General features: G+C 37.4%; 2 protein-coding genes across 2 annotated transcripts; both read left to right on the forward strand.

The window, feature by feature from the left end:
- The first annotated feature begins 10,978 nt into the window (after positions 1-10,978).
- LOC100492899 (G protein-activated inward rectifier potassium channel 4) lies at positions 10,979-34,641 on the forward strand. The gene is made up of 5 exons (XM_018095681.2): positions 10,979-11,102; positions 13,458-13,561; positions 23,347-23,626; positions 25,309-26,548; positions 34,149-34,641. Exons 3-5 carry the CDS (start codon positions 23,408-23,410, stop codon positions 34,499-34,501), a joined length of 1,812 nt encoding a protein of 603 aa, XP_017951170.2. The 5' UTR covers positions 10,979-11,102; positions 13,458-13,561; positions 23,347-23,407; the 3' UTR covers positions 34,502-34,641.
- Positions 34,642-38,905: 4,264 nt separating this feature from the next.
- zw10 (zw10 kinetochore protein) lies at positions 38,906-61,854 on the forward strand. Its single transcript, NM_001122789.1, is given in 16 exon segments — positions 38,906-39,075; positions 40,825-40,959; positions 41,622-41,723; positions 43,447-43,524; positions 45,871-46,030; positions 46,999-47,148; positions 47,426-47,617; positions 48,090-48,253; positions 49,889-50,071; positions 50,871-51,103; positions 53,674-53,745; positions 55,850-56,019; positions 56,312-56,442; positions 58,144-58,275; positions 59,904-60,106; positions 61,647-61,854. Coding segments are annotated over 16 exon segments (2,331 nt in total). The 5' UTR covers positions 38,906-38,970; the 3' UTR covers positions 61,768-61,854.
- The last annotated feature ends 10,235 nt before the right edge of the window (positions 61,855-72,089 follow it).

A 72,089-nucleotide genomic window follows, 5' to 3' on the forward strand; every position in this document is an offset into this window, starting at 1 on the left:
CAAAATATTCGTTTCCAATCTGATTTTTTCCCATTTGGGATTCGGATTCGTGGATTAGTAAATCTGCCCCTATATGTTGTATGCTAAGGTCCCTTTATGGATAAAACATTTACACTTTCTAAGCTTAGTTATTGCAAGGCAAAATGCTGTATCTGGACTGCTGCTCAATAAATGCATTTTACTGCAGGTGGTGATCAGAAGGCGACCCTTTTTTTATGTTGTGAACCTGATTATACCTAGTGCATTTCTCATGGCTCTAGACATCCTTGGATTTTATCAACCACCAGAGAGTGGAGAAAGAATTTCTTTCAAGATCACCCTGCTTTTGGGCTACTCTGTCTTTCTTATTATTGTATCAGATAATTTACCTGTGACATCCACGGGAACACCGCTGATAGGTAAGAAAAATCATCACCACAAGCCATTTTGCCAGTGGTGGATTAGGTTTGTTACTAGTAATGTCCTCAACCCAGTGTGTAAGTTTTATTTTAATTCTTCTACTACCTTTAGTCGCCCGCGAGCAGGGAGTTTTGCCGCGGGCGACTAATCTCCCTGTGTACCCGTGTAGACAAACTTACTTATCTGTGTTAACAACTAGAGTAAGCAGATATAGAGAGATAGCAACAATGCTGAAAAGAACTAGTGTAGAAGATCTATCCCTGTTAACTGAAGTAGATACAGTTTTTGTTTTCTCAAAAATTAATTTGCTTTTATCTTATACCTTCCATTGCTATTTGAGTGATTTGCTCCCCAAACAACACACATGATCACTGATGTATCTACTCCTTTAATTTAAGCAGGGGCTCAATCCTACAAAAAGCATTAGACTTCTAACTTACTGTCTGTTCTGTGTGCTAGGAATATATTTTATAGTCTGTATGGCTCTACTTGTAATCAGCGTGGCAGAGAGCATTTTCATAATTCGAATAAATCAAAAGCAGCACCTACAGCCTGAAGTTCCCAAGTGGATAGAGAGACTGGTCCTGGAGAAGATCACTGCCTTATTGTGCATCAAAAACAAAAAGATATTTAGGCTACACAAGACATGTAGTTCTCCTACATTACAGGAAGTGGAGAGAACCAGCACCGGTGAGATGAATTATTTGGCATTTTATATAACAATTCATAATATAGAATGGTATGATAGTTCAAGGCTATAAAGGTTGATAAAAACTGCAATGTAAGAATAAGGGGACATTATCTATGAATAGAACTCATGGTTCTTGTATCATATTTCTACTTTAGATTGTGAACAGCAGCATGTAACATAACCTGTATGCCACTGGTGTAAAAATACAATATAGTAACTACTGCAAATACCTGGATTCATATCCAGTATTTAAGGTTAATGCCACATGAGCATATTCTCGGCAAGCCGAAAAACGCTTGCCGAGAATACGCCCCGCTACTCTAAATTCAGCCTACCTTGTGCCTGCACCCGAATGAATGGAATACGCTTGGGTGCAGGCACATGTAGCTGATCTCCTCCAAGAAACGTGAGACTTCATATTTTCAGCGGATTTATTAATTTGGTGTAGGCACAGGTAGGGGCATTTTTGAGCGTATGGAGCATATTCTCTGCAACAGTTTTTCGGGTTGCCGAAAATACGCTCCATATGCTATGTGTGGCATTAGCCTTATACTGAATATATAACCATACATTGACGCAAAACCTTAGGTCCTAGAACTCCAAAGTGACTTCTAATCTCATATTTTAAATGTATACAATATACACAGGAGCCATAAATAACCTCTGAATAATACCCTTATAAACAGTGCTTAGAGATGTCATCAGTTATAATTTTTGCTCAGTAATGTAATTACTGTCACAAGACTCACTGAAAATTGTGTACTATATTAAAAATATGAGGATATAAGAATCCACCTCAGAGTTCCAAGACCTGTAAGAAATATATATATATATATATATATATATATATATATATATATATATATATATATATACATACATACACAAACAATTTTAACCAGTATTGGCCAGCACAGTTATTTACAAATTGTCATGCCCCTGCTTGTTATGCGGAAATATTTGTGGTCACCTAATAAAATACACAGCTTTATTAATACACCAGATTTTACACAGCGATGCCTGCCATTCAGTGATTTCTGCCATTACACAAGTCAGGTCACATCATTAAGCACCAATTCTAACCGATGATATCACTAGGCACTATTAATAAGTTTCAGAAAACCAGAGGAAGGGGGAACAACAAAGCAGATTGTCTGGAGTACTCACGGTTTATTTGGCATAAGTATGTGGGTGATAGCGAGAAATCGCCCAGTCTCATAAGGTCAGTGATTTACCCAGTGTCTACTGAATACTAAGGAGTAAATTAGTTTTACCTATCTGCTAAATTCCTAATAATGTGCTTTCTACTGCTGTATCTAAAAGCTCAAAGTAACTACCCTGTACAAGAACATAATGATTTGAAATTTTTTTCTGCTGTTTAAAAGGAGAAGGAAAGGTAAAAACTAAGTAAGCTTTATCAGAAAGGTCTATGTAAATACAGCCATAAGCACTTACAGTAATGATGCACTGAGTCCTCTATCAAAAAAACACAGGATTTTTTGTCTTTTTTTTTGTAAACATGATGTTCCAGTGTCTGACTTCCTCTCTTAGAAACAGCCTTAATTCCCAGAGACTGTGCAGTTCTCTCCTCTCTCCCCTCTCCTGCTCCCCCTTCCCTTAGGAATGTGTGATCTCAGTTACAGTGACTGCAGGAAGGAAGCTGTTTAAAATGGCAGCTGCTATCTTAAGCAAACGGAGACAGCTTCTAAAGCTGTTTACTCAGGTATGTTAATGGTTTCTGCAGAATAAATACATTGTTCTAGCTGGCACTAATGTGGCAAATCTATTGTCAGTAAAATGCCAAAATGACTTCCCTTCTCCTTTAAACTGATGCTGCTGAATTTCATCTATGATTAATCAAAGTGGTTAAAGAACAAGGAAACCAACTTTTCAACAATTCACTATATAACTTGCCACCCCTTCATCTACTATATCCCTATGTATGTATCCATTATATAAGGAATAGTGCTTCTATCACTCTCTGCTCCCCAGTTTAATCTGCAGAAGTCAGCAACATGGTTGAGTTTAACATACTGCGCATTTTGGAAAACAAAACAACATTGCATAAGCAGCATCATGCAAGCAGGATCGCAGTACAAAATTACAGAAGAAAAGACACCAATCCGCACAGAACATCAATGAATGTTATTCTGTTGTGATTGGTGTCTATAGTCAAGCTCTGAACAAGGGTTACCATAACAACCGCTATAAGCAGTTGCGATTGGTTGGCATCTTAGACTGAGCTGGGGTAATGTATGCAAGCAACCCTACTCGCAATGTGTGCACACAAAGAGATTGTCTGCACAGGCACCTACTGGAAAAGCTATGATGTGCGCATGTGTTTGACCTGGAGCAATGCATTTTTTATTTCTATACTAAGCAGTTTTGGGGAAACTAATGATGTTGATCAACTAAAGGGCTTAAAAGTTGGCCGACAGAGGTGTACTATAGTGTATTAAGGTATGCCTTTCCATAGACCCATTATTGTGTTTAGACTTACCATGTCCTTTAAAGGCTGTTGCATAACTAACACTCTCTGCTTTGTGAAATAATCTTTTTATTCATGGATTCCAGCTTGAAAATTCGTCTTATATATGAACTAACGCTACAGCCAAGGAAATTGACCTTTATTTCCTATGTTTTTATCTTTTTAATCTATATGAATTCATGAGTGATGAATTGTATGTGATATCAAGTATTTTTATGTAGTAGGCTGGTGAGATTTTTAAGGTACAATGTATTAAAATAAACTCATTACAGAAAACCCAGCATATTATTTGTATTCCTACAAGTTTATAATATGGATATGTGATAATTATGTCATCAGTTATAATCGGTGCTTAGTTTCTATCAATTTCTGTATCCCCTGTTGTAAAATGGCAAGGTATCTTATAATATCCCTATATTTTACAATAGGGGATGCATTATTCACTATATATTTTACAGTTTATTCATAGCTCCTGTTTTTTGTATGTAAATGAACTAGTTAGGCTAGCAAATAAAATGTAAGGAAATAAAACAATATTACGAAATGGGGTTTGGGTTTTAGTGTGCACAGGGTCAAATAGGCTCTGGCAAGAAATACAGAAACCAACAAAAGGGGTAACAGTTTTTCTAATGTAAAATATTGGCCATAGCATCTAACTTTAGTACAAATGAAATTATTTTCCACACCCTATTGTTACATTAGAACAAGATGAATGAATTCTGTTTTGCAGAGAAACTGGTCGAATACAACCTTGAAAATGTTGCCGGCTGCAATAACTCTACGGGGCTTATTCTGCCAATGAAAGAAAACCGTGACATGCTGGATAGTATCCTACAGGAGGTTATCAGCATAAGGAAATCTGTGGAAAACAGTTCCAGTCATGACAGTGAGGTGGAGTGGCTACAGATTGCATACGTGCTTGACATCCTCCTATTTCGGATGTATCTGGTAGCAGTGTTTGCATATTTCCTTATCTTAGGAATCTTGTGGTCTAACTCACAAAAATCCATGACAAACAGTTAGGTTGTGCCTGTACAGAAAATATGATGAAAAACTACTGCACTGTGTGTAGGGCTATGCAAATAAAAATATACATACATACAAATGTTGCTACTTTTTTGAGCTAAACAATGCAAACTGGGAAAATACTCCATGTTTGGTCCTTGTGAGGTATATAATTTAAGTAGCTTCAATTGCTTGCTTCAATTGTTTAGCTCAAGAAATATTATATTTATTATTATTATTTACATAGCACCATTGTCTGCAGCAGGGAGCACATATCCAATACAAAACTGTATATATATATATATATATATATATATATATGCACACAAAGATTTCATTAGAGTAGTTGCAGTTACAATTGTGTATAATTGTGTGGATGTGTCTATATCTATGATAGCTTCTATATTCACATAGGATTCATGTTTGTAGTCACTAATTTTTTCTGTGCATATTGTACGGCTTTACATATATGATTTGTAAATAATTAATAGATATCAAGAGCTTATAAGCATTTGTGTGCTCTAATTATTTAATCAAGTCCTGGCACCAATTGTATTTCTGATGAATATACAGCTTTTGCTACAAGAGAGACATTATATATTCAAGGGTTGCACTGCAGGCTCCATTAATATGAACATTAGACTTGCTCCTAAAGGATCACATTCAGATATCACATTGACATGATTTGTATCATTGCACCAAGCATGAAACTGCGACAGGTGAAACCCCTCCTGAATTGTGCAAAAAAACATGTCAAACTGCATCCAATGCTCCTTGCTCACTGCACTTGCATTCAAGTTCAAATTCCCCTAAAATGTTTACAAATAATAATATTTTTGCCCATCAATGTAATAAAAGTCATTAACAACAAAATTGCATAAACAAGTTCTCCTAAACTAACTCTCCACCCATTCTTTCTATAATAGGAAATTTTGCAGACTACCAGTTTTGCCACATCAAAGGAATACCTCGTGCTTCTGTTATTTCACCTTATTTTCAGATCCTCCTTGACTTGTATTACTCTGTATTTGCATGTATATTTGCATATTCTCTGCATTTGCAAAATATTTAGGTGCACATTTAAAAGGCTGAAGAATAGAATAGCTAACCCCCCAAAAATGTATTATAGTCGGTATAAAATAAATGGAGTGTTTATAAAGCTTTCTTGTTCTCTTTATGCATTGCAATTGGGGTTAATCATTACAAAGTTATAAGTTTGTTATTTAAAAGTTGTGAATTTACATTACACTAGACCAAGGATCCCCAACCTTTTATGCCCATGAGCCACATTTAAATGGAAAAAGATTTGGAGAGTAACACAAGCTTGAAAAATGTTCCTGGAGGTGCCAATAAGAGCTATAATTGGCTATTTATTAGCCCCTGTATTGACTGGCAGCCTACAGAAGGCTCTGTTTGGCAACTACACTGGGTTTTTATGCAACCAAAACTTTCCCCCTAACCAGAAATTCAAAAATAAGCACCTGCTTTAAGGCCACTGAGAGCAACATCCAAGGGGTTGGAGAGCAACATGTTGATCATGAGCCACTGATTGGGGATCACTGCACAAAACTAATGCCAAAAACAATGCCATTATTTTACACAACATCAGATCTAGTGAAATTCAGAAGTCAGTGGGACTGATTTAGCTAAAACTTTTGGGATAAAAGTGGTGACAAAGATCACATGGCTTTTTTTTCATACACCTCTTTATACACAAGAATTTGGCAGGGGATTTTGTAAATGACCCCTTCTATATCTATAGACAAAATTGATTAATAGATCTTATGCTAAGGCTGCTTGCATTACTATAGTAATAGGATCTATTATATGGAATGCTTGGGACGTGGGGTTTTCTGCACAAGGAATCTTTCTATAATTACAAATTTACTTGCACTATATTTACTGGCAAATATAGTGCAAGTAAATTTGTAATACTGGTCCTGGCCTTGGCTAGGCCGGTAAAATACTGGCCAGGTGGCAACCTAATCAGAGGGATAATATATTAATAAAATTATTCATTAATAAAAGCGTGGTACAGTGACTGTAAAAAACCCAAAGAAATGGTATGTCTCTCCTAGAATGCTCTATGAATCAAAGCAGGGGCAGAGAGAGGGTAACAGGGGCTGTGCTGGAAACGCTAATGCAGGGACTCTGACTGAGCACTCTGTCCAGAAAGTAGAAGAAAGGAAGTTTACTTGCACAGCTGTAAAATCTGAGTGAAAAATTTGTGAGTAAATATTAATACTGTTCTGAGTACTGATGAGCTAATCTGTCCCATTTGGCTTCGCTAAAATATTTGCAAAACGACAGAAAATTTGCATCTTTTTTTTACACAACTGTGTAATTTTTGACGCAACCGTGCCTATATTTGATGTGGTTGTGCCTTTATTTGACACAACCGCAAATTTTTTTGCAGTGAAATTAAAAACTGACCTATACTCGGAAAAGCCCTACTATGAATAAAACGCAGATGAATTTCTGCATACAAATACACTGGGTGTCACTGTGTCACTCTGGGAAAGCTATTACCTCTTCTGAAGTGAACCTGCACAACAGCAATACAAAATCTCAAACAGAATAATAACAGCAAAGTTGGGACAATTTAACTATTGCTAGGAATGAGTAAACAGCAAGTTTCATAATTTCTCACATTGTTGCCTTTTTTTTTAAACCTGTGATTGTTATGGTTAGCCTAAAGCTATTGCATCAGTGCCATGATGTCCTGCCAAATAATTAATACAAAATGGCTATCCCAATAATTACACTTTTTGTGCCCTTTGTGAGCTATGAACTGAATTACTGGGCAAATTGTTTTAGTCTCTGTAAAGCGTTGTATAAATGTGTTCAGCATTTTTTGGATGCTGCAAAACAGAATTTTGGAATTTGTTGAAATACAACCGCTTACAACAGAACACTATAAGCTGCACACTGTTACTGTTGGAAGAGCCATGTATTGTTCTTCCTTGACATGCCATGAGGGCATACTCTATGTACCTTTCAAAAGATTTTCTGTAATTTTTTTTCTATAATGTGTGAGCATAGGCCTTGGCACCTTAAAAAAAACCTCACTCCTTTTCTGCACTGTCCTGTAACCCTTAAAGAACCTTTTTTTTTATATTACTTTTTTAATTACTTTATACAGCCTCCAGAATTACTTACCTTTGTCCCAGCATTCTCTCTGACCTGGTTCCTCAGTTAGAAGTTGATTGTTTCCTTGTGCAGAGTGAAGCCCCGCCCCCAATTCCTGTTCAGGTCTCTCATCAAAAAAAAAAGACTGGCTCCTGCTGCCTCCAGGCATGCCCAGAAGGCTCTCCAGGTCAACCACAGTAGTTGAATTGAAGAGAGAACTGAACAGGAAGTGCACAAGGATGCAAAGGAAACGATCAACTTCTAAATTAGGAACCAGGTCAGAGAGAATGCTGGGACAAAGGTAGGTAATTCTGGAGGCTGTTTAGAGTAATTTTACTGATAGAAAAAAAAAGGTTTACTTATTCTTTAACATTAAGAAATCTTCTTGTGTTCCTGCAAGCTCCAGTTCTGCTGTGCTCTGATTGATCTTTCTTTTTGTTGCTTCTCCAATCAGAGCACAGCTCTCTTGACAGACAGTAAAATTGACCAATCAAGGCACAAATGCAGGCAGCGCTGGGAAGATATTACAAACTGAAGGCAGTGCAGAAATGAAGACTGAAAAGAAGAATCTGCAGGCTGTAGACTTTACCTAAGAACCTCACCAACTCTGAACTTTTGCTGCAGGTTTCATCCCACTCCCACAGGTGGTATACGCAGGTGCCAAAATGTTAGGCACCCCCAAGTGACTTAAGTTGCTTACCTTTTACCCTGGGCTGGTGCCCCTGTTAGGAGAGAACAGCACCAGCCCGGGGTAGCTGCGAGCGCTTCCTTCTTCCTGTTTCCGACTTTCTTTTAACAAGAAAGTCGGCTTTTCAATCTACTGCGCATGCACCAGCCCAGGGATTTCGCCGGCAGAAGAAAGAGGAAGAAGGAAGAGTTTGCTCAAGGTATCTCAGGCTGGTGCTGTTTTCTCCTAACAGGGGCACCAGCCCGGGGTAAAAGGTAAGTGATTTAATTCATTTGGGGGTGCCTAACATTGTGACTTTTTATTACTTATTTTTTCATACCGGCCCCTTAACTATTCATAATCCCATCTCTCGTTTAAACCACTACCTGATTGCTAGGGTAAATAAGACCCTAGGAAGTAGATAGCTGCTGAAATACCAAATGGAGAGCTGTTGAGAAAAACCTAAATAACGGAAAAAACATAATAAAAAACAGGTCCAATTGTAAATTGTCTCAGAATATCAATGTCTACATCATATTAAAAGTTAATTTTAGGTGAATTACCCCTTAAATCTAACTCACAAATGGATGGAGAACCCCTCACAGAAGTGCATGTATGAATGCTTTTACATCTAAGCATTTTAGGGTAAAAAAAGCACTCTCATCTGCACTTTTGCAGTGGGAACCGCACAAGGTAGTTGGGAGGTTATTTGTTTACGCTAGGAATCTCCCATTAGCTTTAGGTCAGTCTATGCCCATCCTTAGCCTCCACAAACAAAAAAGTCATGTGTGAGTGTAAAATTAAAAAAAACATGATATTTCTCATATACAAAGCCTTGATAAGCTTGTTTCCTTGGTTGTGATTGGTTGCTGTATGAGGCAAGGTTTTCCCTTTTGTCATGAATGCTAGCCCTGAGAATTTTATCCTAATAGGAGGATTAGAGCTGTAAGCTCCAATTTATCCTGACTCATTTTTATCCAGGAAGATAATAAGCATGCAAGCCTACGGAAGACCCGTTGCTACTTATATTTAATAACCATCCACATTCTGTTGAAATGGATGATAACAAAACAGGTTGCCATACTGAATGTGATCCAAAAAGAAGATAAAAAACATTATATACAGTATATGTTGTGCATTGTACTGCATATTTTATGCAATATTTGGTTCAGTGGTACAATTTAGTTCAATGTGTTATAATGTACATGTCATTCTTATTTTTTCAAGTATAAACCCACAGGTACAGCAGCTCAAAAAGAATAGACTGTCGATGTCAAACAGCCCAGGAATCAGATCAAAATGAAGGCAGGATTGCCATTTGGCTTCTCTACCAGTGTATGTGCAGAACATCCCTATGGCACCAGTACATTACATAAACCTTAACTTTATGGGAAGCTTTATTCTGTGTATTATACTTTGTGTTCCAGAAATGAAATGACCCGTTCAGACCGAGAAGAACCCAGTACCCCAGCAGACCAGCCCAACACTGCAACCTTTTTATATAAATTGAGTTTGATTTGTTAGTGATAGGTGGGATGAGTGAAAGTAGATATGCTACAATGTACTGTACAGAATCATGAGCTGATTCTTGCCATATTAGAAGTGGGGTACAGCAAAAACAACAATTTAAAACTGGACTAAACCTACAACGTACCCCAAGGTGGGGCAAATCATGAAGCTGCCTGCACAATGTAGCTTAGTTACAGAAGCAAACTATTTAGTGCACAGTACAGACTGGGTGTATGAGCAATGGTAGGTAGATTGCTAATATAGTGTTTACCATCCCAAAAAAGATTCTTTATTTTTTAGAGCATTACTCGGGGGAGTTACTGAAGACAGCACCCCTAGAGGCTGCTGGGGGACTCAGTCTAAAGGCCCAAACGGGGGCCCTGATTATCATTAACAATCATTAACAATCTAAAGAAAATCTTTAGATTGTAAGCTCTTGTGAGTATGGCAACCTGATCCTATTTTTACTCTGTAACCCTTGTTTCTTAAATTATTGTAAGACCCTGTTGATAATAAATTAATGTAAAGTGCTGCATAATTTGCTGGCACTATATAAATAAATGATAATGATAATTTTGTGGTTGATTTTACATACACAATATATTGCAAGTACATCCCATGGTATATGTTTGTGTACATGTCTGCCTAATAATGTACACCATTTCTCAATATTTAGCCCTTTACAAAGATATTGTAAGTAGATCAGTGCATATAAAAAAGTGAAGGAGTAGTGCAGGGAACAAACTAACCTGAAAAGGTATAAAAGTATGTTATGATGTTGTCCCTTTTACTCTGTAGCAGCAAATCTGATATTCCATGACTTACTCAGTGGGACATTTGGGAGTTTGAAGAACTTGACATAATTTGTTTTTATGAAAAACCTTAACCATATCCTTGACTGGGAGGCAACAAAAAGAGGTAGCCATCCTTTATATTAACCCTGACATGGCCAGGCTGCTGCTGGTAGCTGTCCAGTGGTTAAATCATCTAGCAGTAATTCTGCTTGACATTGAGACAGATTACAGAGTGACCTCCTTCTGAAAGGGATTGGAATTTCAGTTACACTGCTACACATTCGGCACTGGCAAATTCATCAGCAATGTACTGGGTCTCAGACCTTACGTCTGAATTATTCTTTCAGTTGAAAAGTCAACCTGGATCATAATTTCATCTTCAATACTTTATCTCAAGATTATCACAGATGATACAATGAGGTAGGCACAATTATTCAAATTTTTCTGAAATATCTAAAGAAATAAAAAAATAGCTCATGACAAGTAATTATGACAATTCATCAGCTGCAGAGTCATGATGAAGTAATCAAAGGTTGTGATTTGTAATAGTAAGACTAACTATTACAAAATTATTTTTCTGTACAAATATAAAATGAATGACTGTACCAGAACCGCTTCCTCTCTGCTATTATACAGCTTACTTTATGTGTTCATTCTGCAGTCATACAACTGTTCAAAGGTATAGATGTTCCATCTAAGCCATACACATTTGCAGACAAACACAACAAATTGTGGAGCACACAAAAAGAATTTGTTTGCACAGAGTTTAGTATTTTCTCAGAGCTTTTGCACACCAAATATAATTTTGTGCTCACAACTTATATAGTTTTGCTACATACATTAGAATATGTAGCCAATCCTCATTCTCCCTGTATATTTAATCTGTAAATACTACCATATTTAAGTGTATACAAATACTGTACAGTTTATGTCTCAGTTGTAACTATGTTAACATTTACTGGAGTTTGGAGTTAGGGTAGTCTATAAGGAAATGTTCCACTAGCTTTATATAGAAAAAGAATTCTCAGCATTTTTTATGTTTTTTTCTGATTTTTTTTCCCAATCTAGAATTTAAAGCCAGAAAGACACATTGATAATAATGCATGCAGGGTGGCCATATAATAAATCAATTTTAGCTCACAAATATCCCTCTTTGACGCTAATTTTGGGGTTTACATTATTCTCCTCCTTAACATCGATCCAGGAGAATAAATATGACTTATTGTTAGTTCCAATCCTGACATCACTTATGGTATGTTGCAGCTTTAAACTCACAGTTTGTGGCAGCTTTAAACTTACAGTTTCTCCCCTAATTAGAATTCATATCCCCTTTACATTCAGTGTGTCCTCAGCAAGATTAGATGAATTCCAATAACAAAAGTTACACCCACAATGCTTTATTCAAAGTTTTAATGCAAAATTTATTGCATTCAAGATACCATAAATGAGCACAATATTTCAGAAATTCCCTTACTAATTAGACTGCACTATGTCAGATACTATTAAACACTGAGGTTTGGTAAGGCAAAAGTTGCAGAGTAAGTTGCTATAATAAGTTAATATGCTACAGGAATATAAATGCTTAATACTAAAAACTACAACTTTAACAGCTTGTACACATGCACTTTATACATTTCAGAACAGACCTGCACAATGCACTTTAGATCACAATAGAAAATATGGTTTACTACACATACTATGTATGTATTTGTCCAGCTTTGAGTAGTACCTAAATATAAGCATTTTAAGGATTTTTTTTCTTAAAATATGGATATTCTAAATGATCATTGCATTTATATCTCAAACTGTGAGGCTCGCTTGCCGCAGTCTGGTGAGACCCGCTTGGATCCCTTGCTTCATATACACTGTAGCTCCTGCAACTTCATATTATTAATCAAATATGACATCCTCCTTTACTCTGAATAGCTTCTGAACCCAGACAATATACTGGAGCAACGGATTCTGTATATCATTAATTATATAAAACAACACATTATAATGGTTATAGTTATATTTATTCTGTGATGAAAACTTGATGGAAACGAAATGTATATTAAGTAATGCCTACAACTTAAAAGGCTCTACATAGGCACTTTATGGTATGGAGTATTCTATTTATACTAGAATTATAGGACATTTTGTTGTATAGAACTGAAATATTGATCTTCAAAAAAGCTCATGTTTCCAGTTGTATTTTATAACCAGGTGCTATACAATCCTAGCACCATTACTACATAAGGGTATTGAAATATAATTATTTGTATTTGGCCGTAATACAGAATACATTTTTCAAGTCTTACATTACTGTATATAGAAATACATTACAGTACCCCATTTTTGGTTCCATTGGTTAGAGCCCTTTAGTTTTAATCTTTTTTGTCCATATGAAGGCCGATTTGATGCACTGAGCTTGTTTGTTAGAGAAAAAGAATAAAACAAAACATGTAGAACTGTAGCTAATGTGACAGAATATGGGAAGTAAAGGCACTGTATGATGTTTCTGTTTATTCTGCTGACATCTTTAAAGATGCTAGCATTCCCTTTTTATAAAAATGCATTGTGCAGAGATGTTCAAATATATACGGCCTTACATTAGGCATATATAATGAGTTTTTTACTAAGTGTATATAAACTTTCAACTTCAGTGTGTCTCTCCCACTAGTTCTAGGGTCCCAATAATTCCATGTTGCGGCATATATTCTACAATTGATAGTGCTTAAACATTTAAAGAAACTCATATCAATGTCAGTTAAAAAATAATATTTCTTTTCCCAGCTATATTATTATCTCACAGACCTCTACCCAGCCAAGGTGCATCTAGATGGAGGACCATCTGAGTGAAACCAAGGACAATATCATTCCAGTAGCTGAAGTTCAAGGTAAGTCCACACCTTACATAAGCCACAAAAAAAAGTTATAGCACAACATCTAGGCAACTTTTGGTACATAGCAGTGCTAACTGTTAAGGTGCAACCTTATACTGCAGTAAAAGAGCATTACTTATAGAAAAAAAAAACATTACTTTTCAACAGTAGAATGCCCATTTTATGTTTTTGAGTAATGTATGTAATGTAAAAATGGAGGTTTCACTGTTTATACTTTCATTTATACTTTAGGAGTAGGAGTTTAAAACAGCAACAATACAGGTATGGGACTTGTTATCCAGAATGCTCGGGACTTGGTGGTTTCTGGATTTCCTAAATTTGGATCTCCACACCTTAAAGGAGAAGAAAAGGTACAATCACTGGGGGGTGCCAAATTTTAGGCACACCCCAGTGATTGTAATAACTTACCTGATACCTGGGCCAGTGCCCCTATCAGCAGAAAACTGCACCAGCTCGGGGTACCTGCATGCAAGTGATCCCCTTACTCCTGTTTTCTTTCTTCACGATCCTGTGAATGCACAGTACAGTGAAAAAACTGTGCTTTTTTTGTTAAAGTTCACTCCTGGGCCAGTGCAGTTGGGTCAGGGAAGTGATTACAATCACTAGGAATTACCTAACATTTTGGTATTCCCAGCGATCATACCTTTCCTTCTCCATTAAGTCTACTAAAAAATAATTGAAACATTATTCAAACCTGAGCTGAGATCAAGTGCAAGGTACAGGAATGGGACCTGTTATTCAGAATGATCAGGATCTGGGGTTTTCCAGATAACGGCTCTTTTTGTAATTTGGATCCCCATATCTGCAGTCTATAAAAAATCATTAAAAAAAAAATTAAACCCTACAGGATTGTTTTGCATTCAGTAAGGATTAAGTATATCTTAGTTGGAATCAGAAACAAGATACTGTTTTAATATTACAGAGAAAAAGGAAATCATTTTAAAATATGTGAATTAATTGTTTAAAATGGAGTCTATGGGAGATGGCCAATTCGGAACTTTCTTGATTACAGGTTTCCAGATAACGGGTCCCATACCTGTATTACCATTTAATGATTTTCAGTATTGCTTTGCATGTAAGGGTAATTTGTTCAATGTAATATGCCAAGAAAGTATGTTGTGCTTCCACCAGTCACTCAAAACAAAGATCTGATTGGTTATTAATAAAAGATCTGACTGTTTATTCAGAATGAATAAATAATTTAAGAAAATCTGGCAGTTCACAGAGATCCAGTTGTTTGGTTAGGTTGTCAAGCAAACAGAATTTCATTTGGCTAAAAAAGTGACGGATTTGTACATTAACCAACGTGGTTTTTTTTTGTGGCTGTCATTGACTAATGCCTTTCTGAAGCTTTACCAGATAGACTGGTGAGGTAACAGTTTTGGGGCCATACAGAGGTTTAATGGATAGATGTTCTTCAGTTGAGAATATGCAGCCAATGTCTTCCCCTGTATTGGATAAAAGGAATACTGTCATGGGAAACATGCACACATCAGTTAATAGAGCTTCTCCAGCAGCATCCTTTAATGAAATCCATTTTTCAAAAACACAAACAGATTTTTTTATATTTAATTTTGACATTTTAAAAAGGGCTAGCCATATTCTTCATTTCCCAGGGTGCCACAGCCATGTGGGCTGTGCTCTGATAAACTTCAGTCACACTTTACTGCTGAGCTGCAAGTTAGAGAGATATCACCCCCCTCCCAGCAGCCGATCAGCAGAACAATGGGAAGGTAGCAAGATAGCAACTCCCAGTAGATATCAGAATAGCACTCAATAATAAGAAATCCAAGTCCGGCTTGGGACTCCTCTAGTTACATGGGAGTAGCAGAAACAATAGGTTCTAATGTGTAGTGATGGTTCCTTCTGAAAGCTCAGACTCAGGCACAATGCACTGAGATGACTGCCTACACACCAATATTACAACTACAAAATAATACATTTGTTGGTCCAATAATAAAATTGTAAATGGTAGAGTGAGCTATTTGCTAAGTAGACAATGTTACTTAGAAATAAAAAGCACCCCATAAAGATCATGACAGTATCCCTTTAATTTACAGAACCCAACAGACATGTAAACATGGACACCTGCGTAAATTTAAAACATTTATATTTTCTAAAGCTAAAAATCAAGTAGATAAAGTAGCCTGTGTTAAGATCCTGAAACATGAATGATGTCTTGGCTATCTTTAATAACACAGTTAAAAAGAAATATAGAACTGAATTATTGCACAGCAGCAGGGATTTCGTCTAAACAGCAAAAATAATTGTGCAGCAGGTTTAATAGCATTCTGCTGTATTTATTTCAGTTAGAATGGAGAGCAGAGGCTTCCTTTGCACCTCTTTCGTCCACCCAAAGATGCATTCCTGTTATCCTTACTGAATATGTTTGGATGTTCTACAAAATCCCACAAACTAATACCAAATAATTATTCCTTTGATTTTTTTCAAATCCTACTAAATCCAGAAGAGCGACGTTACAATTCCATCCCCCTACTTCCAGCTTAAGAAACTGAAGAGTAATCAGCAATTTAATTTTATTTGCTAAGGGGGGTTCTTTGGAGGATGAAGCGTTATTTAACTCTGTGGATACAACATGAAAAAACAAGACTGTAAGTTCATGCAATTGGTATATACTTACAGTAAATTATACTAATATCTACTAATATTTTGAATATATGTAGAACAGCTACTAAAAGGTTCATCTATAACATACTAAAAGTTTATATAAAAGTGCACTTCCTATTTAATATGATAAACCAACCTGTGGGAGTGCAGTCCAATCCATAATGGCCACAGACACATGGCTACAGGGTTCATTAATCAACACTGTTTGTCACCTAAGACAATCCCTATACTGCGACCACAGAAGAATTAGATTGTTCATCGCATATATATATATATATATATACATATATAGACCAATATCATTGATCATCTAATGCAATAGCCACAGGTAGAACTGAATTATCCGGTCACTGTGTGGTCGGCAGGAATGTGAAACCTAGGGTTTAGAGTTGACTATTTGAAAGATGCTGAAATTTGTAGTTCAGTAACAGCTGGAGGGCTACAAATTGCAGATTCCTGACAATTATCATTTAATTCCCTTTTCATTATGATAATTCCCAAAGTGTGTTTAATTAAAAGCTTCACATCTTGATAGCGAGCATCAGGTTTGATCCAGATACACCAAGCAAGTGAGATCACAGCAACAGTTTTAATCAAGCAGAGTGGAGATTTAAGGGATCACTAAACACAGTATTTGGCATTGCACAGCTGGCTGTATGTGAGGAGAGCAGCTGAGGGATAATGCGGGTCAGTAGAGAGGCCATAGGCAGAGGTATGTGGACACTCTGGCCAGGAATAGTAAGGATTATCCTGGCAACACATAATAAACTGAGCTGTATAACAAAGAGATCTGCAGCGCTTCTGAACGGAACTTCGGAAATCTGTCTGTCTGTCATTATGTAACTACTATAGTAGTGTATTGTAATAAAGTACATAGGTGGTACCTTGTGGCTGAAGAAGAAAACATACTTTGAGGCAAAATTTTGTTAAATATGTCAACATTTTTCAGTTATTCATTCAACTATTTATCACTCAGTGACATGATTTAGTTACAAAAAAGTACAGATCATTGATGATTTCTGATTAATTATACATCACGACACACACATAATTTTTGGGGGTTGGCCAGGAGGATAAAAGCAGCTTACAAACGTTTAAAATTGTGACTAGCCACCCCATATTTCTGCCAGTGGGAATCTTTTTCTTACATGATTCTTACTTAAAATACACACAAGTAAGTTCTTAGGTAAGAATCATGTGACAATTTGCTGGGATTACCAGCAATGGGAACTTTTGGGGGGAAATATGGGGCAAAACCCCAAAACATTTCTGTGGCACAGGCCTTAGGACCCATTACTTAATACTTAAGGGTTGGGGGTCTCAGGTCTCTGACTAAACTGTTATTTTTTCATTTATTTAATCCTCACTAAACTTGCAAATTTTGAACACTAATCCAATCATATTTATTTATAGGTATATATATATATATATACCATCCTGATGTTAGAATGCTTAAAAAGAAACACTGGCTTTTCGGTACAAGTAAATAATTTATAAAGATGCATGTACAAGAAAATGGTCTCCTTATTTACAGATAGTTGGAAGTCAAGAAAAAGAACATTTTTCTCGATTAAGATGTAATTACAGTTCATGACTTTGTATTCAACATATTTGTAAGGTTTTTATACATTTTACCTATTTACCCATATATTATCTATATTGCTATATTTTTGTTAGTGGTCATGGTGAGATATATATATTTTTACTTATTTTATTGGGTTGGAAACCCCAACATACTGTTCTTCGACTTCAGCTTATTCTTCCGCTTTTTCTTTTTCTTCTTAGCGCCCCCCATTTTCTAAATGCTACTCCTCCTACAGTTTTAGGGGTACAACAATCAAACTCTCCACACTTCTTCACCCTATAGCGGAGCAGGTTGCTTGTGCTTTTCTAAGCGATTCTGCCCCCTGTCTTTTTGTGGCGCAGCTCCGAATATCCCAATGTTCCCATTGACTTTGAAAGGGAAGATTTTCAAACAGCTGCCACTCTTACAGCTTTGAAGCTACACCCCCCCAAACTTGAATAACATAATAATGGGGTCACCCCGAATAAACAGCGACATTTGTTGGATGACCCCCAAAGTGGGAGCGGCCAACATCAGCCAATCAAATTTCACCCATTGACTTTTATGGGGAAATTGAAACTGCTGCCAATCTTACAGCTTTGAGGCTACACTCCCCAAACTTGAATCACATAGTCATGGGGTCAGCCTGAATGAAAATATGATGATTGTTGATGATGCCCAAAAGTGAGCCAATCAGATTTTACCTATTGACTTTTAATGGGGAAATTCAACCTGTTGCCATTCTCACAGTATTAACCCCAGGATCCCCAAACTGTTGACAGTTGGTCACTAGGGGACTGCAGTTTTAGTTTTGAAAAAGTGGGCGGAGCCACCAACAGCCAATCAGATTTCACTTATTGAATTTTATTGGTTTGATGCCAGGGTTCCCAAACTTTGCACAGTCACTGGGTGACTACGTACTCAAGGTTAGAAAAAGTGAATTGTTTTCAGTGTGGAAATTTCAACTGCTGACATTCTCACATGTTTAATGTCAGGGTCCCCAAACTTTGTCCAGTTTCTCACTGGGTGACTATGTTCCAAGTTTAGAAAAGTGGGTGGGGCCAACAACAGCCAATCAGATTTCACCTATAGACTTCATACGTTTAAATTTAAACTGCTGCCATTCTTTAAATATTAATACTAAGGTCCTCAAACTTTGCAGAGCTATATAAATATACTGTATATATATATATATATACTGAATACAAGAAGGTGCAAAGACTTTTTGCACTCAATTAGGTAAATACAACAAGTTGCGCATTTAAGCACAACATGAGCCTGGCAATGTGGTTGGGCAGTGGTTGACAAGCTTTTTCAGTTCAGGTTTAACTTTAGCCAAGGCCTCCCTTGAAGGTCCAATCTTAGCTTATGAAGTGAGTACATATATACAATGTTGTAGGAAGATATTGGTATATTAGTCATTTATAATTTAATATTACTATTAAATTCATAAAGCACCAACATATTCTGCAGCACTATAAAATAAATGGGTGTAAATCTTGAACCTATATATTCATCTGAAATCTCACCCTTAAGAGCTTCAGGCTGAGCCCTTCCTATATTGCCACTGACCCAAGTCCTCACCCCCCAGGGGAGCCCCACAGTTTGTGAACTAAGAAGCAGATGAAAAATACAGGCGCAATTTGCACTTGTATTTTGCACATTGCACCCTTCCCCAAAATAATAAATGAGCCCTTATATCTTTAACTGTAAAGCACATTTAAATCCCTTTTGGAAACTGACACACAGCAGAAAAGAGTGATTTATGGATAAAGGACAATTTATACCCAAGTTTCTCTGTATTCTATCTGTAAAGTAATCTTAGCTTTTCAAGAGCTTCAGGCCTCATTTGGAGAGGATTACGGTCTATCATAATCCGAGCCATAAACCTGTTCCCTTTCTGCTTAGATTATAATGCATCATGAACAGAGTGTGCAGAGGGATGTTCTGTGTTAATGAAGAATCTCTCTCCAGTAAGAGGTGGCTCAAAATACAGTGGCACAGATGTTCAGCAATATTCCCTATTTTCTGTAAATATTATCTGTGACTCCTATGTAGTGGCTACATATAACTAGCTAGGCCATTACATTAAAACAGTTAGGCAGAGCAAACATGTTTGTATTTGTCAGATGATGTTTTAAGGCGATGAACAGAAGAGTTGTTTTCAGCAAGTGATTTTCGCTTGTCGAAAATATACGCCAAAGGCTAATGCCAGACTTGGCGTTTTTACGCTGCGTATTTTCTCCGCCTAAAAACGCTACACAACCCACACAGCCCCTGACTATGGCGTTTTTCAGCCAGGCATTTTGCCTAGTACTGGTGACGCAGCAAATCCCGTTTCCCATGGTGCTAATAGTGTGAAATAGTAAAAACGCTGCATATTTCGGCAAGGTCTGGCAGCTGCCTTTGTGTATACATAGGAAAACGCGTTTCTAGCGATATGTATACACAAAGGCAGCTGCCAGACCTTGCTGAAATATGCAGCGTTTTTACTATTTCTCACTAACTGAACTAATGATCTTTCTGTCTAAGCCTGGTCCTATCCCCCCTTTTCTATTGATGTCACCCTCATCAGCCCTGTCGATTCGGCGTGTTGTTTGGGGGTGATATTTGACTCCAGTCTCTCCTTCTCTGACCACATTAACACCACTGTCAAAACCTGTCACTTTTTCTTACGCAATATTGCCAAAATCCGTCCCTTTCTTTCTACTGCAACAGCTAGGCTGCTCATGCATGCTCTCTTCCTATCCCGACTTGACTACTGTAACCTGCTACTAACCGTCCTCCCTAACTCCAAACTCTCCCCCCTACACTCTATATTAAATACTGCTGCCCGAATTCTCCTCCTCTCATCCAGGAGAGTTCAGGCCCTTCCCCTGCTAAAGTCCTTATCGTGGCTTCCTATTAAACAAAGAATATCTTACAAACTCCTTCTCTTAACCTTCAAAGCCCTCCATTCCTCTGCTCCTCACTACATCTCTTCCCTTGTGTCTCCGTACGTTCCTGGCCGACTCCTTCGTTCCTCGCAGAGCAATTGTTTGGTTGCGCCCCCAACTACTACTGCTGTTTCCCGCCTTAAACCTTTCTGCCTTGCTGCCCCTTACATTTGGAATGCCCTCCCTGATTTCCTCCGAAGAGAATCCTCCCCCAGTCTTTTTAAAACTAAACTTAAAGACTACCTTTTGGAGCACTCGCCCAGCACCTGATCTGGGAATCAGCACTTATATTGTAATGCCACCCACTGTGACCTACAGCACTTATACTGCATTTGCCTTTTTGTGTCTGTAAGTTACCCTCCCATATAGATTGTAAGCTCTATGGGGCAGGGACCTCCATCCTCTTGTGTCTTTGACTCTTAACTTATTGCAACTGTATTTATCTTGTATCAATCTGTATTTATTGTTGTACTTTGTATTTATCTATTATTATCTTAATAATCCCGTTTGTATTAATGTATTCTACTGTACAGCGCTGCATACATAAGTAGCGCTTTATAAATAAAGATATACATACATAGTGTGTTTTCCATCGAGACTGTTTAAGTTATTTCTATGGATAATGATATAGTGCGTTTTTCAGCCGCCGAGAGAATTAGAAAATACGCAGCGCAAAAACGCCATGTCCGGCATTAGCCAAACACCATGTCTGGCATTAGCCTAACATTTTCAGTTGGCCAGCTGTAGGTAGCTGCCTGATTAGGCTGCAGGTGAGCAGCAAATAAAAGGGCTGTGGGGTTACACAGCAAGGGGTTGAGTTGGGGGTTGGTCCTTGACTTAGAGAAGGTCACTCTCAGAACGGGGCACAGGGCAGGACGGCTGCCTGCCTGTGTTAGGAACTCCCAGAGGAGCTGGGGGAGCTGGGGGTGCCTCCTGCCACTGTGAGGAGCAGAGGGAGCCGTTACTAGGCGTATGAGAGCTGAGGAGTCAGCAAGACTTAAAGTGAAGCCTGAGTGTTCATAAGTGTGAGAGTCACTGTGGATGTATGAAAGTCACTGGGGATAGTGAGAAAACCTGTAAAGGTTGCAGAATGTGGAAATTACCACACTCTTTCCTAAAATTGGCAATTTTGACAACATTTCTAATAATCACCTGAAAGCTTCAAATTTGCAGCATCTTATTTCCTACATACAGTATCATTAGGTATCAAGATGAACCATTTTACTCCAAAGTACCAAGCCGTAAAGTTTTTCTAAAATTGGCGATTTTGATGACATTTCCGAAAAATCACCTCAAAGCTTCCACTTTGCAGCAACTTATCTACCACATATTATTAGATAAAATATCTCAGCATGAATGCCAGGGGTCAACTGAACAGTTTGATGCCCCATGTCCATAGCTTTACCTAAGTATGTGGTTTTTAGGGGCCCCAAGGTGAAGATAGCCCCATATAACGTATTATTTCTGCGATTTCAGCTCCTGCAAAAAAAAAAAACCACATTTACATAATTTTGTGAGATAAAGCTACAAAAAAGTATGCGCAACGCAGAAAGTACACATTCCCCCGACTTCAAAATGGGCACACATCCTTTTATTCCAAAGTACCAAGCCGCAAAGCTTTCCTAAAATTGGCAATTTTGATAATATTTCAAATAATCACCTGAAACCTTCCACTTTGCAGCATCTTATTTCCTACATATCATTAGGTATCAAGATGAAACATTCTAAATATGAATGCCAGAGGTCCACTGAGCAGTTTGATGCCCAACAAGCATAAGTTTATCTAAGTATGTCGCTTTTAGGGCCCAAAGGTGAACATACCTCATATGATCTATCATTTCTGTAATTCAGCTTCTGCAAAACATTTTACATCATTTTATGCGTGATAAAACTACAAAAAAACTATGAACAACCCAGAAAACCAAAGAGTCAAAAAGGGGGTACATGTCTTTCTACTCTACTATGTACCAAGTCACAAAGCTTTCCTAACCTTGGCGATTTTGGTGACATTTCCAAAAATCACCTCAAAGCTTTCACTTACTCATGTAGCATCTTATGCCCCATATATCATTAGGTACCAAGATAAAACATCCTAAATATGAATGCCAGGAGTTCTCTAAACAGTTTGATGCCCACTGTACATAGGTTTATCAAAGTGCATAGAATTTAGAGACCCCAAAAATAGGCACGCAGCTGTCTTTAGGATTAGATTGAGATTCAGTTTGGTATTCGGCCGAATCCTTTGCAAAGGATTCAGAATTCGGCCGGATTCTAAAATAGTGGATTCAGTGTACCCCTAGTCACTAACCTCCCCATGCGCATTCACTTTAGGCGTAACATTTACACAAATAATGCATTTGTGGTGAGCCCTACCTAAATTGTTTTCCAAACAGTAGAAAACCTGGGAATTGCTAGCTTTCACTAGTGACCCTTAGAAATGCAACTGACACTTTATTACTATAATAGTATAATAGAAAGGTATAATATGCCAATCTAGAAAATAGTCAATATCATACCATGAGAAAAGAATTCAAGGCGAATAATGATGGTTCTAAACATTTGTTACATGTTTACACTAATATATAAATAAATAAATAAATAAATAAAGGTAATGAGTATCAAGATGATTTGTTTATTCCTGTTTATTATAGAATCCAACAGCAGCAGACACATGTGCTTGACTGACCTGGCAAGATTATCCTCTGATCCACAATGGATTTGCCTGTTCCAAGCAGCAGCAGCATGCACTTGCAGCAAGACAATGGTTCCTGTGTGCAGAATAACATCAATGACAACAGGTTAAAAGTGGAAGACCCTCGGGTGAGGAGATATTCCATCCCACCAGCAAAGACTCCCACTGCAAAGCATATGCTTGCATATCTACCGCGACCCCCTACAGATACCAGCAAATATGGAACCTTTCCTCAAAAGGTAATATGTTAAAAAATGACTTGCTAAATTATTGGCCAATCTTTTACTGGTAACATAAACCAGTAACCGGATAACAGTGCCATACTCTACCTACTGTAAATATCTTATGTAAAGTAATTGGACATAGACATACAGTGTGTTTTGATTGTTGCTTCTTGCCATGGATGAAATCTGATTTGCATGAATGGAAAGTATAATGGGCAGTTATTACCTAAAAACAGGGACCTACATGGGTCAGTTTAAGTGCACCTACCAATCAAGAGGTTCCCTATAGCCATCCTGTCCCCTAATGTAAAAACAGAAGTGACATTAGTTTCTCCGAAGCTTCCAAGTCTTTAAAAAACAAGTCTTGAAAACAGAAGTCAGTAGTAGGCAGAATCGACAAGATGGACTGCCACTAACAAACCTCTTCATGGGGAGCTCAAGTATTCATTTCTCTAACAATGCATTAAAGGGGACCTTTAATTATTTTCTATATTGTTAGTTTAGCAAAATAAACTTTACTTACTCTATATAAATAATATAAATCTTGTTTCCTTCCGTCTTGGAATTACTCAATCAAAGCAAGCAGACAGACACCATTTTGTGGACACTGTTATTAAGGCAAGCTTTGTATCATGAAAATCTTGTTTATGTGCCAGAATGGGGGACCAGATGCCCATGCCCATGCACTGGCTACACAATTAGATGAAGAGGAGGGAGGGGAAAAGTGAGATGTGCAGTGACATCTAGGTAGTGCTGAACAGAAAGCTAAAGTTACTGTCTGCCCTGCCTCTATGCCTAAGGCATAGAGGCGGGGCAAGCAATATATGATTGATAGCTGCTATTTTTAATTGCCTTTATAATGGGTTTGGATGTGTTAATATAAAAATGAATTTGGGTTTCATGTTTAATTAGAAAAGGACTTTTATTATACAGCTTTTTATGTCTGGGTGACATTGTAAGGCTGCCTGCAGTTTACCCTGGACCACTCACATCAGGGCTGTGATTTCAGCCCAAATCCTGACCGCTTCACAGGTATTCTGCGAGTACCCAACCCGACGTAGGACTTTACCTGAAAACGTGCATCTGGGTACAGTGGATGTAAATAAAGTATTAATGGGAAAAGTTAGAATATTGTGACAATATACATTTCAACTTTAAGCAGGTCTTTAAAAAAGCTGCACAATTCAAATGTATATTCTAATAAACAGTATTGCACTCGAATGCACTACTTCTTTCATAATTTCAAATTTCAGTTATGTACTAGAAGGCACTAAGGCTGCCCAGGTGCAGTAGCCAATAGCAACCATTAAGATGTTTGCTTTTAAACAGGTAACCAGTAAATGGTACCTGCTAATGGCTTTATTAAAAATGAAACTTGTAACAAACTTTGCACATAACCCCCTTATTGTGTTAAAGGCATCACATTTCCCAGAGTTGATTCAGGCCATCCCATATACATCTTGATATTTTTACAACCAAAGGAAGAAGCTATTAATAAAAATAACTGCAAATATTAATATCCTATATTTATATACAACCAACATGTTCTGCAACACTTTACTTAAACAACTCAGTCCTTAGCCCAATAAAGCTCACAATCTACTTTCCTATCACATACACACTATGGTCAATTATATCGGGGAGAACTCTATATTGTGTAGGTTGCTTTTTGCATGACAATATTTCCTCTTTTACAGCCTGAAAGTATGGTTGTTTCAGAAACGTCCTGCGATGAATATCATGAGAAAACAGAACACAATGGTCCCAAGAAAGGAAGCATAATCTCAAGCTTTATCCCACTTTCACATGCCAATAGTACTAAGGAATCTCGCCAAAGAAGATCCAGTACTGTGGATCGTACCAGCTCTACTGCTGCCACCCAGCTTGTAAAACATAGACCTAGTGTAACTATAAACACAGAAGACTTACCACGCTACCAACGTGCTGGAAAGCAGGAAACACCAATACAGGAAGTTGGCAATAAGTGGCACCCTAAACATGCCCTCAGTGTTCCAAATATTCCCATGCGCAGTAAGACTCCTACTCGTAGTGTTGTATCAGCTCCGGTCACTACAAAGTCCCACAGGATGCGTTGTAAGCTTATGTATGATGACAGACAACTCTTTAACCTCACCAACCGACAGACACGTCAGAGATATGTCACTAAGGATGGAAAATGCAGGGTAAATCTTGGACGAATTGAAGAAAAAAGTAGATTCTTGTCAGATATTTTTACCACTATTGTAGATTTAAAATATCGCTGGTTCATCTTTGTTTTTATGTTGTGTTACATTGTCACTTGGGTTGCGTTTGCAGTCATATATTTTGTGGATGCCCTACTTAGAGATGATGTGAACCATATTGGGGACCCTAAATGGAAGCCTTGTATTGACAATGTAGACAATTTTCTTTCTGCCTTACTTTTCTCTGTGGAAACTCAAAGGACAATTGGCTATGGGACAAGGATGGTATCAGCAGATTGCCCTGAGGGTGTTATACTGATTATGGCCCAGTCAATATTAGGGTCTATGATTGATGCGCTTATGGTAGGTTGTATGTTTGTCAAGATTTCACGTCCAAAAAAACGGGCGGAAACATTGATTTTCAGTAAGAAGTGCGTGGTGTCCCACAGGGATGAAAAATTGTGCTTAATGTTTAGGATTGGAGATCTAAGAGACAGTCACATGGTGGATGCAAAGATAAGAGCTAAACTGATAAAATCCCGTCAGACAAAGGAAGGGGAATTTATACCCTTGGAGCAATCGGAGATCAACTTGGGTTATGATACTGGAGAGGATCGGCTTTTCCTTGTAGAGCCTCAGATCATCTGTCATTTTATCAATGACCACAGTCCTTTTTGGGAAATGACTGCAGAGTCCTTGAAAAGAGAGGAATTTGAAATCATTGTAATACTAGAAGGTATTGTTGAAGCCACAGGTAAGATCTTATATTCTCTGACATCGACTTGAATCTCCTTATACTAGTTCTGATATATAATTTAGAAAATCAGATGCACTTTTTTAAGGACTATGTTTGCTTTTTAAATTACTTGACTAGGTTTTCTGTTCTGCTGGATGTCTCTTTTACATATTTATTCAAAAATAGCAGTTGATTTGTTATTCAGTATTTTCTTAGTAACAATAGTTACAGGAGAATAACCCATCGTAGACGAGCAGTGGTTCAGAAAATATGCTATAAGGGGAATCAATGTGCCTACATGCAGTAAAGAAGCATTGCCTAGGACTATGTATGGTATAACTGGTTTATTTTCTATCTTGTCAAACAATGTCTTAAAGGAACAGTAACACTAAAAAATAAAAATGTTTTAAAATAATTAAAATATGATGTACTGTTGCCCTGCACTGGTAAAAGTTGTGTGTTTGCTTCAGAAAGACTACTATAGTTAATAGAAATAGCTGCTGTGTAGCCATGGGGGCAGCCATTTAAATTGAAAAAAGGAGAAAAGGCACAGGTTACATAAGAAGATACCAGATAAACTGTGTAGAATACAATGGGAATCTGCTACTTATCTGTTATCTGCTTAGTAACCTGTGCCTTTTCTCCTTTTTTCAATTTAAATGGCTGCCCCCATGGCTACACAGGAGGGTATTTATATAAACTGCAGTAGTGTTTATGAAGAAAACACACAACTTTTACCAGTGCAGAGCAATAGTATATAATATATTAATTATTTTTATACACTTTAATTTTTTGGTGTTACTGTTCCTTTAAGTTAGGAAGACACATTTTACACTTTGTGCTTCAATCTTCCAAAATTATCCTGAATATAGTTGTAGACTACACAAATACAGGCAGCGGAGTTCCATGCCAAGATTCGTAACAGAAATATGCCATTGTCTATTACTGCCTTTTTATATCAAGGTCTGTGTGCTAAACAGTACTCACTGGCTACAAGTATGTTACTTTGGTTGTAGATTTTTTTCAAAGGAGATGTCAACCCTAATTTTAATTTCACATCTAATGGATAGGGCGCCTTACCCCCACTTAAACCACATAAGTGCCTCTCCCTCAATCTCCTCCTACAGGCCTGCACCACCGCATTCTTTACTGCTCCATTTTGCGTGTCACCTGGCGGCCATTTTGCCGGGTGACGTCATTGAGAGGGCGTGCCTGACCTCTTCAAGGATTTTTTTTTTCAAGCTTCTGCTTTTTTAAACAAAGCTGTACAGACAGCTTTTTCCATAAAATGAAACTGTTAGGGCATTAAACAACAATAAACTTAAACAGTAATGAAGTGTACATTGCTTAAGTATTTCAGCAAACACTGTTTAAGCTTGCAAGACTCACTTATAAAATACCTGCAGCTCAGATTCAGCGGTGAAAAGGTTAAACTTTCCTGCCTGCAGTCAGAAGAATGTGTTCCAAGAGAGGGAGCAGAGAGTTGTTTACAAAGGCAGAGTTATTATAGCAACTGCCTATGCGATTGGCTCATTGGAGGATTGACTGTGCTAGTGCTAGTTTGTGTGACAAATCTGGCCAAGTTTATCTTGCAGCTCTATAAGCTTTTATTTAGAGCTGTGTTAATCTATGGTGCGTTCTGTTTCTTTTATTCTAGCTTAGTTGAATGCCTTGACTGCTGCAAAAGGGCCAGAGCTTAACACTAAGGGGCACATTTACTAATCCACGAACGTCCGAAAAGCGTCCGAATGCATTTTTCGTAATGATCGTATTTTGCGACTTTTTCGAGCGTTCAATACGAAAAAGTCGCGACAATTCGCGAAAGTCGTAATGGCTATGAAAAAGTCGCGACAATTCACAAAAGTCATAATGGCTATGAAAAAGTCGCGACAATTCACGAAAGTCATAATGGCTATGAAAAAGTCGCGACAATTCATGAAATTTGTAATGGCTATGAAAAAGTCGCGACAATTCACTAAATTTTTAATGGCTATTAAAAAGTCACAACAATTTGCGCAAGTCGTAACGGCTACAAAAAGTCGCAAAAAATACGAAAAAGTCGCAAAATGTTCGTTTTCCAATCCGAATTTTTCCCATTTGGATTCGTGGATTAGTAAATCAGCCCCTAAAGGAGCTGTATTTGAGCAGATGGTGGGTGGGTATGTACTGTATGTATAGGGTATGGGATTAGATTAACACCCAATTCCTTACAATTTGCCTGCCTAAAAGCAGACAAAATAACAATAAATTCAATTGATTTTAACCAGTTTATCATTTCAATCATTTAACTTATGAAATATATTCAAATTGCTAAACGTAAGTTTTCACAATGTTCCAGTAGTCTAGGGCTTTTCTTTACCATCAAGCCAACTGTCTTTTGGACAAATTGTGTCCCTAGAAACCTGCATCATTTTTATCTGAAAAGGCTAACTGCTGATCAGAGCATGCTTGTGCCCTGGATACCAGTATGTGGGCAGTACCAAACCAAGGTGCAAATGTGACGGAAAGGTACAATCAATGGGTGGTGCCAAATGTTAGGCACCCCTATTCATTACTTACCTGATAACCAGGGCCAGTGCTCCTGTTATCAGTATGATCCCCTTGCTTTTTTGTTAAAGTTCGTCTTTTCACTCTACTGTGCATGGACAAGTGGTGAGAGGAAGGAAGAGGATGACTTGTTTGTATGTACCCTGGGCTGGAGCAATTTTCTGCTAACAGGAGCACCAGTCCAGGGTATCAGGTAAGTGGAATTTTGGCACCTCTCCAGTGATTGTACCTTTCCTTCTCTTTTAATTTATTCAGGAATTGATCTACTCAAAAAGGATGCAATGTGTGTTCTTTAGTGGAAAAGGGGGCTTTGGACTAAGTAGGCTACCTTTCCGTCACCTCATATTGTTGGGTTTTAAACACTATTGTGTTAGGAACCTTTTCCTGATTTTTCCACATTGTTTTATAAATGGGAATTTACATTTACAATAAAGTGTAGTCTTTTTGGTGTAAGATTACACTCTTTTATATGTAATTATTATTAATTTTTTATATTTGTGAAAAACATTGCTGCAATGTGGCATCACTGAAGTTGCCTAATAATACCTACTGTGTTGTTGTGTAACTGAAAAACAACCAAGGGGTTTCTGTAAACCTTTAATTTGTACAGGTATGGGATCCTTTATCCGGAAACCCGTGATCCAGAAAGTTACGAATTCTGGAAAGGCTCCCATAGACTCCATTATAAGCAATTAATTCTTTTAATTTTTAAAAATGATAACTCTTTTCTCTGTAATAATAAAACAGTACATTGTACGTAATCCTAACTAAGATATAATTAATCCTTATTGGAGGCAAAACAAGTCTATTGGGTTTATTCAACATCTGAATGATTTGTAGCAGACTTAAGTTATAGAGATCCAAATTACGGAAAGATAACCTTATCCAGAAAACCCCAGGCCCCAAGCATTCTGGATATCAGGTCCCATAACTGTATTACCATACCTTAAATCTATTTAAAAAACATGTAAACATTAAATTAACCAAATTGGATGATAGGATTGTTTTGACACCAATATGGATTTATGCTAGTTTAGTTAACAAGTACAAGGTATTGTGTTATTACAGAAAAAAAGAAATAATAAAAAAAAAAATAACTGTTTGCTTGAAATGGACTCTGTGGAAGATGGCCTTTCCATATATTGTAACTTTTGGAATATTACATTTCTGGATGAGAGATGCCATATGCTGCTAAAATATATGGTTTGGGGATTGAATCCCAGTCTGGGTCTGTGTGAGGTGGTCAGTCTGGAAGGGCATATTTTGGGTTGCATACGACAGCTGAACCCAAGGTGTAGTACACTTCCTTGTTGCCTTCTAAATCATTGATGCTTGCTCTCCACACATGGCATTATGATTTATTTATGGATGCTTATAAAAATTCAATCTCTTATTCGTATGTGCTGGAGTGAGAATCAAAAAGATTTACTTAGCATCAAGTACAAGGTACTGTTTTATTACTAGAAGAAAACATTTTTAAAAAGCTGAATTATATTCTTAAATGACTCTACGGGAGATTGCCTTCCCATAATTTTGAGCTTTCTTCACATCCGGTTATGTCAGGCTAGATGAGGCCCGATGTTCACTATAAAGCCTGGGGTGGAAATAAAAGCTAAGAATTGCTGGTCATAGAAGTAGAAGGAAGTTTAAATCACTTGGTGATATCAAATATAAAAATTGCACTCCTCAATTATAAAATTCACTTACCTGATACCCTAGGACAGTGCTCCTATCAACATAAAACTGGACTGGCCCAAGGTAATTTTCATTAAGCATAATGGAACAATATTCCTTTTGCTTCTTCCTTCTTTGTGGTGGGTGCACATGCACAGTACATCAAAAAGTCAAACTTTAAACAAAAAGCCGGCCTTTTCATTCTACTGCTCATACATTTTAGAATGAAGAAGAAGAGGATCACTCCATAGTGCTCGCTAAAAATTACCCTGGGCTGGTAGAATTTTCTGTTGACAGGAGCACCAGCCTGGGGTATCACATAAGTGATAATAATAACTGGGGGGGGGGGGGGGGGGCTGTCTAATTGATTGAGATTGATTTCACTTTTCTTCTCCTTTAAATATTCTGCATGGGTTGGCTGAACATGGTTACAACCTTATAAACAGTTAAATATATGCAGGTATAGATAGCATAATCATCAACAAAATAGTAATGCCAAGGTGATCCACGCAACGGAATTGTGTATAAATGGACAGAGGGCAGTTATTTGCAGTTACAGAGATTTCCCTTATAGTTTATAAAAAAAAATACCCAAATAATACACAATACACAAGGGAATATAACACAAAATAAAACATTTTAAATTACACATTTATAACATACAGTTTGGTCATTTCCCTCTGGGACCAAACTGTAAATTATATCCTTATAAATGGTGCTTAGTGATGTCATCAGTTATAATCGGAGCTTAGTGATGTGATTTCTGTCACACTTTAGAAAAGCTTTGCTGATTGGTTCTTTGGAAATGGAGTCTTTACCCATGTTGGATTCATCAGAATTCGTATTTTCCAAAAATATATGGTTTTCAGGGTAAACTGTACAGTCGCTGTTTATATTTAGCATGTATTATCTTAGTACCTAATGATATGTGGGAGATAAGACGCTGTAAAGTGGAAGCTTTGAGATGATTTTTGGAAATGTCATCAAAATCACCAACTTTAGGAAAGCTTTGCAGCTTGGTATTTTGGAATAGAAAGCCATGTGTACCAATTTTGAATTCGGGGGAATGTGCATGTTCTAAAAAATATATGGTTTTCTGGGGAAAGCATTCTTTTTTGGAGCTTTATCCCACATAAAATGATAATAAATTTGTTGATTTTGCCAGAGCTGAACTGACAGATATCAAGGGGTATGTTCACCTTGGGGCCCCTACATTCCACATACTTAGGTGATCCTATGTACATTGGGCATCAAACTATTCAGTGGACCCCATGGCGTTCATATTTAGGATATTTTATCTGGTTAACTTATGACCTGAAGGAGATAAGATTCTATAGACTAAAAGCCTTGAAGTGATTTTTCAAAAATGCCACAAATTAATATAAAATAAATTGTTTCTGATATATGTGTTTATATTATAGAAAATATTTTTTCATTTTTTAAATATTTAGAAACCTATATCTAGGTATCAGTACTGGAATTGCACAAAAAATTCTAGCTCCTAAAGTGAAAGAGTACAATGTGTTCAAAAACTGTCTGGCAATAAAAGTTCTGCACATGACCAAATCAGCTGGCAGTAAAAGGGTTAAATGAAAGCGACATTTACTGTTCCTACACTAGAAAATAGCAATATGTAATATACTTGCTGAACACATTTTTTTAGCATAAATCCCAGTCAGTTTATTGAATTTTTGCTTTTCTATACCAAATCCGCTAGAGATTGCATTTGTTTAAGTAGTAGGATAAAAATAATCCAGATACATTTAAATGAATTTCTTATTTCCTTAATTTCACTAAAATAAAGTTAATATTCTTAAAGCTCTTAATTCCTGGAAATATGCTGCAGGATCATGACAATTTGTACTAAATATTTCCTAAATAAAATAACATGATAAATTTTGTATTAAGTTCATTAAATACAATGAAGCTCATTTTCAAACAGCAAAAGGGGTACCGGTTTATCTCTTGACAGGGAGGGAAAGAATAGTTCATTCTTCTAGAAAGAGAAAAATGGTTTTACAGAATAATCCATCAGGAAGAAAAATTTCCCAGCAGATATGTTATCAAGCAGCACATAATTGGCATTAACAGCATTTATAAAGGGAGACATCAGAGTGGCATATGGAGACCATCAGTTGTCAAGGTGATAAGATGATCTACACTTGCTACTTGCTAATGTTTGTATTTTTCTTTTACGATTTGTTTATTTTGTGGTAAAATTCATGAAAAACGCTTATACAGAACTACACCACCTAAAAGCTGTCATGGTCATTTCAAGTCAATGGGAGTCCTAGGCAAATTGTAACAATCCTTATATAATTTGTAGTTTCAGGCGTTTTCGGATTTTTTTTTTCATTTTTAAATCCAATAAGATTCACAATGTAACAATAAGGATTTTTGAGTGTTTTTCGTGTTCTTTTTTCTCATTTTCATTCTGCATTTTAACTCATTTGTGCTTTTTCAAATTGGATCTAATAATGAATGACTAGACATTTTTGGTTTTAGTGGAAATGACTTTATTTGTGGTGTCAAAGACCTCTAAAACACATGAAAATGTTGGACTGAGAGGTGCATTCTGCAAGTATATTCTTCTTCAAGCTAAATAACATGGTTATATGATTAAACTAGCACATATAACTGAAGTCTGAGTTGGCTCTAGAACTGGAGTGGGTAATTGTGCACTGAGTGATTGTGTGTCTTTTTTTCCCAGCATCTTCTCACTTTGTGGGAGAGGGACCAAACACAAGACAGGACCCAGTGCAGAGTGGAGCTTACCATTCACTTTAAGTGATTTCTAGCACTTCGTCCCTATTCCACAAAGGGAAATTCCTGGAGCGCTTGAAGTCGCCAAAGCACCATTACCCTCATTGTGTGCACTGAGAATATGCTGCTTATTTTACACCATAACATATAATATTTTTATATATCCCTAGCCACCACAGACCAAGTACTTTAGTACATGTCACTGAAGTCTGAGGAGACTTCTTATGTCCTTATACTTAATACCGGGGGGGGGGGGGGGGGGGGGGGGTCCTGGACTCAGCTTAGGATCTGGACATTAGCCACAAGACCCATAATGCAATTTTTCTACTATGCACGCTACTTTATTGGTCTTAAATCACCCCTATTATGTTCCAGTTGATAATGTGTGAGGGTGTATAATGAAATGTCCACCTGACCACCTGCTGAAGCCAATCCACATGACAAATCTCAATGCCAAAATGTATAAGCATAGCAATAAATTATTATATTCCAAGTGTTTTAGACTCTATTAAGATAAAAAATAATGAACTTACAACATGCTGACTTGTCTATGTTTGCAATAAAGGGCTAGCAAATAAAACCCTTAGAGGAATTCTCAAATTTCTTTCAATAATATGTAACTTTTTTGATGCAGGTATGACATGCCAAGCTAAGACCTCATACACTGAGGATGAGATCCTGTGGGGGCACCGGTTTGAACCTTGCATGACTCTGGAAAAAGGAGCTTTTCGTGTGGACTATTCTCACTTTGATAAAACATTTGATGTTCAGACACCCTGGAGCAGTGCAAAGGAAATGCACGAACAAAAAGAAATGGAACAGAATGACAGGTCCACTCTAAGCCTTTACTGGGACAACATGCTTCAGACTTGTCTTCCTGATGACTCAAACACAGGTTCTGAGGATTTTATTCAGCATAATCAGGACAAGGTTTATAATGCTGAAGAGGAATACAAAGAGTCAAAAAGCAATGACCTTGATATCTAGCAGAATAACCGTTTTAGTTGCCAATTAAAAAGAATAAATTATCCACGACCTTACTGCTCGTGGAAATGAAATATGTTTTTATACTACCTGCTCTTCAAACTAAGCAATGTGTAAAAAGATCTGTACTTATATTATTACATTTGTATCACAAGAAATACACAATAAATAGTTAAAATATACTACTCAATTTAGGGTGCATTATATGTTATTATACTTTCTTTATAGCACTGACATATTCCATGGTGTTTACAGAGATTATATGTCTTTCGCATCAGCCATTGCCCCAGTGTAACTGTCCCCTGTCATATTCGTACAATATAGGCATTATAAAAATAACTACACTTTTGAAGTGTGGCATCCATGTACAAAATGTATTATGTGCAATATTCTCATAAGTTTGTAAGAGTTTGAATCATTTCTGTATCTATGGGTTCTATCCACTCTCTGCATTTTTGCATCCCAGATGACCACCAAAATAGATTGCACATTGTCATCATGTTTAAAAGAAATGGATAACCATTTCTCAGTCTGAGTAAATGGGTATAAACACACTCCTGCACTTCCACATGGTTGCCAGTGCAACCATCTTTCCTCTTCTAATGAATGACTACACTGGAGCATCCTGGAACTACCACCAAGCTGGACCTGGCAGAAGTTCCAGGGTTCCTACAGTAGGTACACCAGATTAGTGCCCAGTAAATCCCAAGCAAACACTGTTTTAAAAACATGCTCCAAATGTGACACGATTTGCATAAAGCTCAATTGTGTTCATTTTGATGTGATGCATGGGGTACAACTGGACCATGGTCACAATCACTCTGGAATTATGGGGAAAATGCTGAATTATGGGGGAAAACCATGGTGAATAGCATTTTATACCAGGGATGCACTAAATCCTTATTTTTGGGATTCAGCTAGCATCCAGAATGGAGAAAAAAAAGGATTCGGTGTGTCCCTTTTTTATACGCTGTACTTTGTTTTGTAAATGACCCCTTAGACCTTTCATTAAGTTTTTATGTTTTTACGTTTCCTAGTGATAATTTACAATGGCTCTCCACCTTGTTTTTTACCAAATGGTACTTTAACTTGTGTTTCTCTAATCATTTTGTTTTCCAGTTTTGTTGAACTTGTGTTTTTATTTATCATTATCATTTCCCTAACTTTCAGCATCATTAAAGATAAACTGTATTTGTCATAGGCTGCCTTTGGTCTGCAGGCAAACCAAACCATGCGTCATATGTCTTTCCTGACACCCACACTTCACTATAAGTTTGATGTAGCCAGTGGGAGCTAAATATTGGTTTGTTTTAATAACTCATATTTATAATCCTGTTATTAAAAAAAAGAAAAATATTTCCTCTGTTTGCCTTTTATTCTGCAGACTGAAAAAATATAGAAACAGTAGAAAGGATTTGGTACAGTCTAGATAAGTCAAAAGCTTTTGCCAAACGTGACAAGCTCTTGTCATATTTTTGTCTAATATGGCTATTATTAGATACTCGTTCCTGGAACATCTGCAAGTTGATCAGCCAGAAAATAACAGCTAAGGGAGGTCCAAATTTATTCTAATACACTTGGTTTTAGAATGTGGTGTTGGACAGGCCAGGATCCAGATATCTTAAGTAATTTAATGGAGCGGGATACTGGTGAAATGAAGCATGTTGTGGGAGATCGACCTGAAAATACAGAATTTCCTGCCTAAGACAGAAAGAATAACATATATGCAGTTAAAGGAACAGTAACACCAAAAAAATAAAAGTGTTTTAAAGTAATTAATATATAATGTACTGTTACCCTGCTCTGATAAAAGTTGTGTGTTTGCTTCAGAATGACTACTATAGTTTATATAATACCCTGCTGTGTAGCCATGGGGACAGCCATTAAAGCTGAAATAAAAGGAAAAAATGCACAGGTTATATAGTAGATAACAGATAAGTTCTATAGAAATTATAGTGTTGTATATGTTATCTGCTATGTAACCCATGTCTTAACTCCTTTGAATGGCTGCCCCCATGGCTACACAGCAGCTTTGTTTACATAAACTATAGTAATGCTTCTGAGGAAAACACACCAGTTGTACCAGTGCAGGGCACCGGTACATTATATTGTAATTACTTTTATACACTTTCATTTTTTGGTGTTACTGTTCCTTTACGCTATAAGAAGTTTATATATATGTAGTAAAACAGTAATCTAGGCAATATACTGTGTCCCACAGTATTAGTGTCCCAATTGAGCATAATGTAATATATATTTCAGTGAGGGTTTCCTGTGATAGCAATGATGAAAAAGCTTGTACAACACCAAGTAATGTAGATCCTGTAATAAGGGAGTATTAATAGTAACTGAGCGATGTGTCTACCCCTGCAGGTGTATAAAAGACATATTCAATCTTTTAAAAGCATCTTTATGACGTGCTTACTGTCAATGGAACCATATTTCTGGAAAGACTGGTATTGAACAAGACCCTAAGGAAGGAGTCCCAGAAATCTCAGGTCAGAAGGCCTTAGTAAAGACTGAGTCTGGCCAAGTGGACTGACAAGAGGAACAATCTGGGGATCACTTACTATGAAGGAAATGTACTAAGTGCAAAAAAGTAAATGCAATCCACTATGTTCAACGGCATTGTTAAATAAATGGGCGTATACTTTAAACATTCAATAACAACCTATAACCAATGAAATGTTATAGTATTTCTCCCCAAAATTGTAACATAATTAAAACCAATTCTATTTGGTACAAAATTAGCATGTAGTCTTATCAGCAAGCTATGCAGCAACAGGGACAAACATTTTCCCCTTTGTAAATTGCACAAGCTCAAGTAATTCTGGATATCAAATTGTCAGGCCATGAAAAGAAACTTGCTCCTCAACTGTGTATAAAAAAATATTATGTCTGTAGATTCAATGAGAAAACTGTGCCCAGTACGTAACCTGTATTTGGTTGGTGGCAGGTGTAAAATTCAAAGCTTACTTGCACCTGTAACACTGTCCCTTGCACCTTATTCATAGGAGCATTTAGAGTAATAGAGTTAATGTGATTTAGCTTCTTTAGTAGCACGTTAGGTACCAAGTGTAGACAAGCAGCTTAGATTCCACTGCAGAGAGATAATAGGTAAGCACCCTAGTGATATCCACCTAAAAGCAAAAGGGTTAGAGAAACGGTTAATCCCTGTTATCTTGCAAAAGTATCCGACGAGTGCTATGTGAGTACAGGTATAGGACCTGTTATCCAGAGTGCTTGGGACCTGGGGTTTTCCGGATTGGGGATCTTTCTGTAATTTGGATTTCCATAACTTAATTCTGCTTCAAGTCATGTACATATTGAATAAACCCAATAGGATTGTTTTGCCTCCAATAAGGATTCATTATATCTTAGTTGGGATCAAGTACAAGGTACTGTTTTATTATTAGAGAAAAGGGAAATTATTTTTCAAAATTAGAGTTATTTGCTTATAATGGAGTCTATGGGAGATGGCCTTTCCGTAATTCGAAACTTTCTGGATAACTGGTTTCCGGATAAGGGATCCCATACCTGTACAAATTAAAGATTTACAGGACCTCCTGGTTGTTTTTCAGTTACACAACAAGACAGTAGGTATTATTAGGCAACTTCAGTGATGATACATTGCAGCAATGTTTTCCACAAATATAAACAAATATATTCAACTTGTTTTTGCTTTTTTCTACATTGATTTAATTAAAAAGCTGCATTCTTCGTGAAACATTGTTTAAACATCGAGGGTCAAACTTTTACAAGAGTCCCATGAAGTAAAGAACCTAAAATTCAGTTCAGTTAAAAATCAGATGGGTGCAACATTATGGGCGAATATGTATTTATCCAGTGAAATTGTCAGTGTCATTTCTCAATAGTTACAAGTATTTACTTATCTTATGAAAACATGGGGAAAAATGTCTAAAACTAAATGCAGAAATGAGTTGGACAAAGGATAAATAAGGTTTTTTTTACGTGCGAGGACGGGACTAATGGTATAACCCTCTTGAAAATAAAATACATATAAATAATACAAAAGTAATCAATAGCTACCAACACAAAAATGTGTCACAAGCAGGAAAATCTGAAGATAAGGTTAATAACATACAGTATGCTGCCGAGAAAGGGATAGTATACTACAGCGTCCGTCCTACAAACCTAAACACTGCAGGCTCTGTGCCTGACAATTCAGCGCCGCCCGCATAGTAACCAATAAAAATCCAGCTTGGAGCAGCCGTTCCCAGTAGGCTTTGCGACGTTCTGTCATCCACCTCATCGCCTTCACCTTCCTATCGTCAGTATAAACGAAAGCCCTGCTGGAAGTTGTAGTTTTGGCTTGAACCTTCTACGTTCGATAAGGCAGCTTTTGCACTACGTTTCCCAGCATCCATTTCTCTAAGGGACGAATCCCCGCGCTGTGACGATTTGAAAGTGGCCCCGTCAGCTCCTCGGTGAGGGAAGATTGAGCCTTCGGGATGGCTTCTTTTGTGACGGAGGTGTTGGCGAACTCGGGACGACTGGAGAAGGAGGATCTTGGTACCAAGATTAGCCGCCTGTCCCGCAGGGTGGAGGAGCTGAAGGTGAGAGAGTAACATTTCGGGGGCAGCTCTTCTATTTCCAGCTGTTCTTAGAGGTGTCACACACCCAGCCACGAATTATGTGTTTATAAATTACAATACAAGTTTATGTATGAGTCACTTATTCCACTAAACTATTTGTCCTAGCGCGGAGTGAAGGATTCTGGGAGTTGGGTTGTTCAACAGCTTGAGGCCGGCAAAGCTTGGAATACCTGGGAAAATAATAAGTCTTGGTAGAATGTATTGTGGCCTAGTTATAGCTATTTAGCAAAATATTCCTTGTTACTGGCACACACGAAAACCTATTTATTCAGCTCTAATCTGCCAATTCTTTTCAGATACATGTTGGTATGCAGCTGTCTACATACATTAGTTCCTCCAGCTTCAGTGGGTTATGATGCAATTTATATTGGTTTCATTTAGCTACAGATCCCCCAGTTGCAAGAATGATGTGAAATAAATGTGAGCCGTAATACATATTTTCTGACCTTGCTTCACTGTTGCTTGCCAGATGTATTCTGCCAGACAGAATACAGTTGACTATATTTTAGGAATTTAGTATGCTTGTCATTCTGGGTCATAGTTATATTTTATATTGTGTTCTTTTAAATAGCAAAAAGGTGTGTAAGTCATGCCTTATTTTCTTTGAATACTAAAAATAGCAGCGTTTCTTTCATTTATGCACAACCCTTTAACCATATCTATGTCTGCTTGGCTTTGACAGTAATAATTTATTTTTTTGTCATGCAATGAGGGCACAGAACCATGCGTTTTTATCGGTTGGAGTTTGTCTTTTTGTTTTATCACAGGTTACTCTAGGGCAGGGATCCCCAACCTTTTATACTCGTGAGCCACATTCAAATGGAAAAAGTGTTGGGGAGCAACACAAGCATAGAAAAAGTTCCTGGGGGTGCAAATAAGAGCTATAATTGGCTATTTGGTAGCCCCTATGTGGACTGGCAGCCTATAGAAGGCTCTGTTTGGCTTTACATTGGGTTTTATGCAACCAAAACTTGCCCCCAAGCCAGAAATTAAAAAATGGCACCTACTTTGAGGCCCCTGGGAGCAACATCCAAGGGGTTGGGGAGCAACATGTTGCTCACGAGCCACTGGTTGGGGATCACTGGTCTAGGGGAAAGGACCCTCAGTACTGTGCTTCCAGTTTATTTAGGCAATTTTGTTTGTATTTTAGTGTTGCTCTCACCAACTGTTTACACTTTGACCTCCAAATGATTCCTTGTGTTCCCCCTGTAGAAAAATATATCCTGTTTAATTATTGGCCAATTTAGAGCCAACATGAATTAGTCTGCCCATTATGCAGTTTGATTTTTGGAACTTGTTTCAGGAGTTTGGCTATTATGCTTTAGTTTGTTTATTATTTATTAGCCACTCTAGGCCTTTGTTTTTTTCTTCTTTCTCCCTGTCTGATTTTTCAATTCATTCTTTCACCCTGGTCTGAGAAAAGAATAATGTCACGGTGGATCTGGATGTGCCTGATTCTCTTGCCATATGTTTCCCTGTGTGCTCCTGTGGCTTTTGATAAAAGATGTGTAAAGTCACAGTACACAACCATTGCAGAGAGGAAAACAAGACTGTACACTGGACAAGACACTTCCTTATAGTCTTCTTAATTGTATAGTTTTTTTTTTATCCTTGCTTTAACATTTCCAAATCATCTAATCCATGGGATACTTTTGGAAAAATGTGAATTGAAATACATTCAATAGTGTATTTCTATTTCTATCATTTTAGGGTGAGGTGTGTGATATGATCAATAAAAAATATGATGAATTCCTTCCAAGCATGCAGTGTGCAGAAGACTTGGTGACACAAGTACATGGCCTCGCTAGTGATGTGGATGTTCTGAAATCAAGAATTGAAACTGAGGTAGGAACAATCTTGAGTGTCTGAAAATATAACAAAGCATGTTGATTATACTCATGGTTCATGGACATTTGCTATTGCCACAGTCTTTTTGAGGAGACCTGCAGACAGCTGTTTATCTGTCATAGGTACACAGATATTGCTTGGGAACACAAAAGTTGTCTGCCTACTACCACAATTGTCTAACACACCACTATTCACATGCATATGTCACTTGCCATTGCAGTCAGAGAGTATATGTCATGAAGTGGAGCAGGACTCTATATAACTATTATAATAATCACATGTACAGTGCTATCTTAATGAATTTTTTTTTAGGGTTCTGATATTTCCATCAGCATACCTCTTATTTAGACATTATGTATTGGACAAGTAAAATTCAATACTTCTTGATTTTGATGCTGGTTGACCTTTGCATTCAGTTCTGATGCTAATCTGTATACAATCTGATTTTATATATATATAAAAAAAAAACACAGTAACCAGTGTAAAAAAAAAAAAAGACCTATGGTCAGACCTTTTGCTACTTCCCCCTTACTCACAGCTTGATGAAGTGACAGCTGGTGAAACCAATAATGGCTGTGGATGATGATCTGACTTACTGTGCCTGTATCAAATTCCAGTTGTCACTAGTGTTCTTGGTTCACACTGTTTTCCTATTGCAGGTAAAAAGCGATCTTAAAGTTGCTGTTAATGAATTCACTGAACTAAAACAACAACTTGAGAAAAACACAGTTATTTTGGGGGTCCTCGAACAACTGCAAGAGGTTGGTGTTATAATGTGATTAAAACAGTTTACTTTATTCTTCAATAGTCACTACTATGTATATCCATTCATTGCATATTTCAGAGTGGGCTTAAGAACTGTGGTAAAAAAAAGTATTCTACCTTCTCCCTGTTTGTAGTAACATAGTAAGTTGGGTTGAAAAAAGACATACGTCCATCACGTTCACCCATAATGCCTATATATAACCTGCCTAACTACTAGTTGATCCAGAGGAAGCCAAAAAACCCCATCTGCAGCCTCTCTAATTTGCCACAGAGGGGAAAAAATTCCTTCCTGACTCCAAGATGGCAGTCGGACCAGTCCCTGGATCAACTTGTACTAAGAGCTATCTCCCATAACCCTGTATTCCCTCACTTGCTAAGAATCCATCCAGCCCCTTCTTAAAGTTATATAATGTTTCAGCCAGCACGACTCGGGGAGGGAATTCCACAACTTCACAGCTTCACAGTAAAAAATCCTTTCCGAATATTTAAACGGAACCTCCCTTCTTCTAAACGGAGTGGGTGCCCTCGTGTCCGTTGGAAGGACCTACTGGTAAATAAAACATTAGAAAGGTTATTATATGATCCCCTTATATATTTATACATAGTTATCATGTCACCTCTTAAGCGCCTCTTCTCCAGTGTAAACAAACCCAACTTGGCCAGTCTTTCTTCATAACTGAGACTTTCCATACCCTTTACCAACTTAGTTGCCCTTCTCTGGACCCTCTCTAACTCAAGCATGTCCTGTTTGAGCACTGGAGACCAGAACTGGACAGCATATTCTGGATGGGGCCCTTACCAGCACTCTGTAAAGGGGAAGAATAACCCCCTCCTCCCATGAATCTATACCCCTTTTAATACAGCTCAGTACCCTGTTTGCCCTTGCAGCTGCTGCCTGGCATCGCTTGCTACAGCCAAGTTTATTATCTACAAGGACTCCAAGGTCCTTCTCCATTATGGATTTGCCTTGTGCAGTCCCATTAAGGGTATAAGTGGCTTGCATATTTTTACATCCCAGGTGCATGACCTTACATTTATCCACATTAAATCTCATCTGCCACTTAGCCGCCCAGATTGCCAGTTGGTCAAGATCCTGCTGCAAGGATGCCACATCCTGGATAGAATTGACTGGTCTGCAGAGTTGCTGCACTTCCTTCTCTAAAATTGAGATATCCCCTCCTCCCTTTTTTGACATTAGCTCCTTAAGTTGAGCTTATTTGCACCTCCAGAAATAAATATAAATGTATTCTTTTACACAGCCATGCCCAATTCCACAGACTGAAAGGAAATTCTGATGGTCTGTGTGATCATTGGGACCAGTTTCTGATACGTTCTTGACTCGCAGAGTATTGCAGTCCATCCTTCACCTGGTTCCATTGTGAAGTGAATGATTCGAGGACTTTAAGTCCCTCTGCTTTCTGTAGTGTGTGGTAGAGTAATTTTCTAGAAAGCAAGGGGACCTTAAGTCTTACAATCCCTCAATTCACAATTGAATAAGGCGAGGAAGGGGTGAGCATAGACCGTCTATTATGGTCTCATTTTAGTCCGTGGAAAGTATTAATGTGTTTTAAAAAAAAAAAAAAAGCATATATATGTTTATTCACCTTTTCTACATAACCCCAACTGAATGAGCACATGTAAAAAAAAAAAAAGGGGGGGGGGGTGGTTATATTTTCCCATTCTCTAAGCCAAGTCATTTTACACCCTGTTTCTGTTTAGTTTGACAGTGCTATTGAGAAATACAACTGTGCGTTGGCAAGTAAAAACTACATCTCTGCGGCTCGACATCTTGAAAAGGTAAATGTTCAGTAATAAATAAGGGCCTGATTTGGAGATTTTGCATGATCTAATTAAGGCCACACTGGTCTTGTCATTAAATTTTTTCCTTATAGAAAAGATGCCTAGTGACCACTTATGATTAAAGGCTGTTAAATACTTTACTTTGCTTTGCAAATTGGAATTTAATTGTATGTACTTTTCTGCAAATGTTATCGGAAAGTTAGGCAAGAAATGTAAACTAATTAAGTTGTATAATTAAGAGCAAACGTCCTGCCACGTAGGGCAGAGTTAATCGTAAAAAAAAAAAAAAAATGGGTGTTGAAAACCGTGAAAATTACTTTCACCGCATCTTTTAATGACTTTTACAAATGTGTCAGTATCTAAGGGGCTTCTGTTAAGGGAGAGCAAAAGAAGTTAATCAGTGGGGTGGGGTGCTGTTTGGTTATGTCCCCCCCCCCCCCCCATAGTGATTATAATCACTCACCATGGTTGTCATCTTATTCCAGCTTTGAGCATTTTCGCTGCTGCCCAGGGTTGTGGGCATACACATAATAGATTTTTTTTTTTTTTTGGGGGGGGGGGGGGTCTTTTTCGATTTTACTCTGGTGTGCAGACACAGCCCAGACTGGCTTCAAGGGATCCCTGGGACAGACAAAAATATAGTGGCATGGCGCTCATTAGATTAATACCCCACCTGCTGCTTCTTTCAGTGGAGTGCCACACTGAAATCTGAGGTTAGCAATTCTAAACGCCCAAACCCCTAATTTGTTAACATCTCCAAACCTGCAGATTTTATTTTGTTCAGCTTTAATCATAAATCTCTAGGGGGATATTGCCATAGGAGTATACAGGTAAAGATGTCATGAAATAGAGGAAGCCTTTGGTTAATGCTGATGGAGAACTATATAGAAGAAGAAGATAGAATAAAAGAATAAGTAACCCTTGTTTTTCTGTCTCTAATGTGACTCTAAATAGTGCCCAGAATAACATACCTTTCTCCCTGCATTTAGTCTCATACAGATTCTGTACCACAAGCAGCTCAACTTGAGTTCTCTCAGCTACTACTATCTAGCATGAAGGTCTGACCCCTTCTTTGCTGAGCTTTCCTCTCTAATGTAAAGATTGTCATAGAGGTACCTACTGTGCATGCCTGATTGATCTCCATTAGAGCTGAGGCAACACGCATGCATTTTAACCTTTTCGACCATCTTCACAATCAAAGACAGAAGGGGCTGGAGCTCCACACTAGACTAGGAAGTAGGTAGTAGAAGGCATGTTATTCTGGGAACTGTATAGAGTGTTTTTAGGGGCTACACTAAAAGCCTTGCTTATCCTTTAATGTAGACCAGATGTTCTCAACCTGTCTGTCGGGACCCCTCTGGGGGTCACCCAAGACCATCGGAAAACACATATTTCCGATGGTCTTAGAAATAATTTTTTGGTTGGGGGTCACCACAACATGAGGAAGTGTACTAAAGGGTCGCAGCATTAGGAAGGTTGAGAACCACTGATGTAGACAATGTGCAACAAAGGGACTCTGTTAAAACATTATATTATATAACATTATACATACATAACATTATATTATATTACTCACAATTTTGCACTAATCTATTGCCTGCTTTGGCATGTTTGTTTTTCTACATGCTGATCAGCAGAAACGTGATGTATTCCAGGCAACAATGTCTTGCCCAAGTGCTGTTAATGTTTGACACTATACTGCCTTCAACCCTACATGATTAAGTTGTCTTGACAAAGTTAAATCTGAAGAAGTTTAGAAGGTTGGGAAAGTGACTAAAAAGCCAAGAGCTATAATGTTAATATAACTTTTATGGAAGTCTTAAAGGACATGTAAAGCCTACATTTGCCTACAATGTATATCAGTTGGGCACGTCTCCCCCACCCAAATGGCATTATTTGTACTGCATATATCCCCTCCGCTTGCACACATCACATTTTCCTAAAGCAAATAGCAGCTTTCACCCGGTGGCCATTTTTCCTCTAAAACCTAATCAGATACATTTAAATCTGTAAACAGCATAAATGCACAAAGACCCTTATTCAGCATAGGAGGAGACGGAAATCTAAGTGATTAAGGGGATGCTGCAGCCTTACTTTTAACCTCTGGACAACCAGCGTGGCAGGTACTGAAAGATTTCAAAGAGGCTGTTCTCTGATTAAATTTTTGTGTGTGGGGTTTACATGTCTTTTAACTTAAAGGGTTACAAAAATTAGTAAGCTGTTTAAAATGTGCAACTTTTTATGAAATTTCTAATTTATAAATATACTTTATGTTTGTATGTTATCTAACAATGAAATTTAAGAGTATTGTGTTTTTAGTTACTAGTGCTTTTCTTGCCCCAGGCTCACAGTTGTTTAAAAGTATTAAAGTCTCGAAAAGGATGCGAGTTGAAGCTGCTAAAATCTCTTGGAATAGAACTGACTGTGCAGAAACAGAATTTGCTCTATCACCTAGGAGAAGAGTGGCAGCAGTTAGCAGTTTGGAAATTGCCACCATCGAAAGGTACCAGATTTTGTTTATTATTGTGTATTTTTGAAAGGATTACTTTAAAGCGACTCTTATGGCTTCAGTATAGGTCCTAATCTAAACCACGCATCTTTGTTTCATAGGTTTGTATAGGTGTCTCATTATACCTGTGTTATACCTGTACAATGACCAGACCCTGATGCAGCAAAGCAATCCCTTTTTAACACAACATGCTGTCTTGTTGGTGTTCATCTTTTGGCATTGTGGCCCAATAACTCTCTTTCGTATCTGTCCAGAGCATATTGCCTTGCTTTGCTTAGGTGTTCATGGGCAAACTTTCTGGCATACCTGTCAGGAAGATCTAATATGTGCTGCCTCTTTCTAATGGCAGACTCTTGCATTCTGACATCTGAAGAGGTGTGAGCTGTCTCTAGATTCTTGTGATGAAATTTTGGGATTCTAAGAGACTTTTTTTTTTCAACATCTTGCAATTTGCTCTTGGGTTGAACTTAAATAACAATCTTAAACCCTTATTCATAGGCATGTATAACATTCTTTCTAAGGGCCTTAGAGAGCTCCTACAATTTAGGCATGGTGATAATGCATACTTCAATGGTGAAGAGCAACTCAAATTAAATGTCTGAGGTTTAAATACCTAAGTAACACTAAATAACCAAGAACCCCTCTAACCATGTCCTAATTATTTGCATCTAGTTCAAATCTAAGTCTAATTTGAGCTAGTAATAAATATAGAGGGTTTATATACATTTTCCACATGCAAAATTTGCATTTACAAATTACAAAATAAAATGTAAACGGTGCATGATATTTGTTTATATTACATCACACCTATCTATTGTTGAAAACAAGATCAAATATCTCTGTTGAAAAAGTTAAATACTATATGGTGTACTTCTCACATGACTGTATTTACAGTGTAAAAGTTGAATAATAATTTGAATGCTTTTTTTTTTTTACCAACCTACTCTTAAATTACCTTTTAGAAAATTCCAGTGTTGAGATGATACTGAAGACTGAGCTCCATCTGTGCACGCTGCCTTCAAATGATGAAAGTACAACTGGACCTTTGCTGGGTTCTGTGCTTCAGGCGTTTGCAATCTTAGGCGAACTGAACACAAAGTTGAAATTCTTCAGTAAGATCACTCTTATTTGGAAAACAATTCTCAAACCTTTTATCTGCTCTTTACACAGCAAATCTCGGCCAATTTGTAAAGTATTTGCCATCTTGTATCAAATCTAACTAGGAGAAGGCTAAAAAGTACTATAATGCTTACACACAGAAATGGTTTATATTTTTTTCATACAGCCATTAGGAAGAAGATTCCTATCATTATCCAGATCATGACAGTAATGTTAAAATATGCTGCTAACCTTTTATGAATATACATTGTTCTTTCTTTTCTTCTACAGGCCAGTTGTTGCTAAATTACATATTGAAGCCCCTGGTTACTTATCCATCCCTCCATGCCCAGATGGAAACACAACAACAGGGTGTTATTTTACGCTTTGAAAGTGTTGAGACACAGTTGGAGCACCCACCTCCTTCTGAGGTTTTCATCAAACTGAGGCTGGTCTTTGAATTACTTCATAAGCACCTATTAGGTATGGAAACTTTTAGAAAATTAAAACACAAATAAGGATTTTACCATGCTGTAAACTCTTTTTTTTAAGTTACACTATATGGGCAAACTTATGTGGACACCTGCCTGTCTAACATGTCATTCCAGCAGTAAGGGTGCTAATAAGAAAATGGTCCCCTTATTGCTAATATTGCCTAGATTGTTGGTTGCATTTGCTTCCATTCATGAGTAAGATGTTAAGCACTGATGTTCAGGCCAGCTCAAGTTCTACCACTCCCAGCTCTGCAAACCAATTCTACATTGATTTTATTTTGTATACATGTATGCAGCATTATTGTCCTGCTAAAACATGAAAGGGCATTTACCAGAACATTGGCAAGACTTAGACCACTGAGAAAGTAACTGTCTGTTATTGCTCAAGTTATTTCCCAACTGTATCTTTTTTTTGCAAAGCGTACATAAGTTTAACCTGAGATATGATGTTCTCATTATAGATGTGCCAGTGGAAGATTCCCCACAAGCTGGTGAGACAGGCAAGGTGGTATTAGCAGAAGTTCTTGGTGAAATGATTTGGGAAGAAATCTCTGAAGCCATCATAAAAGATTGCTTAGTCTACTCCATCCCAAATAACAGCAGCAAACTTGTTCAGTATGATGAGGTAGTTAAGTTTTTTGTTTTTCAACACATTATATGTTTTTCAGTGCTAACATAACCTTTTCACTACTTCATTACTAAAAAAAATCCTTTTTTGTTTTTGTTTAATTTTTTTTATCTCAGGGAAAAAAAACATTTCCAAAAAATGACAGATCTCCGATATCTAAGACTTTTATTGCACACATGTCCATCAAGTTCAACCTTCTTGCCAAGTAAATTCCCAAATTAACCCCATATGAAGCCTCAAAAGAGGGGGAAAAGGGGCAATGTTAGTGGCTCACTCGAGCTAAGGCTGATGGACCAGTAAGCACAGGCTGAGAAACCGCCTGTTGTGGCATTAGCCTTAGCCATCCTTTGACTGAAACAATCTCCTGTGCAACCCCTTATATAATATTCATCCTCCCTCAAAATGTGAAATGATGCAGAAAGAAAGATGTTTTGAAAGCATTTTACTTCCTAAAACTGCCATTATATGAGAGCTGCATACACAAGCTCTCCAGTCTGAAGCCAGAGCCAAATGAGACATCAGAGTGTCTTCAGTCTCCCACAGGAAGTGGTCACAGCACTGACTGACAGGCTTTACTCAGCAGAAGCAGGGAAAACCCCTCCCTCCTTCTGTGTCTCTCTGCTTGTGCTGCTGGGGGGGGGGGGGGGAAAGGAGCGAGTAACGCAGGAACAGACTGTCAGTGAGCTTGCTAAGCCCCACCCACCTATGAATATTCACTTCACTTTAAGTAGGTGAGGTGGTGTCATTGAAGTCTATCTGGGCTGGTGGCTCTCTGAGCCCTATACTGAAGAGTCTAAACCGGAAGCTGGGTAGAGCACAGTTTTCAAGCAGTTATGGACATATTTGAACCCATAGGTATTAAAATAAAAGCACTTCCTTCTATTTTACATTGTTTAGTGCATTGTAAAAATGTATGGTATATATCCCCTTTAACAGTTGTAAAAAATAGAATTGACGTCCTCTTAAAAAAAAAAAAAAAAAAAAAAAAGTATAATAGTGAACATTTTCTTACACATATTGATTTCTGGTTTCTGATAGCCTCACTCTCCTTCACTGGCCTTTGTCCCTCCTTCCCAGTTGCACCTCTGGGGTATCACCAAACACCATCTGTCTCATTGCCTGTCTGAAAAATTCTCTGAAAAGTACCACAGTGGCATTGATGGGTGCCATCTCACATTCTTCGCCACAGGAGCATGCATAGTTAAAGCCAGTTCAGTTTAACTTAACATGTTCCGTGCCCACAGTCACAGTGAAGGGGAACCTAAATAGAAGCAAGATGTTGCCTACTAACCCTGCAATGCTACTTAGCATTTTTAAAAGAGGAAAAGTGATAAATGGTGTTTTGTGAGTCTGTTGCACCTCTTCATTGCATCCAAATTTGAAGAGTCCAAATCCAGCTTTGAGTTATTTTAAGTATTGTCCCACCTGAAGAATTTGTTTTTCTGTTCAAATGACAAGGCTTAGGGATATATTTTTATAAAACCGTTGTGCAGAAAGTTAAGCGGTTGTTTTAAATTTCATTTAATGTACAACTGTTTTGTTTATGGATAAAATGTTTGCTATATACTAGTTTGGAAAGATGCTTTTGTGCTGAGTGTATTTATATTTGTGACTTTTTCCCCACATATTCAGGTTATAAATGCAACAGAAGAGTTTGAAAATGCTCTAAAGGGTATGAATTATCTTAAGGGTGATGCAACTGATCTTCTGAAATATGCACGAAATGTCAATGCCCACTTTGCTAGCAAGAAGTGCCAAGATGTTATTGTCATAGCTAGAAATTTGATGACCTCTGAAATACATAACACAGTAAAGGTGTGTATGAAGTATTACAGTTGCCTGTTGTGTTGAATTGCATATATCTCTATGACTCTGATGACACATTCATCAAGTTTAACCTTTTATGTCTATATGAAACCTGCCCAACTGCTATCTGATCCTATGAAGCAAAAAAACCCTTTCTGAAGCCTCTCTTTGCCACAGAGGGGAGATAACCCTTCCTTACTCCAAGATGGCAGTCGGACCATTCAAAACTCTCTGATGGCTGTGATCTTTAGAGACCTCTTATTCATGTAAAGTTTTACTGTATCAACTCAAACATGTCTTTTTAGCAAATATATTTCCTTATTTTACATCAGTTGGGGAGTTAGTAGTTATAATATGTGAGATAGTGACTCCAGAAACACTGACCAAGTATGTGTGCCATTGATATTGCATAACCTAACACAACTTTGTATACTTTCGAAGAATATGTTAGGTAATTAGACAATTTGGACTGCTTCAGTTCCATATTTAAGATCATTAGATCAATTTACTAGGGTGCTTTCTGCATTGTATGTAATGCTCTCATCCACATCACATGTGGGGCTACAGTATTTTTCATGGTTGTGCTTTCAATCTATTTTCCCTGTCACATTTACACTAAATACATGGGTTGTTTTTTAGGGAGCCAATTAACATGCCTGTGGAAGGAAATCTGGGTGTTTGGATATCAAACACCCACCCAGATGCTTGTGTTTATTTTCCCTTGAACTTGTGATGGAAGAAAGTAGCAAATCTGAGAAATGGTTTTAAATGTATACATTTATGGGGTTTTTTTGTACTTCATGTATAGATTACACCTGATTCCAAAATTACTGTGCCAACACTCTCAAAATATGAAGGTTCGGAGAAGATAATAAAGAAAGAGAACCATCTTTCGCAAGAAGCCCCTGGCCTGGAGAATGATGTTAAACTGAGCCAACATACATTTGCTCTCCCCACTTGCAGGATCAGTGAGTCTGTGCAGAAGTTAATGGAGCTTGCTTACCAGACACTCTCGGAAGCTACTACTAGTAGTAAACCATGGTAAGAAAAAATGTTTTTAAAAACGTCTCAAAAAAGATTTGATGTCATTTGTGAAAGTTATTATTAAAATGTATTTGGTATAAACAAACACTAAATATAATATAAATATGTAGCTTATGAATTCTTTTGGAAGATCTTTCTGTCATCTCCAAATGTTTTAGTGCCATTGTTTGTATGTTATGCTTTTCTTTTTCTTAACCATTGTCTTGCGATTTTATTCCACAATATGTTACCCCAAAGACTTCCTATGATTCCCCTTTACTGTTCAGGGTTAGATTTTGCAACATAGGAATCAGAGAAAGTGTAAGACACTCTGGGATAAGAAAACCTTACCCGTACAAAATTATGGGCAATCCTTGGTAGATTATGTAACATTCCGAACAGTATTTAATGGACCTCCACCTTTTTTTCCCCGTGTTGTCACTGGCAGGAAAAATAATTTTTCCACACAAAACAATATTATAACTTTTCCATAAACATCCTCTATTGGAAAATGCATCTCCGATGAATTATGCTATTTGTTTCCCATAAGTAAAAATGCTTAATGCCAGCTCTGAGAAGGAAAACACTTTTAGGAAATCATAAAAAAATATTTTCTTATCTGTGTGAACACGTCTTAGCATGATGCACGGTTTGCACTAATCTTGACTTTTCACAAATTAATAAAATATTTAAACTCGCAAAAAAAAAAAAATTATCTAAATTTATCTACATCTATTGGGTAAAATCATTGGAATGTTATTAAAAGTGTCCCTGAGTGTAGCCATACACAGGCAGCTCTAAGATCCTGATTCTGCCCCTTCAGACCAAGATGACAGCTTATCTGCCTGGGTATGGTTCCTCCTCAACTGCCCCCCCCAAAAGATATCTGGATGAAAATTGACCCAATTATTTATAGAGTAGGTGTGAGAATCCTGTCGAAACATTAACCACATCACTGTGTTGATTAGGGCCTGCATAGCTGCCCATTATGATCTGATTGTTGACCCGGGGGCCATATGATTGGATCAAGTCCTATTTTGCCCAGAATGTTGATGGCAAAATTGGGAAAAGATTGCCGAAGGAGCAGAATGTATTATGTATAGCCAGACTAAGAGAGCTAAAGATTGCTCAAATAAAGGTTGATTCAAATGTTATGGTTTCAGTGTTATATTGAGATTTTAGAAAGCAAGCAATATTTTACTTAACCTGGCTTAGCATATCCTGCATTTTGTTATAAGCAGGGGAATGGTCAGCCAGCTTGCAGTGGATGTAAATGTATGCAGCATCTAAGTTTTGTGAATGAAAAGCGTAGGTGAATAGCATAGCTAAAGGCTGCTAGAAAAACAAGTTGCAATTGCAGTACCAAAAAGGTGTTATTGGCACTACAGGGACATTATCCAATAGAGTTAGCGCTTAGTTATACAAATATATTATTAACATTTGGGGCCAGTTGAATGTGTGATAACCTGAAGGACTGAACCCCTACTAGATCCGGTTTTATGGATATCGCTCAATAACGTGAGAAATGGTTGCAAGGGTAGATGTGTATTAAGGCAAGGTATAAATTCCTACATAAACTAATTTTAATACCGTCTATATACAATTCCTGCTCTCTGTGAGCCTTTTATATGAAAGAGTGGTATACGTATAAAACAACACTCTACCCCCCCCCCTTTCATATATATGTGGGATTTTGTAAATATCTAATACACCTGATACTGAACCCACCAATCATGTTAGATTTGGTGGAATATGATGTTAGATTAAAACACTACATTTCAACAATTGCACAAGTGACTATATATGTGATAAGTGAGTTTTGTCAATCAAAGGAAATAAAAAGGATTACTAATTTTAATAACACAATGTGATGTGTCTTTTGGGAAAGCACTAACTATTGGATAATGTCATTGTATGGTGTAATTTGGGATTAGATTGGAGGATAGCTGCTTGTGGGACAACACACTGTTAGTTACAGGCATTTGTATAACGTTTTTAATTAGCACTACAGGGACATAATTAAAATAAAATGCATTTAATAGTTTTCCGAGAGAAAAAAGATTGACCTTTTTGAGCATTTAATATAGTAAAATAAATCCATGGATAGAAATTAAAGAAAGAGTTTAAGTTCAGTTGCAATTCTTACATGTCCGAATTTCTTTAGAAATTAAAGATTTATTCCTTCCTGGTCCTTAAAGAATTTGTAAAATCAAATGAATGAAATTTCGTTATGAATAAATTATTAAATCTGAAATGAGAAATAATGATTTCTTCAAAAGCTGTACACAAGGAGGAAAATATACAGGATACATTCTGCATAGCAAATAAGCTGTTAAGCAGCTCCTTAACATGTTTAAAAAGATAAAATGTCCATCATAGATGTCTAGTCTTTTTTGAGGTAGAGCGTTTCTTATATAATATTTGCCATTATTGAACAGACCAATACAATCTACACATTTGTTATTTTGTCTTGATGCTAACAGCCCTTTAATGTGCCCAAAAACCAACACCACCTTGAAAATGTGTTCATTAGCGTTAATTTGTTTTTGTTTTGTTTTGTTTTTTTTCTGGCCCTTACTTTATTTCAGCTCCATCCAGCTATTCTACACAGTCAGAAACATTTTCCATCTGTTCTATGATGTAGTGCCAACGTATCACAAGTGAGTGTTTAAAACATCCTCATGAAATTCATGGCTTGCTCTGCACATCAACATTATTTGTTGCCAGTATGTTTTGTATATTTTGCCTTTTTTTTTTAATGCTTTCCCATAAAATGTTTGTTTTGCAAATTACATTTATCTAGAGCACCATCTGAAAGTGAATAACTGATTTTTTTTGTTTGTTATGTACTTATCTGAGCAAAAGAATGAAAGGGATGATGTGTATTCAAAACATGAGTTAATATTAAGCTGGTTACATTTGTGCAGAATTAAAAAAAAAAAACATATGTTTGGTCAATGAAATAAAAATTAGAATAATGGCATTAGAAGTGTACGGTAAATCTTGCTTCACGGTCTGTGTGCATTGGAAAGTGTGTTCCTGGCAGATAGGAATGTAGATTGTACTGTGTAGCCACTTCTGCATTACCCACTATGCAGACATTTCTGTGCAGATTTACAGTAGGGCCTTGGCACATAGTATTCTGCAGATTCCTTCTGACCCAGAGACAAAATGATGCATTCTCCTTTGGGGCCTGTTATCCAGAATGCTCGAGACCCGGGGTTTTTCTCGGATAAGGCGCCTTTCTGTAGTTCAGATCTCCATACCTGAAGTCAAGTACAAGGTCCTGGTTGTAAGAAGAGAGAATAAGTTAATATGTCTTTGGGGGGATGGCTCTCCTGTAATTTGGAGCTTTCTGGCTAACAGATTTTCCCAGATATCAGATCCCATACCTACACTACCAAAGGCAGAAGGCCAATGCCACCCCTTTCACCCCAAGGTGCTGCTTCTTTTGCATCAATTAGCCAAATTTACATTTTAAAAAATTGGAAATTCTGCTCTTAAAGTTGCAGCCTGCCTTAAACTGCTGCCTGAGGCCTCATTGCAGGAGCAGACTCTGGTATTACACGTACATTTCAGGAACTTAAAACAAAAATAAGGCTTTCACATAAGAGACACAAATATATTGCAGTAATCCATATTGAAGGCAAAACAATCCTATTGGGTTTATTTAATGTTTAAATTTTTTTAGTTGGTATGAAGCTCCAAAGTATGGTAAAACACCTATATCTGGAAAATACTAGTTTCTAAGCATTCCATATATTGGATCTCATACCTGTACTAGTTTATTTCTGTCCTTTACATTAAAAAAATCTGATGAAATCTGCTGTGTTTAAACATTTAGGGGCAGATTTATTAAAATGTGAGATTAGCCCTGGGTGATTGCTTTGAACTGGCTTGCTCCACACTTAGCTATTTCTTCATTAAAAACTAGAATGGAATATATTCATATAATGTGTTACCTCTCTGCTATATTTTCGGACTCGGTTGAACAACATCTAGAAATGTGGGACCCCTGGACATCATTCAGAATGCAAGAACTCCAACATCAACCTATATCTGATACAAATAGTTCTCCCTTATTTTGATTTGTTTTATTTTTATTTTAAGCTTATTATATGTTACTATGTAAATTATGTTGCTGTAATCCCCAACCTTTTATACCCGTGAGCCACATTCAAATGGAAAAAGTGTTGGGGAGCAACACAAGCATGGAAAAAGTTCCTGGCGGTGCAAATAAGAGCTATAATTGGCTACTTAATAGCACCCATGTGGACTAGCAGCCTATAGAAGGCTCTGTTTGGCTTTACACTGGGTTTTATGCAACCAAAACTTGCCTCCAAGCCAGAAATTCAAATATGAGCACCTACTTTGAGGCCCCTGGGAGCAACATCCAAGGGGTTGGTGAGCAACATATTTCTCACAAACCACTGGTTGGGGATCACTGCTGTAACACAACTCTTTCCCTCACTTATGCATCGAGTTGAAGGAATGAATAGAGAGTGGGGAGTTTTACTGTGGTAAACAATCTCTCACTTTTTTTTTTTAATAAATCTTTCCCAATTTGTCCATGTGTCAAATGCTGTCCAACTCTTTCCATGCAGTGGCCCAATAAGGTAACGTTAAATTTATGGGCTGGATTATACCAGAATAGTATGTGCCTTTACATCATACAAATTTACCTGTGCCTAGAAACCCAAAACTAAAAACATTTTCCTATTTCTTGTTTTGGCAAATATTTAATATGTGCTTCTCTTCTTTCAGAGAAAATTTGCAGAAGCTTCCACAGCTTTCTGCAATCCACCATAACAATTGTATGTACATTGCACACCATCTGCTGACACTTGGACACCAGTTTCGTTACCACCTCCCTTCCCCACTCAGTGATGGAGCGGCTACTTTTGTAGACATGGTTCCAGGATTTAGAAGGCTTGGTAAATTTTCTTGACTTGACTTAAAGCGTAATATGGGGCATTTCTTAAAGTGTAAATGTATGGTCATGGTGCACCTTTTCTATCTATGATGACTTTAAATACAGTGGAGTACACTGATCTGTGCCTACCGAACTATGACATATTCTTAGTAGACTTGTTAGTGTTGGAGAGTCAGGCCTGTTATTCGTCAGTCTATAGGGATGATTTAGAAACATACTCATTTGGAAAGCTAAGTCTTAAGTAGCGTTATTCTATAATATATATTATATGTATCTTGACTTGATTTTAACAGGGACTGAAAGTTTCCTAGCCCAAATGCGTTCCCAAAAAGCTGATCTTCTAGAAAGACTTTCAAATGCAAGAAATTTCAGCAACATGGAAGATGAAGATAATTATACAGCTGCTCACAAAGCAATAAGGCAGGTGAGAGCAGCCTTGTCACAGTAGTTTGTCACTCTTTGTGTCAGGCTCATTTATAGACAGTGGGTAAATTTGCTCTTCAGCAGTAACCTATAGCAACTAATAGAACAGTAAAAGAAAACATCAGATTAGTTGCCATGGGTCACTGACCAGGTGCAAATTCGCCCAGTATTTATAAATGATGCCCTTGTACAATTGTGAGATTCCTCATTCCAAAAGTCACTTTAATGCGTTCCTACTGCCAAAATATCTTTTATAAGCATCTTTACTACATGAACATAAAAGGAAACAGGAAGCTGGTATTTGTTAAAGCACATGGATTTTGGCCCTAATGTAGTGATAAAAGTATGTTAAACTTATTTGGAAGTGATGGTGTGGAGAAGTTGTGTGACCCAGGAGGCTGCATGGAGAAATGCCTAAATAATTATCCAGAATTAAGCTGGAAAAAAACCTAATGCCATCAGTAAAAAGGTTACACTTGGGAAAGAAAGCTTCATTTTTATCCAGACAATGAAGCCAATCACACAGCACTATGTTTACATGATCATCGGCATTTGACAGTTGGTTTGCTTCAGTGCCCCCCAATGCCCAAATCTTTATTCCATTTAGCACCTGTGCTGTAACAATGTCTCAGATTTATTTCACTAGTTTTAAGGGAAGTCTCACAATAAATGTATAGGTCTTTGAATTTATATTTGTTAAATGTCTAACATCTGTTTGAAGAAACACCACACTTAAAATACAAATTTGCATGGATGAAAAAGCAGTTCTATTCAGAAGCGTAGAGGCTGCAGCAGCTTTTTAGACCTATGAGAACATATGGAAGGGCACTGCAGTTGCTGAGTAATACTAGAATGTTCTTTATTGTTACAGGATTGTATCAATATCATTTCAAATGTTTCCTAGCTTCCTAGTCTGGAAGCTTTTTAAAGATATGGCCTTTTCTTGTTAAGATGTAGGAAAGTGCCTGTTTCACTTGTTCAGTTTTTGCACAGACTTCTGTAAAAGGAAAAGTAAGCCCCATTTCCACATTGACTTTACTTTAGTTTGTTTTTGTTATGCTCATTACAACACATTATCAGAGGCTGTTCTGAACTAAGAGCCTTATTTGGATACAGGCTTATGTAAATTTTTAGTGAGGGCATCTTCTTTCACTCTGACAAGATAATTACAGTCAAAATGCAATAAAACTGTGCCCTCTTAGTGGATTTCTTAATTATTATCAATTTTTTTGCTGTGTTTTATTAAATACAAAATCCTACTAGCCTGTAAAATAAAGAACCCTTATGTGTACAATATAACTTTATTCCATATTCCCAGTTTTTCCTAATAATACGCCCTCAGCAGGTAACTTAAGTAACAGCAATGCAGCTGAGAGAGCCAGACTCCTGGCACTTGCATCTCCTCATGTAGGCCTTACACTCAGTTCCTATGAGATCTGTTGTGGATGGACCCATGACTGATGCTCTGATATGCATAGTACCCACATTTCTGCTGTATTTCTGTGCAGTAAAATGGTGCAGACATAAGTGTATTGCAGACTCACAGTCCACTGAGATTCTTTGTTGAATTGGAAGTATCTCAATGTTTTCCTGTATGATTTTATTAATTTCTACATTATTTTGTTAGTTATTTTTAACTTATTAACCATCTGTTTAGCTTACTGTGCCATTCAAGCTGATACTAATTATTTTCTTCTAAAAGGTGATCCATCAGCTGAGTCGCTTGGGTAAGGTATGGCAGGATGTTCTTCCTATAGCTATATACTGCAAAGCTATGGGCACCTTACTAAACACTGCTATTGTGGAAATAATCAGCAAAATTACTGCTTTAGAGGTAGGTTGTTTATTGTATTAAACAACTTTCTACTGTATTAAACAGTTGTTTTTTGACACGGGGTGCTTTTATAGACAGAATCATTTTTTTAGTTCATTGTTTTGTTTATTACTACCTAAAGGAACAGTGACACCAAAAAATGAAAGCTTTTTAAATTAAATATAATGTAGTCTTGCCCTGCACTGCTAAAAAAATGCAGTTCTGCCATCCCCTCTTGGTATTAGTGATGGTGTGGAGTGGTTGGTATAGAAAATATGTCTTTGGTAAATTTCTATATGTAACATCACTGTTGCAGCAGCCATTATTAAAAGGCTAAGTCACTTAGGGGTGCTAAAATGTTAGTACCCCGGTCTGGTGCCCCTGTTAGGAGAAAAATGCACCTGTAGTGAGCGCTTCATTCTTCTGTGTTTCTTCTGCGGCGAAATCCCATGGCTGGCGCATGCGCATTAGAGTGAAAATCCGTCTTTGTTGTTAAAGTTCGGCTTTTCACTCTAATGCGCAAGCGCGCCAACGCGGAAGAAGGAAGCGCTCACAGCTACCCCGGGCTGGTGCTGTTCTCTCTTAAGAGGGGCACCAGCCTAGGGTACAAGGTAAGTGATTAAAGTCACTTGGTGGTGCCTTTCCTTCTCCTTTAAATAGAAATATCACTCATTCAGAAAATCCCAGGCTCAAGCATTATGGATGATAGATGCCAAAACTTTGCTTTATTAAAGGATAGGCATAGGATAAGCGAAAAACCTCCTAATCTTGTAGGAAATTATAAATAATATATGGTGCTAGTTTAAATTTGTGCTAAAAAATAATCTGTTGTTATGGCCCCTTTATTGGAGCTTCCTATAGATCCTCTCTGGTCTCTGTGTCTCAAATGAGGGATATGAATATCCTAAAGGTCCCTGCCAGAACAGAGTAGGAGGGAGATAGCCAATCAGCCTAGCTGTTTAATAAAAGTCCTTTTCAAATTAAACATGAAACCCTCTGTGCCTTAAGGTGGCCATACATGGGAAGATTTGCTTGTTTTGTGAGGTTGCCAAGCAAATCTTCTCCCAATATGGTGGGTGTGGGTGATTTCAGGCTAGTTCGGTCATTTGGTCCTAGGGACCTTATCAACAAGCCAATGGGGTCCCGATCTGACAGAAAATCAAACCTGCCTGATCGTGATCTGGCCAATTTTAGGCCAGATGTGGTTCGGGCAGGCCTGTCTGGGATGCCCATACACAGGCAGATAAGCTGCTGAATTGGTCTAAAGGACCGGCATTGCCAGCTAAAATCTGCCCCTGTATGGCCACTTTTAGACATAGAGGGTTTCTACTTTTACTTTGCCTTCAGCACTCCCTCCCCCCCCCCTCCTCACCATCTTATTGTGTAGCCAATGAATGGGCATGGGCATCAGGTCCTCCATTCTGGCACATAAAATTTTGGCATGATGCGAAGCTTACTAACAGTGCCCACAAAATGATGCGTGTTTGCTTGCTGTTATTGTGTAATTCCAAGACTGAAGGAAACAAAATGTATATTAAATAATGTAAGGGAAGTTTATTTTCCTTGACAAACACAATAGAGAAGAATTTGGAATTATTTCTTAGTGTGACAGGTTCCCTTGAACCTTTTTCTTAACTGCATTTTGACAGGACATCTCTACTGAAGATGGAGAACGTCTGTACACATTATGCCGGACAATGATAGAGGAAGGCCCACTTTTATTCAGTCCTATCCCGGAAGAAGCAAAGAACAAAAAATATCAGGAAGAAGTACCTCTCTATGTTCAAAAGTGGATGAAATTTAAAGAACAAATGATTATATTGCAGGCCAGTTTGCAGGAGATAGTGGATCGGTGAGTATGTTTTATTAAGTGTACATTTTTAACATATTTAATAAATACTAAATAAAGTGACCATAGTAGTAGACCATAGACCGCAGTAGATAATTTGGATAATTGGATAATTTCCTTTCCTCACCATTTGTTGGCAAAACATTAGTGATGTTACAAAATTGTTCCAGTAGGGGAAATAATTGTCTAAGTCGTAATAAAACAGCCTCAAAATCTTTCCCAAAATCAGTTTGAAATTTTACCAGGATTACGCATATTAAAATGTACTTGAATAACAAATGAGTTAGATACTGGTGCTGCCCATCACAAGTTAAGCAAATATATATCAGATGTAAACATGTTAGTTTGAGTACCATTGTGCCCATAAGGTGACACGGCTCTATGAACAAGATAATGGCATGGAGGGGTCTTTAATTAATATATATCAGATGTAAACATGTTAGTTTGAGTACCATTGTGCCCATAAGGTGACACGGCTCTATGAACAAGATAATGGCATGGAGGGGTCTTTAATTTATTGGTATACAACATCCATATGTTTCTATGATCCTAATTACATGTGAACAATATCTCATTCATTACTCATTAAGTACAGCACCACTGTTTGTATACATGTATCGTGCCGGACTTATCCGGAAACCCATTATCCAGAAAGTTCCGAATTACGGAAAGGCCATCTCCAATAGACTCCATTTTAATCATATAATTCACATTTTTAAAAATGGTTTCCTTTTTCTCTGTAATAATAAAACAGTGTCTAAGATATAATTAATCCTTATTGGAACCAAAATAATTCTACTGGTTTAAATTACTGTTTAAATAATTTTATTAGTAGACTTAAGGTAGAAGATCAGAGTTACAGAAAGATGCCTTATCTGGTAAACCCCAGGTCCCAAGCATTCTGAATATTGGGTCCTATACCTGTACTTATACCATCACGCCGTTGATTTTGCAATGGCACCATCATCATTCTGCATCCTATAAATTCCCATTTTCAACAATGAGTATAGTATTCATGGTTAACACAGATCAAGAGGTAGTCTTTGGCGATTTAAAGGAACAGTAACACCAAAAATGAAAGTGTTTTTAAAGTAATTTGAAATATAATGTTCTGTTGCTTCAAAAACATTACTATGGTTTTTATAAACAAAGCAATGGAGGCAATTGAAATAGGGCTAAAAGGCACAGGTTAAATAGCACGTAATGGATGAGCTCTGTAGAACACCATTGTAGTTGACATCGCTTATCTGCTATGTAACCTACACCTTTTCTCCTATGAATGGCTGCCCCCATAGATACACAGCAGCTTAATTATATCAACTATCAATAGTGTTTCTGAAGCACACCAGTTTCACCTGTGCAGGGCAACAGTACATGATATTTTTATTACTTTAAAACACTATTATTTTTTGGTGCTATTGTTTCTTTAACACAAAATAACATTTGTATGCCTTATATTTGCAGTATATTGGCACAGGTCTAGTGTTACACTGGGTATTTGTATATGCTGTGAGAAAATTAAAATTCTGATTTTCTCTTGTAGGTGGGCAGATGGAAAAGGACCCCTTGCTGTGGAGTTTTCCACCAGTGAAGTGAAGAACCTAATTCGAGCACTGTTTCAGAATACAGAAAGAAGAGCGGCTGCATTGGCAAAGATCAAATAACTTCTATAGCAATTTCACAATAATGCCTGTATATTTTTGTACATAAAGTATGCTTCTGTGAACGCCAATAAACAAGTTCTTAAGAAACCCTCTTCTTTTGCTCTTTTTTGTACATTTTAATTCTAGAGAAAAAAAAAATGTAAGTTGTCGGAGAACTTAAATCAAAGCAGTGCCCAGTAACTATTGTAAATCTGACTCTTAATTTGGGGTGGGGCATGTCACTTTCATTTGCTGTGGCCCTCTCGGCTATCTTGTGGGTTTCCTTATCCAGTTTTGGATACAGTAAAACGAACAGCTAGACACTACTAGAAATTTAATTTATACCCATAAATCCTCAGCAGGGCCCACCTGCCATTTACTGTAGGTTTGAGAGGAGTAATTTGGTACCAAACAGTAATAGCCCTGCTAAAACAAATATTGTGTGTACTTGTACATGTGCCTGTGTTGTTTAAGGTTAAAGAGGAAATAAAAAATATTGGCTTTCAGGCCATGCTTGGCATTTTAGAGCTTAATTATCAAAAGAAATATATAGGTATCCAGTGCTCCCAATCCCCTGTATTTACAAGGAATCGGGAGCCCTGGATCACCAGCAGGGATCACCTCATGCCCCCATGCCATCTAATGTGGAAATCAACTTCCTAACTTTTATGCACATCTGGTTATGTGTAGGATACGTTAGCTGCACTAAGCCAGCTTTTCTCTGTGTGGGAAGGGCTTTGCTAAGAAGAAAAAAACACATTTTAAATATTTTTTTGAAATATATAAATAGTAAAAGAAATGAAACAGGAGCTTTTGGGGCCTTTAATACAGGAGGTGTATTTACTCAAAGAGATATAAACAAACAGACTAGCCATTTTCCTCACAAATCCTTCAATTCAGGCATTGATACTGGGGGTAACACTAAAGGGCTACGTTGAATGATAATGATAAATGAAGTAAAACATTGCAATCAGATAAAAGGGCTGTCAACCCAAATACCATTTTGCATTAAGAATGCTGTTTCAAGTAAATCCATTGTAAATGTTGAATGAAAATATAATGAAAGGTTGCTTAGAATTACATTTCCTTTTTCCAGTTTATCATGTTGTTTTTGGCTTTGCATCCCCTTTAAGGATTATTTTTAATTATGTATTTCAGAAATATATAGAACACAAATGTAACCCAACTATTATTTTGGTAGTGATGTATTAGATGGCTCAGGCTAGTGCACCGGCAATGATAGCCACATGAGACCAAAAACCATTCCTCAGTCTAGATAGAGAATCAGAAAGGGGATATGGGTACTGTGTGTTTGCTGAGCTGCACATCATTTATTAAAGACTGATGTTGAATTGCACCTTTGCACAAAGAAAGATGGCAAAAATATATGTTAGTGTTGTAATGGTTTTGTAAACTAGTTGCCATGTTCTGTATCCACAGGAAACTTTATTTATCTGAATGTTGTTTATTTAAATGATGCGGGGGGTCAATTTACTATTTCTGTTCAGAAATATTTTCTTTTTCTATTTGCAAGTAAAATAACCTTCTCTATAAAATCCATAACTTCACATACATTTCAAATCCTTTACTAGAATTCTGTGCAGCTCAAAAAAGGGGCATCATAGATGAAGACAACTTTACCACCCACTCGACACAATCAAATGAAACACAATGAGCCAGTTTGTTATTATCTATGTTCTTACTGGCCATAAGGAGTATATGATGTATTTAGTGTTTATTATGTTGGTTGAAAAACCCAACATACTGTTCTTTGACTTCAGCTTATTCTTCCGCTTTTTCTTCTTCTTCTTATTCTTAGCGCCCCCATTTTCTAAACGCTACTTCTACAGTTTTAGGGGTACAATGCTCAAACTCTGTACACTTCTTCGCCCTATAGCGGAGCAGGTTGCTTGTGCTTTTCTAAGTGATCCCGCCCCCCGTCATTTTGTGGCGCCCCTCCGAACACCCCAATTTTCCCATTGACTTTGACAGGGAAGATTTTCAAACTGCTTCCGCACTTACAGCTTTGAAGCTAAACTCCCCAAATTTGAATAACATAATTACGGGGTCACCCCAAATGAAACAGCGACATTTGATGGATGACCCAAAGTGGGAGGGGCCAACTACAGCCAATCAATTTTCACCTATTGACTTTAATGGGGAAATTGAAACTGCTGCCAATCTTACAGCTTTGAGGCTACACTCCCCAAACTTGAATCACATAGTCATGACGTCAGCCTGAATGAAAATATGATGATTGTTGGATGCCCAGAAGTGGGCGGAGCTATGAACAGCCAATCAGATTTTACCTATTGACTTTTAATGGAGGAAATTGAACCTACTGCCATTCTTACAGTATTAACACCAGGGTCCCCAAACTTTTCACACTTGGTCACTAGGGGACTGCAGTTTTACTTTTGAAAAAGTGGGCGGAGCCACCAACAGCCAATCAGATTTCACCTATTGACTTTTATTGGTTTAATGTCAGGGTTCCCAAACTCACTGGGTGACTATGTACTCAAGGTTAGAAAGTGGGCGGGACCAACAACAGCAATAAGATTTTACCTATAAAATTCCGTTTAAATTCAAACTGCCGCCATTCTTTAAATTTTAATACTAAGGCCCCCAAACTTTGCAGAGCTAGTCACCAGGTAACTGCTGTTCAGAGTTAGAAAAAGTGGGTGGAGCCACCAACAGCCAATCAGACTTCACTTATTAAAATTTTTTGGTTTAAACTTAAAGTGCTGCCTTTCTCACGCTATTTTGCCAGGGTGCCCAAACTTTGCAAATTGTCACTGGGTGACTTCGGGTCAAGGTTAGAAAAAGAGGGCACACTCGCCAATCACAATTCACCTATTTACTTTTATTGGTTTAAATTTAAACTGTTGCTGTTCTTTAACTATTAATCCTAGGGTCCCTAAACTTTGCAGTCACTGGCTAACTGCAGTTGCAGATTTAGAAAACATGGGCAGAGCCACCAACCACCAATTAGATGTCACTTGTTGACTTTCAGTGGGGAAATTTAAATTGCTGCCATTCAGACACTATTAAAACCAGGGTCCCCAAACTTTCCACAGTGGTTTTTACTATACAAGGTTAGAAAAACCAGGTGGAGTCAACAACAGCCAATCAGATTTCATTCAGTGACACGTTTTTCAGACCAACATGAAGTTTGTTCTCAAACTTCCCTCTCTGGTTTACTCTGTTGATGGCCCCCACAACCTTTACACCTTGTAACACTGATTGTCATTTAGTTTGTTTATAATCCTGCCCCATCTGAGTTTGCTCTGCCTGTGCCCAGTTCTGCAGTAGTAAGAGAGAACGCTGTCGTTGCCCTGATGCCCATTCCTACAGTGACATTATCCACTTTTTGTAATAAGGTTGCTAAATCCCTTCTTGTCAGTATGTCTGAGTCTAGTAGAAAATAACGGAATAGGCCCACCAGAGGGGGATATCTGCACACTTTAGAATTTCCTTGACAAAAACGGGTTGGGTTGAGTACAGATTCTTTTATTGTGTCTTTCTGCTTACAGCACATAATAGTAATTAACAAGGGTGTTTTGTAGGTTACTAAAAGTCTGGACTGTACGTTTATACTCTTTGGGATACATCAACAAAACAGGGCAGCAGCATGGGATCAAACATATAGTAGCCCTATGACAGTGAAATATTAGGTGCTTAGTTTTGCCTTGGCTTTTATTGGCTGGAGGGTACAATGTATTTTGCCTTTCTGCCACTGAAAATGGCTCTGCATATGCACAAGGATTTTATACTCACTACTTAATCTTATGAATAAAGACACTTCATGTAGAGAGCACAAGGAACAAACATATTTAAAGGGGTTATTCACCTTTAAATTAACACTTACTAACCATTTACTAAGGTTTTCTGAGAAAGTTCAATTTTTTTTATGTATTTTTTTTTTTTTAGATTTTCTTATGTGTTTTTTGGCAGTATACAATTCTTTCATTTTTTCTCTAAAAATTCTACATATTTTTAGAGTATTATATTTTCAAAAATGCAAGAAATTAACAAACGTTTGAGTTTTATAAAACTTTTTTATACTGAAAAAAAGTATGCCAGATTTAAGCTCCCGAGAACCATTGAATCCTATGGAGGTTTAGAATGGAGGAATACAGTGACAGCCTGTCCTTAAAACATTTTCAAGGTGAAGTTAATCCCATCATTGTTTTCTATTTCACCTAGTTACAATGGGAAATTAATCCCGTCATTTTCTATTTCACACATTTCCAAGGGGAAGTTAATTCCATCATTACTGAAGACTTTTCAGGTCTTGTCGTCGACACCTAACCTGCTTGTGCAGGCGCAGTTAAAGCAGATTTCCTGCTTCCTCCAACTGTGCTTAGATGCTAAGATGATGTCGGCCAGGTACGCGGCTGCGTTTCTCTGCATTTGTAGCTAGCAGTTAGAGATAGGGACAGCGTTTAAAGGACAAGGAAAGGTTAAAATAAATTAAAAGTAAGTCTAAAGGCATTCTTTTAAAGTAGTTACTGCATATCTAAATTCCCAGATCCCTGCTTGCTTCTCTGAGATATGGTGCTGGCAGCCTACAGCAGTGTGAAGACTCCAATGACATCACTGAAATCTCTCTGTCCTTCCTGTAGGTGCCAGCGGCAGCCTTCCTATTCTCTGAGCATGTGTGTAACTTGATCCTGTCTCCTGTTCTGAGCTACACATACCCACCAGCCAATCAGAAGCGGATCTGTCGGGGGGGGGGGAATGAAACACATGTGCAGTATGAAGCAAGGAGGGAAAGGAAGGGAGAATACCTTTTTAAAGATGGCTGCCTGTTCAAGAAAACAGATAGAAAATGTGAAGTAAGTGTGACTGAGTAAATATTTGATTAGGTGAGCCAAAAGTGTGGCGTTTTTACTAAACAATAGGAGGACTATTGGGCAGTATGCTTTTTATATTTTAACAGAGGGTTGAGCTCGCCAATACTGCTATTGCTTTTTACATTTTGACTTGCATTCTCCTTTAAACATAAAAACAATGTGATAAGGGAGAGGTGTCGGGGGGTTTAGCCAGGGATAGTTAAGGGTCTTTTTTTGGGATATTTACCTCCTTCACTTTTCTGTGATTGATCATATATTGAAAGAGGAAGTTTTCGTTTGAAAAAAAATCACAAAATCACAAAAGGTCCCATTGCTGTGAAACCATGTTTGGGCACTGCTTACATGTACAATAAAGTTTAAATGATGCAGAACAGTGAAATAGAAAGTCACTATAAAAAAGAAACATTTATGGCAAAAATAAATGATTGAGTTTATTTACCATGTATGGGGCAAGTGGATATGAAATTAATTTTAGCACTGTGCACAAGGCATTACTTTGCACCTTTATATGAATGTTATGCTGACTGTATTTGACAGCACCACATTTAGAGAGGATAAGTGGTCCATGGTAAATAATTGTACCTGGAACACCCCCTGCTTACACTTCATTGAGATACACATGTTCCAGAGCTACAGGTGCTGCAAGGTGCAGGGTAGCCCTTTACCATATGCCGGAGTCAAGCATTAAATGCCCCATGTTTGAAGGGCTGTGTTCTGCATTATATATTAGATTCTTAATCTGGGACAAAGTACAGAGCCCAGCCTGAGCAGACTACTAAATGCATCCCAAATCTCACACTAACTGACACTCAAGCTGGGATTACATGTGTCACAAATTTTTTGGTTGCCATGGATTGCTGCCCCAGTGCCGTATTGATTAATGCCCCCTGCCACAGGAAATATTTAATGCAGGGAAGGAAGATACACAAGCCAAACCCAAAATGAAATTAGTTATGGGGCTGATAGCAAAATAAATGTGGTATAGGGGCTCAAGGGGCAAATATGCCATAGGGCTGTATATTACTGGATGCCTGAAGGTTCAGTTTTTGCAACATGGCCTTTAGTCCCTTAGACCCGGGATAAGTGAAAAAAAAAAAAAAAAGCAGACAAAGGAATGTTCTGTGGTGCTTGTGCAAAAGTACTACGGGCCTGTGCTTACTATCAAGTAAGTTTATTATGATTACTGGAGGGTGCCTAACATTTGGAAGCTTAGGGGCATATTTACTAATCCACGAATGTCCGAAAAGCGTCCGAATGCGTTTTCTTCGCAATGATCGGTATTTTGCGATTTTTTCGTAAATTGTCACAACTTTTTGGTAGCCATTACGACTTGCTCATAAATTGTCGCAACTTTTTGGTAGCCATTACGACTTGCGTGAATTGTCGCAACTTTTTCGTAGCCGTCGCGTCGAGTACGAAAGTTTCAGATTCATTCAAGCTTCAGTATCGTGACTTTCCTTGGGCCAGGTTGGTGCTGCAGAGTGCAATTGAGTCCTATGGGAGGCTTCCAAAATCATGCAAAGTCTGAAAGGTTTGCCCGCCGTTTACGAGCGCTCAATACGAAAAAGTTGCGACAATATACGAGCAAGTCGTAACGGCTACGAAAAAGTCGTGACAATTCGCGCAAGTCGTAACGGCTATGAAAAAGTCGCGACAATTTACGAAAAAGTCGTGATGGCGACGAAAAAAATCGCAAAAAATACGAAAAAGTCACAAAATGTTAGTTTCCAATGCGATTTTTTTCCCATTCGGGATTCGGATTCGTGGATTAGTAAATCAGCCCCTTAGTGTCATGTAGCCTAGCATTCCTTCACTGTATGCCACTGCCACCTGCTAAGTGTAAATTGTAAGCTTTATTGAGTAGGGCCATCTTTATCTTCTGTATCATCAGTATTTGTATGTACACATCATTCTACTGTCCAGCTTTGCCAAATATATTAGTGCTTAATAAATGTTTAATTATATCTGAATATGTTTAATGCATTTCTTCTTCTTCTAAATTACATTTTAGTTTGTTATAGATTGGTCAGTTCTCAGCAACTTTTTAATTGGAATCCATTTTGTATTAGTTTTGAATTATTTGCTTTCCTCCTCTGACTCTTTCTAGCTTTCAAAAGGGGGTCACTGACCCCTGCATGTATATGCAGGCCAAGAATTAGCTCCGAACAGCTTTTTTCATGTGCCTGCTCTTGGCATAACTGTGCCATGAGGAGTTTTAGCTCCAAATCTGCTCTGTGTGCTGGGACGTTCGAAATCTGATCAGAGAATAGGGGCTGATTCTAGGCCTACTTTTATCCGTAAGCTGAGGATCAGCCCATAGCCTAATACTGGTTTCAAGCACAGGTCAGATGTTTAGTCAGGAGGAAATGGATCAGCTACATGCTGTTCATGGGCAATGTATAATATACTTTAGTTTAGTAATGACTATATAAATTCACATGACAAGTCCCTATGGAAATGAGTAGCATAGTATAGTAATACTTATAAATATCACAAGGCCCTATAGAAACCAAAACCCTACAATCAATGCCAGCCACAGGTGTGCAGTATTAAAAACATATAATGAAAGTGTCTGTTGTGTCTTGATAATAACAAATTGTGCCGCTCTATGGTGTAAGCCATGGAATTCCCTTTGGGCTTTGATGGGGACAATCCTGTAATTATGTTGTGCATAAACTGTAGTATTTATTAGGATGTTGTATTGCATGACTGACAGCACTTTTCCACTACAAGCATCTTTAATATTTTTGGGCCACTTCAATAAAAGCAGTATTGTAAATATATTCAGTGCTGCTCATATTAGAATAGATATGAAGATATGAGAAGAAAATGAAGGCAATATCCATATAGCATATGCTCCTGCTTTACTTCACTATTACAGGTATGGGATCCCTTATCTGAAAACCCGTTATCCAGAAAGTTCCAAATTACGGAAGTGCAATCTCCCATAGACTCAATACAGTATGCCACTATTAGCTCAAGGGCACAAATAGGAAACTACAAAGGGATACGTTTGTGTCTGGCCCAATGGCAGTACAAGCAAATGATATATGTATTATACTGTGTTTCTTAATCTAATGCACATACTCCTGGATTTAATCACCTCTGACCAGCCAAACAGTGTTAAAAACCTTTATTTTTTTGCATTTGCATGGGAAAGACTCTCCAGCATCTGTTTTATAACTACAATGTCTGTATACAACATTAAAATATGCTTGTATTAATTGTAAAAGTATAAATAAAATACCTGCAGACCACAACATTTTCTGCTGAAGAACCTTTTTTTTTTTTTTTTTCAGTCTCCAATGATTTTATATGATTATCATGACTATATCAGATATAGGAATATGAACACGTTATTAAGAATATGAAGCCAACAAAAATGCTTTAGAAATGAGGAAGATTAGTGTGTCCAGGAAATTAAAGGTGTAAGGAACAAGGGGATTTCTTTTTGTGGGAGGCAGTAAAGGCTTTATTCTCTGCATCAAAACTTGCATTGTATTGTATTGTCTGCATTTAAATAAAAGTAGGTGATTACAATGTGCCCAGAGAAGTGCTAGTGATCTATTTTTTCTGGAGCACCCTGTAAATTAATTATAATTCTATTATAAGATAAACAATCAGACAGATGAGAATATGATCTTCTGGTCTGCAGCCATATGAGCAGGGTGGGAGGCAATATGAAACCTGCCTCTAAAGTCACTCATACACATGCAACATATTTAACATATTTGCTATTTGTGACAGAGCTCACAAATACTTAGCAAAATGCTAAGCAAATGGATATAATTTCTACCTACAATGCAGCATTTTTGCAGTCCTTCCAATGCTGTATCAGTTCACTAGGTGCAAATCAAATGCATGTATTACACAGCACACTAAAGCAACCAGGAATATAAGATCTCCCTAAAACAGGTTATAATATCAGGACTTGCATTTGTGTGCCTTGCACTCTGCATCATGTTGCAGCTGCATGAATCCATACTGGTGGCATTTTGTGTTTATTTCATGTGTATATGATTTTTAGCATCTTTAAGGTATAATGATCAGAATTATGAAAAGATCCCTTACCTGTATATAGAATCAGTTTTATTCTTATACATTTCCCCAGCAAGGCTCCATTAAAGGAACAGTAACACTAAAAAATAAAAATGTTTTAAAATAATTAAAATATAATGTACTGTTGCCCTGCACTGGTAAAAGTTGTGTGTTTGGTTCAGAAAGACTACTGTAGTTAATAGAAATAGCTGTTGTGTAGCCATGGGGGCAGCCATTTAAATTGAAAAAAGGAGAAAAGGCACAGGTTACATAAGAAGATAACAGATTAACTGTGTAGAATACAATGGGAATCTATGCTACTTACTGTATCTGTTATCTGCTTAGTAACCTGTGCCTTTTCTCCTTTTTTTCAATTTAAATGGCTGCCCCCATGGCTATACAGCAGGGTATTAATATAAACTGTAGTAGTGTTTATGAAGCAAACACACAACTTTTACCAGTGCAGGGCAATACTACATTATTAATTATTTTTATACACTTTAATTTTTTGGTGTTACTGTTCCTTTAAACAATGAGACTAGTCTACAGTCATATAAATTACTTTAAACAGTAGAATACAGCTTTTTTCTTGTATACAGATTAGTATATCCTTATACTTACCACAGCAGAGTTTTATTAAATGATGTGACTAGTCCTTGGAAAGATGCACAAATTTATGGCAGCATTATTGCATGTAGTATGTGGATTCTATATATTCTTATTCTGACAATAGGACTCTAAAGTTCTAAAAAGTAAAAGTTTTAAGCGAGGCTGGGTGGCATAAAAATCCTTTGGAAGGCTCACACATAAACTTTCTTTAATTCCATTAGCATCTTCTGGAACATTGCTTTATTGTTATTAAATGTAAATGAAAGAATGAATTCAAAGTCATAATGGCACTATGCCATTTCATTTGTTCATATCAATGCAAACAATCATTTTTCTTTTTAATCTAGCTACACCTACACCATAAATGAGGCTATGTGAAATACTATTTGACACCTTGACAGCTATTTCCACATTATTACATATGCAGGTATATACCCTTGCACATAAATATTTTTTTTTTACCCATTAAAGGGGTATTTCACTTTAAAATTAATTTAAAGTATTAGGTAGACATTTCTATTCTGAGACAATTTGCAATTGGTCTTAATGTTTTACAGTTTTTAGGTTATTTAGCTTTTCGTTTAGCTTTCCAGTTTGGTATTTTAGCAGTTATCTGGTTGTTAGGGTCTTATTTACCCTAGCAACCAGGCAGTAGCTTGAAGGAGAGATAGCAATTTGAATAAAAGAGAGCTTACATAGGAAGATAAGTAATAAAAAACAACAATAACTATAAGATTGTAGCCTCATAGAGCAATAGTTTTTGGCTGTCGAGGTCAGTAACCACTTTGGAAAGCTGGAAAGGGTCAGAGGAAGGAGGCAAATAATTCAAAAACTTAAATT

Source organism: Xenopus tropicalis, chromosome 7 (genome assembly GCF_000004195.4).
Source record: "Xenopus tropicalis strain Nigerian chromosome 7, UCB_Xtro_10.0, whole genome shotgun sequence".
NCBI lineage: Eukaryota > Metazoa > Chordata > Amphibia > Anura > Pipidae > Xenopus > Xenopus tropicalis.

Excerpts from the sequence above, each read along its gene's own strand:
- LOC100492899 (XM_018095681.2), top strand. The coding sequence starts at position 23,408 with ATGGATTTGCCTGTTCCAAGCAGCAGCAGCATGCACTTGCAGCAAGAC. Across the intron at positions 23,627-25,308 it reads ATGGAACCTTTCCTCAAAAG|CCTGAAAGTATGGTTGTTTC; the intron begins GTAATATGTTAA and ends CCTCTTTTACAG. Across the intron at positions 26,549-34,148 it reads AGGTATTGTTGAAGCCACAG|GTATGACATGCCAAGCTAAG; the intron begins GTAAGATCTTAT and ends TTTTTGATGCAG.